Source organism: Trichosurus vulpecula, chromosome 3 (assembly GCF_011100635.1).
Source record: "Trichosurus vulpecula isolate mTriVul1 chromosome 3, mTriVul1.pri, whole genome shotgun sequence".
NCBI classification, from domain to species: Eukaryota; Metazoa; Chordata; class Mammalia; order Diprotodontia; family Phalangeridae; genus Trichosurus; species Trichosurus vulpecula.
The window spans coordinates 146,656,023-146,728,111 of NC_050575.1; the positions used below are offsets into that span (position 1 = coordinate 146,656,023).

The 72,089-nt window shown below is 42.7% G+C and overlaps 1 protein-coding gene across 7 annotated transcripts; it reads left to right on the forward strand.

Moving 5' to 3' along the window:
• Positions 1–4,858: 4,858 nt before the first annotated feature.
• On the forward strand, positions 4,859–26,707 carry C3H16orf78 (chromosome 3 C16orf78 homolog). 7 transcript variants are annotated; one of them, XR_005009806.1, is made up of 7 exons: positions 4,859–5,219; positions 7,744–7,881; positions 8,966–9,080; positions 19,074–19,335; positions 21,208–21,350; positions 24,917–25,050; positions 26,491–26,597. XR_005009806.1 is itself a non-coding variant. In XM_036747995.1 (6 exons), exons 1-5 carry the CDS (start codon positions 4,923–4,925, stop codon positions 21,320–21,322), a joined length of 927 nt encoding a protein of 308 aa, XP_036603890.1. In that variant the 5' UTR covers positions 4,883–4,922; the 3' UTR covers positions 21,323–21,350; positions 24,917–25,510. The 7 variants fall into 7 exon arrangements, 5 of the variants coding, with proteins under 5 accessions (XP_036603891.1, XP_036603889.1, XP_036603890.1 ...); XM_036747995.1 differs by lacking the exon at positions 26,491–26,597 and having other exon boundaries at positions 4,883–5,219; positions 24,917–25,510; XM_036747993.1 differs by lacking the exon at positions 21,208–21,350 and having other exon boundaries at positions 4,886–5,219; positions 26,491–26,707.
• The last annotated feature ends 45,382 nt before the right edge of the window (positions 26,708–72,089 follow it).

The window sequence follows — 72,089 nt, forward strand, 5'->3', positions numbered from 1 at the left end:
GGATGTAATTGAGGATAGGGATTTTCTTTGTCTTTCTTTGTTTCTCTCATGCTGAGCAATGTGCCTGACACATGGCAAATGCTGAATTAATTGCTGATTTGTTCATTGATTGGTATGAAAAGGACTAATGAGGGACCTTAGCTACTCTAAGTCTAAGGGAGGATGGCCCAGACTGAGCCTCTTCACTCAGAGACACACACCCAATCTCTGCCCCATCCCAGATGATTCATAGACCACCGAAGTGTCTCAATGGTGGCAGGGTATTGTTTGTGAAGCTGACCTTCTGTGGTCCCTCATGCGCTTCTCCGGGCCAACCTACCATCAAACCCATGAGACAACTGGAGGAGTCAAACTATGCCCTCTGAAAGGCAATCACCAGATGCTTAGTTGACTCAGAGGATTAGACACCATCCCTGCCTCTGCTTTAGATTACGTTTAGCCTCTGGGTCTTGGGAGAGTGACAATAAGAATCACCAGCAGGATCAAAGCAAGATGAAAAGGTCAGCTCTTTGTATTTCTAACTAAAAAACACCAGGTGCCTTCAGAACAAGATGGTGGAATTCTGAATTATTAGCAGCTTCAGAGTAACAGCGACATCCCTGAATCTGGAGTCAGGAGCTTTTTCTGTTTACTGCCTGTATGACCTTGGGTAAGTCACTTAAGCCCAGTCTCCCCATCTGGAAATAAGAGGGTCTCTAAGGTCCTCTCCTATTCTGAATCCTATGATTTTCAGGTTGTATCTGCTGTGCTACCCCCTACCTTTTCTATTTACATGTTACTTTCAGGTCTATTATATTTGAGCCCTTAGCTAATTTCTTCATTCCGCACCTTTAGTGTGTGGCCATCCCAGGTCACAGCCTAAATGCAAGAGAATTCCAGGTCAGCTCTGGCATGTTTCCACCAGCTCATCTGAGCCTTAGCCTAGCAGGGTGGAGCTGAACTTTTCCTTTCATTCTCTAGTCAGGCCCATTAGAGAACTATTTGTAGGTTGGTGACTTTCCTGCTGTTGCAGAGAGTTCTACTTTTAATTTAATGCAGCCGTGAACTTAGCATCAGTTTTCTGTTTCACAGAATGAGGAACATTTGGGAAAAGAACAAAAAGGAGGGGGGAAGTACCTACCTACTCTCCCTCCAGGTACGATCACTTGATGACACCAAGGTCAAAGTCTTTGAAGGAGTACAGCGTTGTCCAAGAGCAGTCTTTGGTCTCTTTTTGAAGATATGTGGCACAGTGGAATGAGCACTAGTCTGAGAGTCAGAAGACCTGGGCTCAGACCGAGGGTCGGACACTTAAGGGAGCTTACGAAAATTCGCCTCTCCGAGTCTCAGTTTTCACATCTGTAGAATGGGAATAATCTTTTCCCCATAACATGGTTGTGAGGTCACCCTGAAATCATGCATGCAAAGTACTTGGTAACCTTAAAGGGCTACATGAATTCTGACTGTTATCATTAAAGACACAAATTTCCCAGTGGAAAGACCATTGGAATCAAATGACCAGGGTCCATATCCCAGCCCCACTGCTCATTTACCTGTGGGACCCAGAGTCTTAAGCTCTCTGGGCTTCAGTTTGGTCCTCTGTAAAATAAGAAGGTTGGAGTAGGAGTAGGTGCTCTCTGAGGCCCTCTCCAGTTCTAATTCTATGAAATCATGAAGTAATCTATGCAGGAATCATATAATTTAGAATCTGGAAGTGAACTTAGAAATTATCTAATCTGCCCTGGAGTCAGAAGAACCTGAGTTCAAATCGAGCCTCAGACACTAGCTGTGTGACCCTGGTCAAGTCACTTAACCCTGATTGTGAAAGAAAGAAAGAGAGAAAGAAAGAAAGAAAGAAAGAAAGAAAGAAAGAAAGAAAGAAAGGAAGGAAGGAAGGAAGGAAGGAAGGAAGGAAGGAAGGAAGGAAGAAAGAAAGAAAGAAAGAAAGAAAGAAAGAAAGAAAGAAAGAAAGAAAGAAAGAAAGAAAGAAAGAATCATCTAATGTAACCATTTTGCAGAAGAGTAAACAGAGGCCCAGGGAAGTTAAGAGTCTTGCCCAAGATCCCACAGGTAGTAACAGAATCAGGATTTGAACCCAGGTCCTCAGATTCCAAATCCCTCACTCTTTCCATACACCAATCTATGGGAGACTAGGAAGGATGAAACCATGGATCTTCACAGGATCAAAGTATTATTGTTACTGTTAATGATTCCTTTGAGTCCAGGCTACAAAATCTCTGTGGGCCTTGGTTTCTCCATCTAGTAGTGCTTAATGAAAGATTTCATGATCGTGGAAGAAAATATTAGCTATTAGCTAGGGTCTAATAGCTATACTAGCTATTAAGTACCTAGAGGACCTACCTCAAGACTGATTGTCCCCCTCTTTGTTATCCCTACCTCAATATCTAGTGCAGTATCCTGAACACAGTTGCAGCTTAATAAATATTTTCAATTGAAAAAATAAACTGAACTGGAGGCAAGAAGGATCCATGAATATCAGGGCAAGGAATAACAGGTCTGACCCTTGGCAAAATTGTGAAATGGGTCGAGTTTGTCTTTGGTCCTCCCCATCTTCCATCTCAGGACCTGCAGACTCCTGGCACCCTCTACTCAGGGCCAAGTGTCCCCAGTATGCTCAGATACCCCACCTGTCCCCAACACCACAATGTACTGCCAGAGCTTTCCTTCTCTGAGCAGTTCCCAGGCTCCGTCCTCCTGGCTCAGAAACGGACTTTGTCATACTCATCTCATTCCATTATTGCCACCGAACAAGCTGCCCCTATGAGAAATGATCTGAGAAACTAGTGCAATGCAAAGTGTTAATAGCCTTAAGTAAACCCCTGTATGCCTTTGTTTGAAAGCAGTTCTAATTGTTTACATTTGGTTTTAAGATATTCAGAGGAAAAGGGTTGGCCCCCTTAGGATTTAAAAGCTGGTTTTTATTGGCAGAAAGGCTACAAAACCTTCCATGCCAAACAAAGAGGGAATTTACTGCTAATGGAATATTGAATGCTGGTCAAGGAGAGAGAGAACTGAGTAGCAGAGGAGAGAAAGATTTAAAGGATCTCAGAGTTGGCAGGGCCTGGTTAGAGGTCATCTAATCCAACCTGTACTGAGCATCAGTCTCTCCCACCACATCCCAGCTAATGGTCATATGGCCTCTGCTTGAGAGCTCCAGTGATAGGGACCCCTACCTCCCAAGGCAGCTTATTTTACCACTGGATAATACAATATCTCATTGTTGTTCAGTCACATCTGACTTTTCATGACTCCATCTGGAATTTTCCTGACAAATATACTGAAGCAGTTTGCCATTTCTTTTTCCAACTCATTTTACAGATGAGGAAACTGAGGCAGAGTTAACTGACTTGCCCAGAGGCACACAACTAGCGAGTGTCTGAGTCTGGATTTGAACTCATGAAGATGAGTTTTTTTGCTTCCAAGCCCAGTGCTCTATCCTCTGTGCCACCTACCTGCCCCAGCACAATATCTGGCACATAATAAAAAATATCTGATTGAATGAGGTGTGATACAGTACAAAGAGGTCCTGGAGCCAGAGGAACACCTGGGACCTGGAAGGCACCTCTGAAGGGACCTCAGGCATCTCCACCTCTCTGGGCCTCAGTTTGCTTGTCTGTGAAATGGAAGGAATTGCACTAGATGACCTCTGAGGTCCCTTCCAGCTAGCTTTCTCTTTCTGGTGACATCCAGGAGTGAAGATCTTGTTTTCTCACAGCACGGGCACCATGTTGGGTGGGGCCAAAGTCCACCTATCCCATTTCCCTAGGCTAGGTGGTCCTGAGAAATGGGCTTATGGTCTTAGTCTGTTTGGTTTGTCTTTAATTCTAGGTTTAGGGGGTAGAGTCATTGTGCCTGGGAGCTTGAGGCCATGGGGACCTTGGAGGCAGGATTCCAAGCAGAATGTTACCTCTGGCCCAGGGAAGCCTTGAGAAGACAGTGTGCTGGAAACGAGAAGGCTTTGAACTCAGAATTTCGTGGGACTGATTCTGTCTAGAAACTGAGCTAAGCTATGAACCCAATCCCACTCCCATCCCAAGAGTCCAAGGTGATGTAATGGGGATTATGGCCCCCCAGATGTTGGGAAGGAATATTTGTATATTCGTTCTTGCTATAGCTTTGAAGCAAATAGTCTTTCCTGAAAGCTAACCTCACTGTTAAGTGTTTAAATGGAACTGGGATGCTTGGACTTCTAAAATTGGGGACCACAATTGTTGGGGACTTGAGCCAATGGCAGAGACTAGAGACCCCCCCCCCCCCCCCCCCCCCCGCCCAAACTTCCTTTAATGATACTGGAGAACCCTTGAGGAGGGGTGAAATATGAAGAGATCTGGCCTTCAGGCAATGGGAGCCAGGGTCATTGAGCACAGATCACAACTGCTGCAGGGGTTATTAAGATATTAGCAAGTCCCTTAGTATGGACAACACCCTGCTTCCCTTAATAGAGCTGAACTTTGCATTAACCTTTTTCATCTATGCTGTTACTGTACCACTGACTTCTGATGAGCTCTCAGTCCACAAATCTTTTCTATGCAAACTGTTGTGGACCTATACCAAATATAACTCATCATTTTGGAGTTGAAGAAGAGAAACCTAGAGGCACAAACCCTAATTTTTTTCTGGAGATATTCTTCACAACCCATCATGTTGCATCTACTTACCTATCCCTATTCTTAAAGATAACACTGAGCTTGGGGAAGAGAATGTCCCTCAGAGAATGCGCCGATTAAAATATAGCACTAACCTTCACCACCAGGACCAGGGATCTCCTTTCCCATAGGGAGTTTGAGGTCAATGTCAACTTCCCCTCTACCCAGGAAGCTATCCCACAAGTGACCTCACAATTCCCTCTCATGTTAGTCTCTCCATCTGGTCATGAAGGCCCCACACAGTAGGCAACAGAAATTGTGGGATGCTTCACCAAAATGCCAAATGTGGTACCATGGTCCTCTTTCTCACCTTACATCTCAAATACTTCAGGAAGACCTAGCATTACATCCTGGTCAAGAAGAGAAAAAAGAAAAAGCATCCATCATGGAAAACCAACAGAGGTCACTAAAATGTCAGATGTGAAACCATTGTACTGGGAACCTATAAAGCAGAAGATTGGATGGAAGGGGGCCAAGGAAAGGAAGCAGTCAGATATAGCCCACGTCATAGAGAGGCTGGAACAGAAGCAGGGGAAGTCCTTGGCTGTTGCCCACAAGAAAGAGAACAACCAAGTATGCAAATGGCGCAGGTAGAGGGGAAGCCTCTTGGAGGGTTTACATTCCAAGAATTATGAGAGTGGGACCCCTATTATTTCTCCTTTCACTTAAAACACAACCTGACTCACACAGGTTATGAATAGGATAGATCTAAACACAGGGCCCATTGTCCTTGAATAGCCATATTTGGAATTTGGAATCCTTTCTATGGAGGCTATTGCCTGCTTCCCAGTTCATAGAACCCCAGTGAAAAGGGCCTTACAGATACATATGGTCCAAACCCCTAATTTTATAGATGGAGAAAACAAGGCCCAAAGAGGCAAATGACTTGCTGGAAGTCACACAGTGAGTTTGTGGCAGAGCCAAGATTAAATCCAGAACTCTGAATTTTAATAAACAATACTGCCTCATTCCATACCACATGTTGCAGACAAGGTGAAGTGTCTTTGTACTTCCAGCTAGTTTTTCTTCACTCTTTTCCCTCCCACAAGCACCCACTCCCATTTTCAGGTAAGCAGTACTCTCTTGCTACCAGACCTATGAGAGAGGGATGAACTCTATCATAAAGTTGTTAGTGACCTGATGGTATCATGAGGATGGGAGTGGAAGGTAGCGAGGGGACAGAGGAGAAGGATCTTAGAATTTTAAAAGAAAGCAGTTCTTAGACTCAAAGGATACATGATGAAGTGTGTACTCACAAGCATCAACTACAGATATTTGGGGGTAGAGGAGTCTCTTCACTAGATATCTCTCAACTCATACCTAAAGCATAGATGGCATGGTGAGAAAAGCATTGGTCTAATTAGGGTCAAGAGACCCAGATTGGACTGAGTCTTGATTCTGAGATCTCCTAGTTGGGTGTCTATGGGCAAATCACTTACCTTATGTGAGCCTTAGTTTTCTAATCTTTAATACGGGAATTGAGATACAAGCTACTTGTACTGCCCAGCTCTCAAGGCAATTGGGAGTATACCTTCAAAGACCATAAAGTGAAATGGAATTATGCACTGTTATTAGTAGTACTCTCCCCTTCCGCTTTCAATCCAGCCAGTCCGAAATATCAAATAGCTTTTCCTAGCTCATGTTTATGTTTTCCTAGTAAATCACCTCCTGGTATATTACTCAGGAAGGTTTTTATCAAAACTTAACAAAATTGGCCTTTTCCGTCACTGATCTCTGGATCAGCAGAGGGATTCGAGTGAGACCACTGAGATCTAAAAAGCCATAGTCACAAGAGGTTAGGAATAATTGGAAGCTTAGCTGCTAGTCTTTCTGTCAACACCCCCAAGCCAAGGCTTCACCACCATTGGCTGCACAGACTGCTGGTGCAAAAGGCAGACTGCTCTTCAGATCAATGGCATCAAAGTTCAGTTTCAGCCTTAGTGATCTGACTACCTGTATAGAATATGTGAATCCCTACCCAAATTTTCATGCACAGACATAGCCAACAGCAGGATTTGAACCCAGGTCTACCTGATTCTGGGGATACATTTCTATCCATCTCATCATGCTAGGCCTCCACATTGAACTCCTGTTGATGAGTCATACAAGCTACTTGAACCCTGGGCAAGTCACAGCTTCTCAGTGCCCCAGGCAAACTCTACAAGACCCAATGGTTGAAGAACAACTGGTAGATGGATGGAGTGAAGTAGACCCTTCTAAATACACACTGTTACAGGTCCAGTAGCTTGAGGGAGCCACCAAGAGCTGGTGAATAGTCAGGCTGGGCCTTTTGGTCTGCTCACTGAGGCAGGCACTGAGAATTCAGAGCTGAAGGCCTAACCATGTTTTTCTTTTGGTTTGTTCTCCCTGGGCAGGGGCTTGGGAAGCAGAAGGAACCGAGTTATAGGAAAAGTTGCTATTCAGCTAATAAAAGCAGAACAGTTACTCAAAATCAGTATTTCCTGTGTCTCAGCCCACACTCTTCCCATTAATCCACATTCAACCCTCTCCCCCACTACTACCTGGGGAGACTGGATGGACAGTACTCTCGGTTGACTCAGTTCTTCCATAGGCATATTTCACAAAGGAAGGCAAAAGCAAAGGATAATCAAAGGAATAAAGCAGTCCTGTAGCAACTTATCAACTGGTAGGAGCTTCCTCACTGAGTTCCCTATACTAATGAAATCACAGGTTTGCTACCAAAATTAATTAATTAATATTTAGGTTCATAGAACTAGAAGAGTCTCAAAGGCCAACTAGTCCAACCTCTTTATTTGACAGATGGGGAAACTGAGTCCCAGAGAAGTTACAAGGTGACAAAGATAGTAGAACTGAGATTCAAAGCCAAGTCTAATAATTCTAAATCAGCACTCTTTGTATCACATCATAGCAGTACCAATCCCTTTGTATGCTGCATGGATCCCAGGAGAATGCAAATTCCTTGAGAGCGGGGCTATAAGATTTTTCTCTTTGTACCTCCACTGCCATGCACACAATAAACACTTAATAAAGTGCTGGTTGGATTAGACTGAATTGGTCTAACGATCTGAGCGAAATGCTTCTAATCCTTCTCTTCCATGTTCCCTCTTTCCCGTAGTTGATCAAGACCAAACAGTCACTGGAAAACCTGAAGCACCTTCAAGAATACAGGATGACTCAAGAAGAAAAAAAGCTTAGAAAACTATTACTGAAACCCACTAGAGACTACCAACTGTACAACCTTCCCCATGTCCCGGTAAATCAGTTCCTTCTGCTTCCCAAGTCTTAGGCACTGCCCTGGGAGAGCAAACCAAAAGAAAGAGACAGTCAGGCCTACAGCTCTGACTTCTTGGTGCCTGCCTCAGTGAGCAGACCAAAAGGCCCAACCTGACTATTCACCAGCTCTCGATGGCTACCTCAAGCTCCCTGATCTGTAACAGTGTGTGTTTAGAAGTGTCTATTCTACTCCGTTCATCCATCTGTCCATTTGCCCTTTTCCTTCTAAAATCACAGATACCCCTGTCCATGCTTCCTTCTTATCCCCCAGCTCTTCACATCCTCTTCCCCAAGAGAACCATCAGCAGGTAGAATTTCATTTTTAATGATGCCACCTCACACCAGTTCACCATGCCACAGTCCATTTCTCAAAGCACTTTCCCAGTTATTGTCTCTATTTCACAGCATCTCTCATAAGGTAGTTTGTTATAAACCCCATTTGGCAATGAGTATTAAGTCCTAGAAAGGTAGAATTATTCATTCAAAATTATTCAGCTAATTACAGCAGAATAGTTACTAAAACTCAGTATCTCCTGTCTCCCATCCCATGCTCTTCCCCCAAATCCACATTCAAATCCCACCTCCTCACCCCCACTCCTGCCCGGGGTCGGTGGGGGGGGGTGGCTAGATGGGCAGGACTCTCAGTTGACTAAGTTCTTCCATGGGCAAATTTCACAAGGGAAGGCAAAGGCCTAATATCCCCTTTGTTAAATGAGGATGATTGATTGCTCCTGCCATGCACAGGATGTTTATTGTATGGCTCAGACAAGGAGTCACAAATAATTGCTTCTAAGAGAAGGAAGGGTCCAAGTTCCCCAGGTTGTAAAAATGGAAAGGACTAAAAAGTGACCTTCCTGGCCCCAGGTTAGACATCTCTTATTCTGAGCTGCTTTGGTATCTCCTGAAACCCCTGTGAACTTGGCTAAGATCATAGCTTTGCAGTTGAAGGAACCCTCTGAAGGTCATCCTGCTTAGATTTACTCTTGAACAGGGGCAAATATGACAGTTCTGGGGCCTCTTTCCCCCCAGATCAGAATTGTGATTCCATTTTCTCTCGTACTAAGCTCTTCCTGAGGAAATCTCTGAAACAAATGAAAATATCTTCAGAAGAGTCTTCACTAATCCAAGAGCCTAGCTACCTCCCCTCTTTGAAGGAGGCAAACAAGAAGTTAATGGGAGGTAAGTGGGAATAATGTTCTTGCCTTTTCTCCCAAACTTGGAGGGGAGCTTTGCTAGTTTCTTAAAGGATGTCAGCGGCATTCCTGAATCATGCTTCTACCCATGGATTTCCTTGCTTTGGAGAAGCAAGGGCTTAATTGACATATTCTCTTAACAGCTGATGGCAAAAAGCAGGAAACATTCTTGGTCAAGTGGTGAAGTTGGCCAAGTTGGTCTTCAGCAGCCTACTTCCTTCCTGCTGTGCTTCCCCTTTACCTCTAGGATCTGAGGAAAAGGTGATAAAACTCATTTCCTCTTGAGGTATTGGAGAAGCAATGTTTTCACAGAATCATCAAAATTCAGAGCTGAATTGCACCAGCTGGTTAGTGATGGTGACGATGACAACGATGATGATGATGATAGCTGACATCTATATAGCACTTTAAGATTTGCAGAATGTTTTGTATATGTATTATCTCAGTTAAGTTTCACAGCCACACTATTAAGTAAAAACTATAGATCAGAGCAAGAATCACCGAATCCAATACATTCACTTCATTTTGAAAACTTTTATTAATACCGTTTGCTCTTATGCTAGTTTTTTTTTTCTGGTTATATACTCTAGCCACCATGGTCCTTCACCAGTCATGCAGTGAGCCTTCCCTTATAACAAACAACAACTGTCAATCAAAACCAACCAAAACCAATCAAAACCAAGTCTGACAGCACATACCACATTCCATACCCCTAGTTTTTAGCTCTTTAAAGACAAGAGGGAGGAGCACTTTATCTCCAGAACCAAGACTGATCATTCAAAGTACACAATCCTGAGCTTCAATTGATTGTTCTTTCTTTTAAATCACTCTAGTCATTGTGCACATTGTTTTTCTGGTCCTGCCTACTTCACTCTGCATCAGTTCATGAAAATTCCCAAATTTGTCCAAATTTCTCATATGGACCCTTTCTTGTAATAATATTCACCCACAAATGCACCACTTCCATGTTCATGAATGATGAAATTTCCTCATCTGATCATAGTATATTGCCATTCCACCTTTCCCTCTGCCTTGCAACCTCTAACCCTATTCTTCATCTTCACCATGACCTCCAATCCCTCTACCCCTCAGTTCTTTCCCAAACTATCAATCCTGTGCTAGGTATACTCTTCTCTTTTCCCCATCTTGACCCTTTGGGGAACAAATTCAGCTCTACACTATCCTCCTGAGTCCCTTGCCCCCTCACTGTATCTTGCCTCTCCAATCCTCAGCCTTGGATAATTTCCTTCATCCACTACCTTCTCTCCTACACATGAGATGCTAAAGAATGAATAAATGGGTTTGAGCTTTATTTCTTCCTCTGATTCAGGGCAGGTGACCTCACCAAGTAACTGCCTTCTCCAGACTTTGTTTCCTCATCTGTTATATGAAATAGAGATTAATTGGTCTCTAAGGTTTCTTCTAGCTCTGATATTTTGTATCTTTGAATCTACAAGAGAGAATAATCAAAAGCTTTTAACACAAAGTTTAAAAAGAGTAGAAAGAGAGTGGAAAATGGACCACGGTACGATTGTTGGTCTGTCAGGTCACCCTCCCCCTTGGACATTTGACAGTTCAACATCCCTCCTCCCCCATACTGTGATCCAGTGTCACTGGGTTCCTTACTGTTCCACAAACACAACAATCTTCCACCTCTAGGTATTTTCACTGACTATCCCCCATGTCTGAAAAACTTTCCTTTCTCATCTCTGTCTCTTGGCTTTTCTGGTTTTCAAGTCCCAGCTAAAATCACACCTTCCATGAGAAGTCTTTCCTGATCCCCCTTAATTCTAGTGCCCTTTCTCTGTAATTACTTCCAACTTATCCTGTATATTGCTCCTTAATTCAGTTATTTGCATATTGTCTCCCCCATTAAACTGAGCTCCTTAAGAATGGGGATGTTTACCTTTCTTTATATCCATAGGGCTTAGTTAGCAAAGTGCCTAGCACGTGGTAGGTACTTAACAAATGTTTGTTGACTGACTGATTGACCAACAGATGCTGACTCTTCTACTCTCCTCTTCAAACCTTCTTTCCCAGTCACCAAAGCCCTCACTGTCTTTACATTTCTTCATGATTAACTTTCTACTCTTTCCAAGGTTATAGTGTCTCCAGTACCTGACTCCTCTCAGCCAGTCTCTCATTACTATCTCTTTTAGAGCATGATACTTTCTGATTTCATTGGTCATTTCTGAGGATGTCTCTCGTTTGGAGCTTACAATTCTCAATGCATTACAAGACACGTTGCTTATCTATATTATTCACCCCTTACATCAGACCCGGGTCCTACCACACCCCAGGAATCTTACCCTCATCAAAAAGCATCCACACTGTGAGCAAAAAGGCTGAGATGGATGATGGGGGAAGAGATAGTGAGGATTATGGGATGTAGGGCTAGAAGGGACCTTAAAGCTGGTCTCATTCAACCCTTCCCCCTCATTTACAGCTGAAGAGACTGAGACTCAGAAAGGGAGAATGATTTGCACAAGGTCACATAGGTAGTAATTATTTGAGAAGTTTTGCAAGTGCCTTTTATCATCCATACTCATTTGCAAATTCATCTCCTAATAGAAACACTCTGAGAGCCCTTCCTTGTAACAAAGAAAAATAGTTAAGTAAAACCAACTAACAAAGTAAGTATCTCTGACAGGGTATGAAACAGTCTAGATTCCTAACCCTCCAACCCATTAAGAGGAGGGAAGTGTGTGTCATTATCTCTTCTAAATGACTGGTCATTGCAATTAATCTGAGTTCACTGCCTTGGAGCCTTGTTTTCATTTACATTCTTTCAGTGATTGCATATGTACGTGTTCTTCTCCTGATTTTGCTTCCTTTTCTTTGCATCAGTTACTACATCTTCCTGTTTTCTGAATTCGTTCTTTCACCATTTCCTAAGACATTTATCTTTCATTGTATTTCATAATTTTTTCAGCCTTTCCATGATTTATGTATATCTGCTTTGTTTTCATTTTACGCTACCGTAAAAAATGCTGCTACTGCTATTTTGGTATATATGGGACCTTTCTCTTATTGACTTCTTTGGGTTATATGCCCCAGAATGGGATTGCTGAATCAAGTGAGTGGTTTTGTGATTTTTCTCCAGTTATTCTCAATTGTTTCTTTGAGAACAGTTGGACCATTCACTGCTCTACCAACAGTGTATTAGTGTGCCTACTATCTACAGTCTCTCCAACATTGACTATTTCTCTCTTACATCATCTTTGCCAGTGTGCTGGTACAAGGTGAAACCCTAAGCTTGTTTTAATTTCTATATTTCCCTTATTATTAGTGGCAATGAATTTTTCTTATGATTGTGGACAGTTTCCATTTCTTTTTTTTAAATTGTAGGTTCATATTCACTGACCACATTTCCATTAAAGAATGATTGCTTAGTCTTACATATTTGTGTCAAATGTCTCTATATATCTTGAATACCAGACTTTTGTCAGACATCTCTCTCAATAGTGTTCTTACCCTAGTTGAAATAAGTTTGCTTGTGAAAAGCTTTTAAATTTTGCATAAGTCAAAACTTAGTCTATTTGGTCTATCGTGGTCTCCATCTATTGCTTGGGTTTGAATTCCCCTCCTAAACATAGTTTTTTGAAAGCTCAGATTCAGATTCAGGATTGGAACCCAGGTCCCCTGATTCCAAAACCAGTATTCTTTACAACACACCATGAATAGATCTAGTGCATCAGGAGATCTGGATTATCTGTCCTGACCCTGTCTCTAACTTAGTCCGTTACCTTTGCTCGCTTCCCATGGATTTGTAGTCAGAAAACCTGAGTTCAGATCCTGGCTGTGAAATTTATGACCTGTATGAACTGGAGCAAATCACTTCACCTCCCTCAGCCTCAGTTTGCACATCTGTAAAATGAAAGGGTTCATTTCCCTTCTAACTCCACAGCCTATTATTTTTGTGATCCCTAAGCACTCTGAAGGTATAATTCTAAGTCCTAAAAAGACCCAGGGTAAGGGGACCTTGGCATATTTTCCTGTTGAAACTTAATCCATCCAAAGAGGAATGAGGCCAAGGGAGTCCTAAGGACTATTAGACAGAAATGCCAAAAAAAATAAAATAAAATAAAATAAAAAAACAGAAAGCAGTCTCCCTTGACTGACCTTCTCCCAGCATCAGTAAGAAAAAACGCCTGTAAGTGGTATCATTTTCTTAGTCTCTGTCTCCTATCTCATCTCTCAATTTAAGTCTCTGTATTCTGAGAGAAAAGACTGGGGCATAGAACATTTTTAAAAAGAGAAGCCTCCGGGGGGGAAGGGGAAGGGGGAGGGGAACACACTGCAATCTATAAATACCTGCAAGGTGACAATATAAATGAAGGAAGGGAATTCTGCCACCTCAGAAGGCATAGGATAAGGAGCTGACAGCCTGGGGCCAGAGGCAGGCTGAGGAGGGAGACTGGAATGAGGGCCAAAGGGACCCACAAGGCAGAAGCCCTTGGGCATTGGGGAAGAAGGCTGGAGGCGAAAAGGCAGGTGCAGTGGCCGCCTCCCACAGCCACAGGGAAGGGGGAACAGAAGTTTGTGAAAACAGTGGTGGGAGTAAAGCAGCCACCTTCCTCCTGAGAGCTCACAGGGCTCCTCCGATTTGACCTATATAGCGGTTCTCAGCCCTGCCTGCTGCCTCCATCTTCAAATGCCAGGAGCCACGTGGGCTCGGAAGTGGGGAGGCCTTTTCTCTTCCTTTAGAAATGACGGACTCTATGGGTTTGGGGGGACACTGACAAAGATCGGGTCAGATGCTGCCTTCCTCCTGACATTTTACCCTCCTCCTCCCTGCCCTCCCCACCCTAAATGTCAGGCAAGAGGCAGAGTCAGCTCCTCCTTCTATAGAAAATATAATGAAGTTACTTTCCAGAAACAAAATGACTCAAGTCATCAGAAGAGAATCTGAGCCAGAAAGGAAAAGTGCTGTTTAAATTGACTCTTTTGGGCACTGAGTTTTGAGTTCCTATTATCAAAGAGGAAATGATGGACTTCTAGACTTGAGGAGAGGGAATTAGAACCACCACATGGCCCTCAGAGGCCCCTGTACATCCAAGGAGGGAGGTGGTATGATATAATAGAAAGAAGAGCTAGAAGAGGTATGTTTCAGTCCTTGGTTCATTCACTAACTCTTCATATGACTTTGGACAAGTCATATCCCCTCTGTAGGCTTCAGGTTCCCCTGTGTAAAATGAGTGGGTCTGGACTAGGTCACAGAATATCAGGTTGAAAGCTGCCATGTAGCTGAACCCCTACCACGAAGGAATCCCCAGCATAACACACTCTCAAAGTACTATCTAGCCTCTTACTGAAAACCACCAAGGAAGGGGACCCCACCATCTTTCAAGGCATGCAGGAACAGGCATAATTATTAGGACGTTTTTCCTGGTATCAAGCCTAAATTTACCTTTTTGCAGCTTCCAACCATCGTTTCTGGTTCTGCTCTCTGGGGTCAAACAGAACAAATCTAATTCCTTCACCACATGAAAGCCCTTCAAATGCTTGGAGATCACTAAGTATCATGTCCCCTCCTGAATTTTCTCTTTTCCAGGCTAAGCTTCCTAAGTTCCTTCAACTGGTCCTCATATGTCATAGACTGAAATACCTTCTCTCAACATACTCTAGCTTACCAAAGTCGTTCTCAAACCACAGTGCTGGGAATTAAACATACCACTCCAGATGAGGTCTGATGAGGGTAAAGTACAAAGTACAGAGACTCTGCCCCTCATAATGTAGCCCAAGACAGGATTAGCCATGTTACTTGGCTGACTCATGTTGCGCTTGAAGACCATGAAAACCCCAAGGTCTCTTTAACCACAACTGTTATCTTTCCTTGATCCTTCTCTCTTACAAGTAGGAAGTTGATTTTTTGTATTCAAGTGTAAGATTTGGCATTTATCTCATTGACTTTCATCTCTATCTTATCAAGATGGACTCTGGCATCCACTATGTTAGTTATCCCCTCCTAGTTTCATTATCATCTACAAAGTTGGTCAGTGTTCCATTGGTGTTTTTATCTAAGTTGTTGATAAAAAATGTTGAACAGCACAGGGTCAAGCACAAAGTCCCGGGGTGCTCCACTGGAGACCTCTAGTCATGTGGACATTGAGCCATTGACAACTACTTGTGGAGTCTAGCCATCCAAATATTCCCACATCCATCTGATCATAGTGTTGTCCAATCCATATCTCTCCATGCTCTTAACAAGGTAGTATGAGACAGTTTACCAAGAGCTTTGCTAATACCTTGGCAAACTATATCCACAGCATTCTACTAGTACAGCCATCTCATCAGAAAAGGATTATGTTCTTGATGAAGCCATTCTGGCTCCCTGGATCCCTGCTTCCTTTTCCAGATGTTCACCAACCACCCCTTTAAATGATCCCTTAGAGAATTTTCTCAGGAAGAAAAATCAAGTTTGCTAACCTGTGCAGGCTCAATTGGGACAACATTTGCATTTCTCCAATTTTGTGGCTCCTCTCCCATCTTTCATGGTCATTCAAATATCCCTGATGGTGGCTCAGAAATCACATCTGCCAATTGTTTTGGAACCCAAAAATGTGGTTATATGCCAGGTGATTACTTGAATTCAAAAGAAACAGCTACATGCTCTTTTGCTATGTCCTCACTTATCTTGGGTACCAACTCCCTGTTCACCATTTTTATTCTATCGTTTACAATATAAGGTATCCTTCTCTTCAGAGAAAACAGAAATGAATTTAAAATCAAGCAGTGATGTCTTCTCTCCATTGTCAGCTATCACCCCATCTACCCTGAGTAATGGTCCTGTTCCTTCTTTAACACCTCCCTTTTTCCCCCATACCCCCACAAAAAAAAACACTTTTGTCAACCTTAGTTTCCCTCATGGGCCCCAGCTCATTCTGAGCTTTAGCATTTTTGATAATATTTCTTCAGGACCATTCCATACTAATATTCATTCTCTGTTACCTGGACTTGCTTCTATCTTTGGTACATTTCTTCTTAAAATCTAAATTATTTGTTAAATTTCCTGTGTAGACACAATGGTACCTTCCAGCAAATTCCATTTTTCCTCCTCATTAAAAACTGTTTCCTTCTATGTCTTCAGAATGTCACTCTCAAGCATATCCCATTTCTCTTCATCTGACTTGCCCTGACACATTTTAGTCCATGAGATCCTATCTTTCTTTCCTCTGCACACTCTGAAGTCTGTTTTTTCCAAAATCTAGGGTATATGTCAGACTATGCCCAGATTTCCATGCATTCTCTATGACAAACTCTCAGATGAGGTGGTCACTGCTCCCTAGGTTTCTATTATTTCCTCTCCAGCAACCTTTTCATCCATATTAGAGAGAATCAGATCCAGAGTCGAATTTCTCCTTGTTGGCTCTTCTAAGATTTAAAGTATGAAATTATCACTAAAGCAAGTCAAGAAGTTATTAGCTGTTTTGCTCTTGGGAAAAGGAGCTCTAGCAGATATCTGGATACTACTTATAACCCCCATCACTACTATATCATGCCTCTGTGCCAAGTTCATTGATCTGTTTCCCAAACTCATCAATTTCCTCTTTCTGTCCCGATGGTCTGTAGTATATCCCAATGATAAAATAAATTGTTTCTCCCTCCATTGACCTTCACCCAAATACTCTCGATCATGCTTCCCCACTCTGATTCCTAGATTTCCTCACATGACCGTATCTTTTTATTATGTAATGCTACCCAAATCTGAAGACTTCCCCCTCCCTGATCCTTAATATTTTAGAGCCCTTTTTATTAAATTTACAAGGCACCTGCAAATATATATTCTTTCCAGCTTTTGTGTGGAATGTATTCCATCTCTGGTTAGGAATCTGCCAACACTGTATTGTTAGATCTGATCCAGAAATCCAGATCCTATTCTTAGATACCAGCTATCCACTTCCCAAATTATTTTTTTATCTTCTGCATCCCTTGCCTTCAATGGGCAACAGCAAGGAAAACAACAACCAATGTTCCTATGTCCTTCAGTTTCTGGTCCAAGACTTCATAATCATTGGCAATACTTTTTAAATTCCTTCTAGAAGAGTCACCCAGAAGTGGGTGATTGTCACCTTATTTTTATAAGTCTTAGGAGGTTCTCTGTTGTGTCTTGGATACATGCCCTACAAATACAACAGACTTCTCTACTATTGTTTTTAGGTCAGAACCATGACTATCCCATCTCTACTTTCCCTAACCCTAAGGACTTTAGAAAGGACCTGAGAAATCATTTAGGATCTCAGAGACCATGTATTCTCATCCCTGTCATTATACAGGGAGGTTAACTTGACTCACCTGAGGGCATCAAAGATGGGATTTGAACCCTGGTTCTCTGACACTGGAGCCAAAGCTCAAAGCAAACTTCCGGTTTCCCATGGCACACTTCACTTCCTTCTCTCTGACCACTCATAACATCAATCAGTAATTTATTCCTTTTACTGCTGTCATGGGAGATGACATGCTGCAACAGAAAAACACAAGGCTAGGGTCACAAGAATTGAGCCCTGGTCTCACCCCTGCCACTAACTCCTTACTCCTCTTTGGGTGAATCTCATGCCTTCTCTGGTACTTAGTTTCCTTTTTAGTTAAATGAGAGGTTTGGACTAAATGATCATCAAAGATTTAGAGCTATAAGGGACCTAAAAAGTCCTTTTAATTTAATCCCCTCATTTTACAAATGAAGACAATGAGACCCACAGCTATTAAATGATTTTCCAAAAGTCATGTGGGGAATACGTGGCAGGGCCAGGATTCGGAGCCAGGTTTTCTGACTCTAAGTCCCACACTTTGCCTGGTCTGTGAGGTTCCTTCCAGCTCTAACAATAATAACAAATCTATGATTCTCATCCAGGACACTTGGAGCTTGCCCCAAATTGTTCTTTGTCTCCTGAAACTGTAGTACTGTGTATTACATACAGTAGACATTACAAATTTACAAATTCAGGTCTCTTGATCTCTTTCTATTCTACCACACAAAATATAATAATATTTGTAATTTTCCTGTTAAATGTTTCAGAGGGGTTGGATTGGCCATGATTTCTTACTTTGGATGGCCACTCCCATGAAGGCTTTAGAACTTTTCCTCTGCTATTCTTTTGGCCAGAAGACCAGGTTTCTCTTTAAATGGTAGCTCCATAGTTTTGCAACTGAAAAAATGAAAGCACCTTTTAAAAGGCATCTCTGCTCACACAATTCATAGACCATGAGAACTAGGAAGACCTTAGTTGTATTCTAGCGCAATGTCATGATTTACCTTAGAAAAATCTAAGGAATACAGGGGAATGTCACTTGCCCAAGGACACACAACTAAATCTAGCAGCTGCAATTTGAATACAGGTCTCTTGACTCTGGGCTTAAATGTTCTTTCCATATACCATCCCACTTCCTACACTGACTGTCAGTTCAGTCTGTAGTCAAAGAATGCTGCATCAGCTTAGTTCTTGGTGGAGAAATGGAGGCTAGAGCTCATAAGAGCTGAGTTTCAGAAATGGATGTGGCCATCGAAACTCTAGTCCAGTTCCCCTCGTTTTATGCATGGTACTTCATAAGAGGAGGTAATTATCCAGGGTAGTCTGAAAAACAATTATCAAAGGACTTCTTCTCATTAAAATGCTGTTGAGGTCTCTGCCTTCTACCACCCTTCTTTCCTTCATTCCCACCCCAATGCCCTAATGGCAAGTTTCAAAGACTATTATATTTTGTGTGGTAGAATAGAAAGAGATCAAGAGACCTAAATTTGAGTTCCAGTTCTGAGTTTGCTTCTCTGGGACTCAACATTATCTCTTCTGTAAACTCAAGATAAGGTTCACCCTGTATTTTATAGGGTCATCTTAAGGAAAGTTCTTTGAAAAACTTTAAAGTGAATCCAGAAATAGGTGTTTTTAAGATTCTTCTTATAGAACTGAATGTTGTAAACCAAAAATAAATTAATTAATTTAAGGGCAAAAAAATTTCTTCTTCCTTTTTTCTTCCTCTCCAGACTTAGATGGGCCAGAAGTTGTAATGTCAGCAACCCCACGACTAAGCATGCCACGTAGGAGCAGCATGGATCCTAATACCAACCAGTTTATACAGGATACCTTTTCTTCTTCCCGTAAGGGAATGACTACAAAAGTGATAGACCCCTCAGCTAGTTTGCAGGGGTATGATCGGAAGATAAAGAATTTAATTGAGAAGACTCCAAATGTGAAGTCAGAAATAACCTCCACGCTGTTGAAGCCCCAAGAAGTCCTGAGCTGTAGGTGAGGAAAATACGGGTAGGGAACAGGGTTTATTAAGGAAACTGGTGTGGACACTGATAGTCAAGGCCCTGATAAAGTAACTTCATTGACCAACTGAGTTCCTAGAGGGCAATGGGCCTAGGTATTTTCTCTTCCCTTGCACATTACCAAAAAACAAAACAAAACAAAACTCAACAACCTGAGAATGGCCTGGCAGATAGACTGATAGAAGCAATAAATTTATTTTGCTTTGTCCTAAAGAACAAAACTATGAGAAATTTGGTGGTAAAATCAGAGAGGGTGGTATCACCTCAGTGTAAGGAAGTCCCTCCTCACAATTAGAACAGTTCATCAGTGCAATGAGCTGCCTCAGGAGATAGTGAGTTCCTCAACAATGAACCTCTTCAAGTAAGAGGCTAGCTGCTCTCCAGGGATTAAAGAGAGGATTTAAGCTTCAGGCAGGAGGTTAGGTGAGATTACTGCAAAGGTCTTTGTGGATTACAAGGATTCTATAACTGATAAAATCATGGACTGATTCCCTTAAAAGGTAGACAAGCTGCTGCTTCCTTACCTTGACTGTCTGATTTACTGAAAGTGGACCTAGCCTAAAAAGCATCACTTCTAGAGGGATCTCCTATTCATTTGAACAAACATTCTTTGGTAGCATGACTACTATATATGGGAATATTCTGGTCACTGGTAGGGCAAACTCCTGCTTAGCCTGGCTTCAAGTGGAGAAGCTTATAGCTTCCATAGTTCACCAATTCACAGAAAATGGTGATTCTAAAGGAAATCTAAAGGACATTTTCAACATAGAACACATGCTACATGTCTAGAGGAATGAATGCTTACCAGACTCTAGAATGACTCCAATTAAACTTAGATATTATTGCTGAGTTCTGCTAGGCCTCTAACTAGCTCCTACCAGTTTTTGGTCAAATAGCCTTAAAACTCTGGTTTCCATAATAAGCACAATGTTCTCATATTCCTACTACTGTGTTTCACTTGGAAAACTGCCCTAGGTGCTATTTGCTCCTGAGATGACTTAATTATTGTAGGTTTTCACTAGACTGGGCACCATCCAATCCATGGTTATCTAGCTTGAGGACTTACATGGTCTAGTACAGGGCTGTCCAAAATGCAGCCCGTGGGCAGCACGCAGCAGCAGTGCGATTTATGCGGGCTGCCTACAAGCATAGAAATTTACGTAAATGCTTTAGTAAACAAAACTGAGCTACCGCAGAGCTCTCACTAAAATGCCAAATCAAAGTTTATTGTCTATTGTTTTAATAAAAACCTAAGGTTGGACAGCCCAGGTCTAGTAGATAGAGTTCCAGTCTTAGAGTCAGGAAGGCCTGAGTTCAAATTCAGATGTGTGATCACAGGCAAGTCACTTGAACTCCTTGGGCCTCAGATATCTCATCTGAATAAGAGGGATGAAAATAACAGTACCTACTTCACCAGGCTGCTGTGAAAATCAAATGAGGTAATCAAAGTTAAACACTCTGCATACCTTAAAGTGGTATACAAATCTTAGGTATTTTTGTTAACTCAGCCCCTCTTCATCGTAAATATGGCAAAAGAGGCTCACCAAAGCTCTCATCTGAGCCCCAGCCCTTCGACTTCAAACCCAAGGCTCTTTCCATTGTAAAACATTACCATTCTCAGGCCACAGAAAGCAATCAGCTTCCAACCTTTGGACATTATGTGAATGGAATTGACTCTTACAGAGAAAGGTCCTGTTGATTGTTTGGGGACTGCCTACAATTTCCTTCTCTAGTCTCTTTTATAGGACAGGGAGAACACAAGAGCAACATAACCACTTGCTTTTTAATTCAAAGTCATGATCTCACATTCCCCTAGATACGGTGTTGCTCTCCCCCACTCCTTTAGGTCTGATCAAGCCACCCAGTCTTCCCAGGCCAGAGTCTCCAGAGAACTTTCTTCGCCTCTGATACTTACTGCAGCAAGAATGATGTTGGAAAGTGTGGAGTCACAAGAAGGCTGAATGGATGGGCAAGATGAGCCCCCTAACTGTAGGCTTCCCATTGATCTAAAAGGTCCACTTTACTCATTCACCCAGGGCTGACCAGGGTAGACAAAATCAATCACAGTAACCAGATTCACCAGAAGTTGGCTTAAAAGCTAGAAAGCCAATTTATTATGTATGGTGTGTGGTGGAGGAGCAGAATTCTTTGTGCCTGCTATCCAGGACACCCCTTTCTGGTATTCAAGACTCTGAATTTACATTTATTATGGGCTCATATGTCCCTTGCCAGCACAATGTCAGCTCCTTCAGGGTAAGCACTGACTTTTGGGTCTTTGTAAAATCTTCAATGCCTCACCCAGAGCCCGACATAAATGCTTGTTGGTTTGAATTGAACTAGTTATCAAAAAATGACTTGGTGAGCTGGGTATCAGGCCCAGAGAAGTAACCATTTCTGCCAGCCTGCTTTGGAGCTTGGTGTGGCTCTCTTTAGTTCCAATGAAAAGTAATAGCTGCCATATTTAAAGAGGCTTCAAGGTTTACAAAGCATTTTACATACATTATCTTACATAAGTCCCATGAAGGGATGGTATTATTATCATCTCTGTTTTACTTTTACAGAAACCAAGGCTCAGAGATGTAACAAGGTCTCACACAGCCATTAAAGGTCAGAGACAGGTCTCCATATCAGGTTTCTCCTGAACTCTACATTCGCCCTTCTTTGCATTGTACCACATGTTTCCTCTCATTTCAGACAGTGATATTTTCTGAACTTCATCCCAAACTTGGGAGTTCTCTTTGTTTGGAGGGTGCCCTAACCTCCTTCACTGACTGCCTTCGTGGCTTGTAGTCGTCATCCAGCACTTAACAAATGCTACTTTGCGTTGTGGTTAGCTGTCTTCTGATTCCCGAGGTGTGCCTTTTCCTCAACTCAACCGACTCTAAGCTTTTGGGGGTCAAGAGCCATGTCTTCCATTTCCTTTCTGTTCCTTTCTGTACCTAACACAGGACTGATCTGACAGTAAATATTTGAATGAATGAATGTCATCCAGTTTAACTCCTTTGGAACCAGCTAGAGAGCCACTGAGGGCTGCTTAATATGCATGGTATTACTTCAATAGCCCACGAACAGGGGCTGGTCCACCATTTATCTCTCTTCTGTCTTGGCCCAGCCATGTATCACATTATTTAAAATGCAAGTAGCCTCCAAGGTCACTAACAAAATCAATCCAGCCAGTCCATCAGAATCGTAGAGAGTGATTTCAATTCAGCAGGCATATATTGAGGCCTGTGCCATGAGAAAGACATGGGTCCATGGAACTGATACTTACTAGCTGTGTTCCAGGCTAGAGTCTTGCAATGTTAATGGGATATGAAGATCTTCCCCGCCCATTCCATTAATAGGCCTCATGTGGAGCCCATTTAGGGAAGCTTGCTTAGGGGAGGCTTGCTTATAGGAAGGCTTTCGCACCCTTTGGTACTAAGTTGATTAGGCACGGAGTCATGAGGGTTGTGATGTCTTCTGGCTCTAAGAAGTATATATATATATATATATATATATATATATATATATATATATATATATATATATATATACTCTGAGCTGGTATTTTGCTTTAAGAGTTCACTTATGAGGAGGACCTTGTGATTCCCTGGTCAAAACTCTGAGTAGATGTATGTTCAGATCCCCAGCTGCTCAGATGTAAAGGCTCTCTCGATCCAGTGGTGTACATAAAGTGTATAGCAATATTGCGTTGATTCAGGCAGTCATAGCCCTAATTTCTCTGCTTGTATTTTCTCTGATGTTCAGGGGGCTGACTTTTTCCCTGAACTAGTAAATGTAATTAGAAGTATGGATTGTTAACCCCTTTTTGAGCAGTGTTTCCTAGAAAAGCAGATTAAAGAACCTGTGCTATCAGGCCATCCTGTGTATGCTAGGGTACTTGCTGCTACAAGTCTTCACATCCCTGAACCCGAGTTTCTTCACCTTTAAAATAAGGGTAAATAATACCTTCAGCCCCTCCCTCATAGTTTTGTCATTTTAAATAAGATCATATGTGAGTTTGGCTTTGTAATCTTGAAATCTTTATGTAATTCTTTATCATCATGGGAGCAATTATAGCCTCTGAGCTTAAGCAAGGCACTTGCTCCTCAGTTTCTTCACTTGTAAAATGAGAGGGTTAGACTCAGTGGTCTCTAAGGTCCTCTCTCTGTGTCTAGGTATGTGTGTGTGTTTCTCTTTATATGTGTGTATTTACATACATATATGCATATATATGTACTGTGTGAATATATAGACATGTTTGTTTCTATGCATACAGATATGCATGTGTATACCTAGATAGACACATATATGTGCACATATGTATGTACACAAACATATATGGGGGGCAAGGAACCTTACAGGCATTTAGTCTAACCTCATTTTACAAGTGAAGTAACTGAGGAGCAAGTGACTTGCTTAAGCTCTCACAGATATACATAAGAGATATACATAAGTTGACAGAGACTATAATTGTTCCCACTAGAATGAAGATGGTGATGTAGTATTCTATGTTATTTTAGTATGTATATATGTGTATATATGTACATATATATACACACCAAACCATGGGGCACATGTGTATATTGCGTATATGTATGATTTAGAGCTGGAAGGGAATCATAAGGCTCTAGTCCAATTCCCTATATTTAAAGATGAGTAATAAACTGAAGCTGAGAAAGGCAAAGTATTGGTCCAAGGTCACCCAACAGTACTGAGCAGAGGCAGCACTGCAGCTCTGGTCTTCTGCCTTTCACATCTGCCATGCTGTGATTTACAGTGTCCTTTTAGCCACTAATATCTGATTCATTTTGTTTTTTTAAATAATATTCTATTTTTTCCTAATTACATATAACTTTTTTTAACATTCGTTGTTGTTTTTTTTAAGTTTTGAATTCCAAATTCTATCCCTCCCTCTCTCTGCTTCCTCCTCCCTGAGGAGGCAAGCAATTTGATACAGGTTATACATATACAATCATGCAAAACATTTCCACATTAGTCATTTTGTGGAAGAAAACTTGAACAAAAAAAATAGAAAGAAAGTGGAAAATAGTATGCTTTGGTCTGTATTCAGAAACCATCAGTTCTTTCTCTGGAAGTGGACAGCATTTGTCATCCTGAGTCCTTTGGGATTGTCTTGGATCATTGTATTGCTGAGAATAACTGAGTCATTTGCAGCTGTTCATCATACATTATTACTATTACTGTGTACAATGTTCTCCTGGTTCTCCTCACTTAACTCTGCATCAGTTCATATAACTCTTTCCAGGTTTTTCTGAAATCATTCTGCTTATCATTTGTTATAGTACAAAAATACTCCATTACAATCATATACCAGTACTTGTTTAGCCAATCCTCCATTTATGGACATCCCCTCAATTGCCAATTTTTAGCCACCACAAAAAGAGCTGGTAATATTCATTTTGAAAGGCTCCAGATTTCTCAGCAGCAAAGTTTGTACTTTCCAAAGGTAACACAATTTCTTTGGGACACTTCCAATAAGGTATAAGGATGCTGAGACATTTTCACCTTCACACTTTCAACCAAAAATATTTTTTCAATTGCTCCTACAGGTACTTGCGGCTCTCCAAGAACAACATCCAGACCTTGATCAGGCTGTGTAGGGAAGCAGGAATGGATATAGACATTCATCCTCACATGAATGAATCTGAAATGAATGCCAACAGGATATTCAACAGAAAACCTAGTATAGCCCTCTAACTCACCCTTTCTCTTTTGCTAACTTGGGTCCACTTGAGAGAAGTTGACACTGCCCATCAGGCAACCATGCCCCTAGCCACTAATTTTTAGGCTGATCTGATATCTACTTTAACAACAGCAGCAACAATCTGCAAACCAAAGGTAGATTATGATATTTGCATAATGTAAATGCTTTGTATTGTTTCTCAGAGAGGGGCCAATCTGGGAGAATCCATTGCTTAGTTTTCCCAAAATGTTACCCACAACTAACAATGGAAGCTCCACACTCACCTAGATTGGCTTCAAACATGTCGGCTTCTTAATCATAAGTCAATGGCTCATTTTGCCCTTACCCAGACTTCTCCCTTGGAATATCAGTATCTGGTTCGTGACTTTCAAGGTCCAGTCTCTTCTAAGAAACCAAGGCTACCAAAACCCTCTAGTACAGGTTTATTAAAAGGCACATGAAGAACAGAGAAAAGAGCTAATCACCTTCAATCCTTCAGAAATCTATAATTTCAAAGCTATAAAACCTCTTTCCCCTCATTAAGACCTTAATCTCTCATTGCCTTGGAAATGGTGGTCTTTGTAAATTGTTGTGACCAAAAAAAAGGAACCCTTATCACCCCTGTGGACAATCTGATTATGAGACCCTCTAAAAACAAGCCAGGCTGGTCCTCAGACAACAGAAACTTATTTTTCCTTTAAGTCAAAATAATCCATCCTGATATGCAAGTTTTCCAATGTGGATTTCAAAAAGATTCAGGGTATGGAAAATACAAATTCAGAGTTATAGAAAGGGCCCCAAAAGACTGATTCCTTTCACATCATGCTCAGTCTTGCCATCACACCCCAAGCCTTGCTCTGTGCCCAACAATTTCTGGTGTAAGCCAGTCATCTGCTTGAATTGCCTGGTGGTGAGTCTATCTGCATCTGTCTCTAAAAACCCTTGTATCAGAGACATTTGTAGCACTGAGGGTCTGGGTTCCTTTTTAGGGGTTCTATTCATTGATTGACTTGGGCCTTCAAAACCTGTATATTGGAGTGTCCAGTAGATGGACATCAACTCTATCACTTTCCAATACATAGACCATAGTATGGTTTTATTAAAGGAAGTCCAACAATTCTTAGCTATTGTAGAGCATAGAACATGTGAATTAGAAGGAGCCTTAGAGATTAGACAGACAAAAACCTCTTCATTTTACAGAAGGGGAAACTGAGCCCAGAAAAAGAAAGTGAATTTCTCAAGGTTGCACAACAGATTAACAAAACCTTTCCCAAAAGCCCATGTCTTCTGACTTTGCTAAAGTCTACTACATCTCCCACTGTACTGTGCAACTTTTCACCTACGATCCTCTTATATAACTCCAATTACACAGAAGGTAGGGAACCACACTTGATCTTTTCTTCTCAAAAAATTCTATGGCCATGTTTCTTTTCCTTTTAGAACTGAAGGCACCCTGATACTAGAGAAGGCAGATGCGAAAAACATTTTAAATCACCATAGAACCATTAAACTATAGAATGCTGTTGAAGGAAGAGGCCTTAGATCTCACCCTGCCTCAGTCTCCTTGTTTGACAAATACTGTTAGTATTATTCTTAGTTACAGTCCATTAAAGGAAACCAGCCATCTGGTTATGGATGCTATGGATGCGCAAAACCCAAAAACAATGCTTTGTTTTGTTTCTAAAGTCCAATACCCTATCTATTGCTTGTGTTGAATGACCCATTACAGCTGGTATGAATAAGAGATTCCTTGTTCATCTTCAGAGAAATAACAGATAATTTCAAACATCATCTAGAAAACAGCTTAGTCTTGCAAGGAAATGGCTTTGCCTTTTACAAAGAAAAAAATACTAGAGAAGGATAAATTCAGACTTTTGGACTCCCTAGGCAGGTTAAAACTATCTTTGCCCTGCCTTCTTTGTACATACATATGGATGTTTCCTTTCTAGTATTTAAAGCATCTTTACCCAAGGAAAGTTCCTCCTCATATCTAGGCTAATTCTTGCTGCCATTTGAGGCCACTTCCTCCTACCCTGTATTCCATGGCATCTTCCTCATAATTACTTTGGGAGTGCGGGGAGGAGCGGAGAGCTTAATGGTTATCATATGAGTTCATGAGGTTTAAAGGGCTTTGAAAAGTTAAGGGTAGTGTACAAAGTAAAATTCTAATCCTAACAATAAGGAACAATATTGCTCCCCCTCCACCCTTGCTTTCTCACATTCAGGCTTAATGACTCAAACTCCATTAACTTTTCTTCATATGGCCCATTCTGCATTGATCCTATCACCTTGATGACTTTTCTTTAGCTCCTCTCCAAGTGCATTTTAAAAATGCATATACTAAAATGAAGCCCAACACTCCTCCACCTCCTCCTCATCCTCCCTGCTCCCTCCCCCCACATATGGCTAAACATAAGAGATCTGGCCAATGAACGGTAACGTTGCTTCCCACCTCCTGCATATAGCATATTCCTAATAAATAACAATGTCTTATTTTATGTTCATAGGATTTAGACTTACAAGGGAGCTTATATAAAATATAGGGTAGATTTTGAGCTAGAGGAGACTTTCCATTCAGCAATTCAACAAGCAATTATTAAATATTACTGTGTGCTGGAGCTAGAAACTATTAGGTGCTGGGGAAAGAAATATGAAAATGCAAACAATCTTATGCCCCAAAGGAGCTTATATTTTACCGATAGAAGCAACACGTACATAGATAAGCATACGAAGAGCCTTGAGATTACAAAAGACCCAAAAGTAATTGCAAGATATTGTGGATCAAAGTCCCTCATTTTCTACAGGAGAAAGCTAGGGCTCAGGGAAGTAAAAGATTTCCCCAAGATCACAGAGATAGTAAGGGCAGAACTGAGTCTTAAACCTAGACCCTCTGATTCCAAAAACCATTCTTTCCAGTACAAACAATTTCATTTTAACATACTTGACCTCCTCACCTCGTGGCCCACTAAGAACACCAGGTTCTTCTTACTGGACTTGCGCTCCATAACCATTCTTCTTGTACAATCCATCAAGGAGTCTACTGGAGTAAGGAAAGGAGAAGTCTTAGTTCCAGAAGAGTGTGATGTCACAGAAAGCCTTGTAGGAGTTATCTTTATGTCTCTCTAATCTAGTTTATCTCTGTGCCCTTTATTCCTTTTACAAAGCAGTGAATATATTGTTCAAGACAAGTGGCCAGAGACATTGATAATTTTCTTGCCCACCAGTTGCCTCCCAACCCCTATAGGAGAACAGGGGAAAGTTCTGAGAGTAGTCAGCTTTAATGAAGGATAACCAAGCTTCCATGTTTGCCACCCCTCAACCACCAAGTCCTGGGAAGAACAAAAAGAAAAGAAATTGGCACCATACCAGAGCTAATTTTCCAAAAGCCAGTTCCTCTCGCTGGTCAATAGAACTTCAGAGACCAAGAAAGGAAAGAGGATGGGGGTCCGTAATATTCCAATTACACTTCCCTCTGAGGAATTTGGAACTTAATTTGGAATTTAAAACTTTTAAGTGATCTCTGCCTCATATTTCTTGGGAGACTTTGCCTAGACCTTACATTTATCTCCATTACATTCTACATTGTATTATGCCTTTTTGTTTATATTTATACCTGATCCCACCCCTAGCACTGTACAAATACCTTGAGGGTCTTTGTCTTACCAATCCGTGTTATCTCCAGCAAGGAGTGCAGAGCCTCACAAGTCCAGGACGGTTAAGAAACATCTGGTGAATTGAATCAAATCAAATTCACAGGTTCATTGATTTTAAGCCAGAAGGAAACTTAGAGATCATCGAGTCCTGATTTTATATAGATGAGAAAACAGCTGCCCAAAAAGGTGAATTGACTCACCCCAAATCACAGAGGTGATTCAAGTAAAATCAAGTCAACAAACACCAGTTAAGTACCAATGTGTTCCAGGCACTGTCATAAACATTGGAGATACAAGGAAAAGAGCAAATAATCCATTAGTGGCAGCATTTATAAAACATAAGGTCCATAAGGAGCTTAAGCCTGTGCTTTCTGATTTTGACTTTGGATCTCAACCACCTGGCACAGTGTATACACTAGGTTTTTAATAAATGCATGTTGAATGAATGAATTAAATGCATTAGAATTTAAAGCCAAGTCCTCTTCCCTGAAAGTCCAGCACTCTTTCCAAGGAGCTAGGTATAGTGGCACTAGTATTGGATTGGGGTTCAGTAGACCCGGGTTCAAATCCCAGCTCTCCTACTTGTTACTTCCGTGGGAAAGCCAATGAACTCCCTGACCTTCTGTTTTCTCCTCTGTTAAACTGGGGAGCTGGAACTATAGCTCCCTGTAACTATATTCCTATGAATTGAATTGAGACAGTCTTAAGCAGAGGGGAAAATATCTTTTCTGTAGCACATTTTATCTTTGTCCACGATTCCCTGAGTTTCAACCTGACCTCTTGCTCTCTGACCTAGCCGGGACATTTCCTAACCTAGGGAAACAACATCAACGTGTTTTTCTGGGCTTTCTTCCATAATAAATCAGTTCCTGAAATCTACCACCAGGTGGGGCTCAGTTACAGCAGAAAATTCATCATACTTTCTAGATCCCAGGAAAGAGTTATCTTCACTACACGTGTTGACATTGTTCCTACCCATCAAACACACACGCACAGGTCGCATCTTTTCGCTCTTCCTGTGTAAGGCAGAAGTGTTGCCACCGATTTCCAAAATCATAGATTAAATAAAATCAGTAGGTTGAATAGCACATACCCAAACTCCCACCCTGGGTGAGTAACTACAAAGTCCAGCCCATGGCGTACTGAGCAGCTCCAGCTCTGCGAGGAGCTGGCTGGGAATTCTGAGATTTGGAAATCAGTCAACATGCATTTATTAAGTGCCCTATGCTTGTCACTGGGGATACAAATAAAACAAGGAACTGGTGCCTGCCCTTAAAGAGCTTATGTTTTGTGTTCTAATGGGAGACAACACATACATATGCAAGTATATGCAGAAGACATACAGAGTGAATAGAAGGCAATTTGGGGGGAGGGGACTAGAAACTGGGGATTCAGGAAAGGTTCCCTGTAGAAGAAGGTGGTACTTGAGCTGAGTCATGAAGGAAACCAAGGTATCTGAAAGGCAGAGATGAGGAGGGAATATATCCCCACCCTTGCTCTGTAGAGATGGGCAAACAAGGATGGGAATGGTATATACTTGGCCAGATTTTTTTCAATGAGTTGATTAACTTTGGGGTTTTTTATTTTCCTCTTTTTTATTTTTTAGAAGAGATGAATGACTCTGTGGGAGGGAGAGGGATAGGGATATATTGGAAAATAAAAACAAAAGATAGAGATAAAAATTAACAACAACAAAACAACCTGTGGGGCCTTGGGAAGACCATACACTGCTTATATAAAGAGGAGGCTAGTGCTCCCATGGCTACTAATTCCATTTGTGCATCCATTGGGGGTTGGAGAGGAGGTGCCGAGGATGTTTTGAATGGAGCATTCACCCAGAAATGTTTCCCCATGAGACATTAGTCATTTTTCTTTCTTTTAGGCAGAGTAGCAAAATTCAGAGATAGTAACACAGAGGGGGAGACAGACTTCAAAGGGAGGGTATCTGCTGGCCTTAACCGCTAGTCATAAAGTTGAGAGATGGGAGGGAGCTTAGAGCTCATCTAGTCTGACCCTCTTATCAAGAAAAGGAAACTGAGGCACAGAGAGGATAAGGTTACATGTCTAGTATCAGTACTGAAACTCAAATCCAAGTTGTTGGACTCCACATCTAGGGTGTTGTTTTGTCCCATTCCCCATACTAGATACAACCTTAGGAAGTCAGAACATTAGGCAGAATATCCAAGAGTTTGACCCTTGATTTGGAGAGGACACTGACAGCTTTCTAGTCCATACATGGTATATTCCCTACTATAACATGCCCCCACACCTCACCTCTTCTAGAAAAGGTCAACAGGATAGATTCATTCCCATTCCCTCCCCCCAGATCTCCAGGCATAAGCCAGCTGTTCCTCAGGTAGGTACTCCTACTTCCACCCTACCTCCAGATGACCAAGACCTGCCTCCAATTGCCCTGTGTATACCAGACAAAGGGCACTGGAAGCAACTAGAATATATCAAACAAACCAACTTATCTAAGAAACAGCAAAAAAGAAATCACAGCAGTTATGCAGATTACAACATGTCAGAAAATACACAGAAATGAATAAGCCTTTTGGATGGGAGTATGATGAGATCTTGGGTGGGTAGGTGGCGCAGCGGAGAGAACGTCAGGCCTGGAATCAGGAAGACTCATCTTCCTGAGTTCAAATCTGGCCTCAGATACTACTTGTGTGGCTCTGAGGAAGTCACTTAAACTTGTTTGCCTCAGTTTCCTCATCTGTCAAATGAGCTGGAGAAGGAAATGGTAAACCACTCCAGCATTTTTGCCAAGAAAACCCGGTCACAACTGAAACAACTGAACAACAACCAGATGAGATCTCTGTTCAACCAAAGGAAAGGAACTAATCTCACCCCAGAGAAAGTCTCTGAAGTCTCTGCAGAGGCAAGGGGGAAATCAGGGTCAGGTGGAGGAGCTAACATCCTCTATATGTATATATCTTCCAAAGTCTTTCCAGGAGTCTCCCTCCCAAGAAGAATTTATGTGTTTCCCCCAAAAAGCTCATCCTTTACCCACAACACATTGTGCTCAACATTCTCTCTATCAGTCCGAAGTCTCTTCTTCAGCAGCACCCAAAATGCCCCAAACTTGGGTGAAAGCTTAGTTATGGTTTTTTTAAAGATGAGGAAAACAAGACATAATATTTGATCCTAGAACTACTAGGAGTTTATTGATTAGGGGAAGGGGCAACATAGTCAGACCTGAGCTTTAGGAAAAATACCTTGGCAGTGTTTTGGAGGATAAGGAGATGAACAATAAGAAAGTTTTTGCAATAATTCTGTTAAGAGATAAGGGGTTGAACCAGAGTGGTGGTTGTATGAAAGGAGAGAAGGGAACACACAAAATAGATATTGTGAAGGCAAAGATAACAAGACTTGATGACCGAAGAGTTGGAGTGAATGGAATATATGGAGTGAATGAAAGTGAAGAGTTGAAAGTGATACTGGGGTTTCACCAAACATGACAAGCTGGATAATTTGGAAAGGGGGGTGGACCTGGAAGGAGAAGGGGGCAGGGAGAAAATAGATTCAGATTTTCAATGCATATTGCAATCCACCCATGCCTGCTCAACCCGTGTCTTACTCTGTCCCATCCAACAGGAAAAGGGGAGAAGTGAGACTCATACTCCCCCCCGGAATGTCAGAGTTGGAAGGGATCTCAGTGCTCATCTAGTCCAAGCCAGTTCTCTCTTGTGGGCCTCCCCAGACCCTCTCTTTAAGACACTTCCCTGGCATTGCTGGCAGCCTTTCTCTCTGCACCTATGCAGATGTTGACAGTGGAAGCCATCCCTGTATTAGCCTTCATGCAAGCTGCTTCCTGCCAAGGAGCCCTAGATCCTCCCTGGGGGCAATGTTAGCCAGTTTCCTCTGGTCTGGGCTGGTCTGGGCTGGCAGAGGAAGCAGAGACACCCTGGGCAGAGGCCCCTCCAGAATACACAGAAGAGAGAGGACTCTGGAAGGGAGGCAGTTCCCATGGTCCTAACTGGGTAGGGCAGCCCTGGGTCATGGGGGAGGAGGGAAGAAACACCACCCAGCTGCCTCCTCCTCCTCTTCACAAAGAGCAAGCAGGGGAGGAAGAGGAGAAGGAGACACAAATTAAGATGCATGCGCAGAAGCAAATACATTAATAATCAAGTGCCAGAGTCAATGCACACAGCATCCCAGGGCCGCCTGCCTGCAGCTGGGGGGGCCTGCAGGGGATTGGTGGGCCCTGCTCTCTCAGAGGTATTCAGTTTGCTTCAGGCAAAGGCCAGTCCATCCCCCCAGCCCCCAACAAGCAGTTCACTGCCCCCTGGGACCCAAGCGAGAAGGACCTGAGCCAAAGGAGGGGAGGGAATGGGGGCTGCCTGGGCAGCCAGTTGGCTTCAAAGAGAAATCGACTTTCAAATCAAATGTAAAACTCCCTAAAGTCACCACCTTCATTGGGGGAAGTTGCCTCTGAAAAGCTTGATGGAAACCTAGGGCAAGAATGAGGGTGAAAAGTTCCAAAAAAAATCTAAGAAGGAGAGTGAAACCTGACCTTTCCAACAGTGTGCCCAGGCATTAAAGAGGGGGTGAAGGGGGGGATGCAGAAACCCAGCTCAGAAATATCTTGGATTTAGCTCTTCCTGCCCCCCCTCAAAGAATGCAACTGATTAAAATGATTGGCTCAGATTCAGTTCCAAGACTATCTCGATGTGTCCAATTGTTGGGGTATTCCCCCCAAATTTTATTGTTTTAGAAAATATATGGCTTCCCTTCCGGCTCAGACTGTTTCTCTAAGCATGTATGGGTGTGGGAAGGAGGGAAGGCTGACTTTCAGCAGATGCTTCATGGTCCTGTCAGTTTTTTGTTCCATTTTGTTTTGGTTTTGCTAGGCATGGGTTGTCCAAAATGGCCTCGGAGAAGAACCCTTCCATCACTGAGGTTCTAAGGAACTGCTCAAAGTAGAATGAGCTGTTTTGGGGAGGTGGTAGGTTTGTCATCACTGAAGGTCTTCCAGTAGAACATAGGATCATCTGGGTGTCTGGAAGGATGCTGTTGTTGTGGAGAGTAAAAGGGATATTTGGAAGAAGGGTGGGTTTGAGGGAGGGGAAGAAGATATCATTATGAGATCTTCAGTGAAGATCACAACCCCTCCACACCTCTGTATCCTGTATGACTCATTCTGTCTCACCCAAAATGAAAAGGAGGAAGGCAGAGTTCTTCCTAGTTACTGCCCCAGAACACAGCGCTTTTCCCATGGTACCATCTCTCCTCCCACTACACAACTTGTCAGAGATATCATGATGGACGTTCTTGGCCAGGTACACACACTAGACTAGATGGCCTCTGAGGTCCCTTGCAATTCTTAAGTTCTATGACCTTTGGCCCAATCTGTGCTCCATTAATGAAGTCACAATTGGTTTCAGTTTGGAGTTCAGCAAAATGAGTCATGGCATGCTAGCATGTGCTGAGCCAGCCTTGCACATGGTTTCTTGGGAGGGCATGGCCATCCTAAGATCTAGAGGAAGAAGAGACCTTAGAGCTCTCCTGGGACAACTCTCTCATTTTACAAAGGAGGAAAGTTGACTCTCAGAAAGCGACATGGATAGTACAGAGGAGAATTCTTCTGACTCCAAATCCAGTGCTCTTTCTATAGGACCACTCCAGGGACCACTTTTGGATCAAGGACAGACTGAGTAAATAGTTCTGTAGGCTAGTAAATGTTGGCCTCCTCTATGCAACGTGGGCCTATGCGTTATCCCAGGTGAGAAAGGGAAGTAAATCTACCTACCTTACCACCAATCTAGCCTAGGACTAGGTAGTATTTGCAAGCCTGAAGTGATAGCTTAGTACCAAAGCTATTTTCCCCGGTTTCCAAGACCCCAAGAACACAGGCTGGCTGGCATAAACCTATCTGCCTCTTGATCCCACCTTAGGTATCTCCTAACCCACAGTTCCTCATGAGAACCAAGAGAGAATTCAGACTAGTACAGAACATGGAGTACCAACACTCTTGGAAGAGGCTTCTAGTGACAACGTTCAGATAGATGAGCTTTGACCCATCATTCCACCTCAATGAAGATGGGTCTGAGGCAGCAACCAAAGAAACCTGGAGGCCAAGCAGTGTTGGGAAAAGATCAAACACAGAAGTAAAAAATGAAGGAAGTGTAGCTAGTTCACATGGAAAGATCTGGGAGTTTCAGTGGACTGCAGGTTCAAAATGAGTCAACAGTGTGGCATACAGAATACAGTCCCTTGAGGGCAGGGAATGGCTTCATTTATAGCCCCACAATAACTATTACAGTTACAGGAGGGGACTATCTTTCTCTGATTAGTGAATCACCCCAGCACTGGATGGTCACTAACATTCCTTCCAGTTCTAAATCTTTTGAATTAAATTTTATATCTCCAAATATTTGTTCAATGAATGAATAAACTTTGGGCAGAAAAATAAGACATGCAGAGCTGTAACTAGTTCTTTGCCTCAGGGGATCAGCATCTCCCCATAGGGCTTTCTGTCCTGGGATCTGATGTCCCTCCCTCAACTGAATTTGGCTTAATAAGTTGATTAGAGGATACTTCTTGTGCTCCTTACCCAGGAGCATTTTTGTGAGGAATGCTCACAATGGAGAGCCAAGAAGGACTGGGTTCAAGTTGCACTTGTGTTCTTACTGACTGTATGATCCTGAGCACCAATCTTGGCCTCAATTTTCTCATCTGCCAAATGTGAAGGGAGCATGGCACAGTGAAAAGGGCACAAGATTTGGTCTGAATTCTGGCTCTGCCTCTTAGGACACTTACGAGTGACAAGTCCTCTCACCTTTCCAGGGCTCACTTTCCTCATCTGTCAAAGGAAGGGGCTAGAGTCAATGATCTCTAAGACACCTTCCCATACTAAGTCTTGTGACTAGAAAGTTCTATTTCAGTTCTGCTTCTATGACAATGTTTTTGAGTACCAGGATGATACAATGAAAGTAGAGTTTTAGGAAGAATAATTTGTCCACGTGTGCAGGATGTTTGGAAAAATTGGAGAATGGAGGTGAGGAAGACACTTGAGGGACTCTTTTAATCATCAGGCATGTAACTGGCAAGAGTAGGGATGGAAAGGAATGAAGGAAGGAGACATATTAAAAACAAGAATTGACAGAACTTGATTGAAAAAATGAATGAATGAACAAAAAGCATTCATTGACCACTTATTTGCAAAACACTAAACTAATGGCTGGAGATATAAAAGAAAAACAAGGCGGTCCCATTCTCTGGGATCTCACATTCTAATGGAAGACACACACAAACACAAATGGAGACTTTTGGAGACTGGTTAGATATGGGAGATTGAAGGATAACTACAAGATTTTAAGCCTAGATGATCTGTGTCATGGGATTTAGGGCTGAAAGGGACCTGAGAGATCATCCATTCAAATCTCCTTAGTGTACGGATAAGGAACCTGATCTTCTTTCCATCACCCCAAGTGATAAAGGTCCTAAGCGGCAGAGCCAGGATTTGATCCAAAAACCTCTGGACATCCCATCTACTGCTCTTGACAGTTCATTTTCTACTACTACTACAAAAAGTGTCAATTTACCCAGTTCTTTTTAATTTGTCATTCCATATTCATTGAGCACCTATAGTGTGCAAAGATTGGTGCCAAGTATTGTGGGGGAAACAAAGGAAGAATACTCAGTCTTAGCTCCCAGAAACCCCATGATTGATACCACTGACAAAAATAAACTAAGCTTGTTGTTTGATTGAAGGAGAGTAATGATGATGAGTCCAATTTGTTAAGCTGGAGGCTATAGTGAGACATGGGGGTCAAGGTCACAAGATCATAGATTTAGAAGGACTCTAGGAGTCCATCTAGTGCAGTCTGCTCATTTTATAGATAAGGAAGTGAAGTCCAGTGATTTGCCTAAGGTCATACGGGTAGTAAGTAGCAAAGTCAGGATTTGAAACTAGGTCTTCTGATATCAAAACAAGTGTTCTCTCCATTGCACCATTCTGCTCCCAAATGTCCAACAACAACTAAAGACGTGATCCTGGAACTCACAAGAAAGGTTGGAGCTAGAGGTGAAGGTTGAGAGCGTCATCTGCATGATGATGAGGATGATGATTCTAAATGATAGCAGAGTGAGAGAAGGGAAAAATCCTTGGCCTCAGCTCACTAGGAAGGCAGAAGGCAGCATTTGGAGCAATGGGTGGAAGATACAAGGAGGAATATTGAGGATTGACATAAAAAAAATTTCCTAACAATTAGAGCTCTCCCTAGATGAAATGGGCTTCTTCTGGAGGCCAGCTGAACTTTTGTTGCCTATATAATAGAGGCAGTGGCTATTCAGATACGGGTTGAACTAGATGGTCTCTGAAGTGCTAGCTAAGCTTGAGATTCTGTGATTCTGAAGGTGATGTAGCTATAGAAGGGAAAAGGAAGATATGTGGCATGAGAATGATTCTGGGAAACCATTCAAGACCATGTGGGAAATAACAGCTGGCTTGGACAGGATTTGTACAGGACATCCTGAGTTTGGGCAGAGGAAGAAGAGGAAGAAGAGAGCACAATACATTCTTACTGCTGTCCCCCCACCTCGGCCCCTCTCCCCCAGCACAGCTAATCGTCCAAGGATCTTGACTACAGGACTTAAAACTTTATGCAAAGAGAAATTGCCCATAAAGAACTGAATCCCAAATGGACCTGGACAATTCTTAGAAAGCCATTTATTTGGAGTAGGAGATAACTGTAAAGAAATTTTAAAATCCAGAAATAAGTCTGAATCTGGTGAACATCAAGCATATTTCTCATCATCCCAGCCATCACCAACAGTGATGAACAGGGTTACCTTGAACAGATGCTTAATGTGAAACACTTAATGATCCATTATGAACAGAGTGGTGTTCCAAACATTGATGAGTAGAGCATTGGCTAATGGCTGGAAAAATGAAGAAGAAGAAACCTATTATTGGCTTAGCCCTGTTCTTCTCTGCTATTACTTCTTCATTTAGACATAGGATCTCCTACTATCATATTTTAGGGTACATAATGGAAGGCAAATGCTTTTGACCCAGTGAGATCCTAATTATAAGGAAAATAAAAGTAAGGAATCAGACCTTCAGAAACCAATGGGTGTAACCTAGAAAGATGCTTATGGTTCTTGGGTCCAGCTATTGGACTGATGAATACAAAAGCTGGGCTGTGCCCTGAAAAGGGTGATTTGTACTAGCAAGGCCAAGTCTCAGCCCTCCTAAAGAGGCAAGTTAGCCTGTGGTTCAATGGGACAATGATGGTCCCCCTTTACCAGGAATAATTCTGCAGTGGTGAATGAGAGCTTTCAATCTGTCCCTTCACATTTGGGAAAAGTTGGGTCCATTAAGTTAAGCTAAAACCTACAAGGAACAAATAGGGGGCACTATCCCTCTTGTTCAGAAACTGATGAGAGTCAAGGAGAAAAAGTGGGAACTCCAGTGGTGCATAGCAGAAGACACCAAGGTAACTAGCTGGGAAATGAAAACTTTGGATAGGAAAGACCCTTAGGTGAGGCAGAAGCCCCTAAGAAGGGGAGTAACTAATCAATATTATTGTTTGTCCTTCATTTTCAAAGAGGACCGATATCATCACATGACTTGGATTTAAGTCATGATTTGGATTTAAGTGAGGCAGAGTCGCACAAAGTCAACAGCCTCACTCTCTCTTCCTGAGTCATCAAAGTCCAGTAGTAGGACAAAAGTCAAGATGACTAGGATGACCCAGGATGTAGTGGATGACCTTGGCATCTTTGGCATCCGACTAAGCTCTAAATGCTCCCCAGTGCCTACTTTAGCTGCCTTCATGGCCATTGGAATATATTGTTCTCATCCACCCATTCCACTAGGGAAAATCTTCACATGCTTGGGGTAGACATTTCCCTAATTCACCCACAGGTTTGAAGCCTGTTGGTTACCCTCAACCTGGGTTAGCCCATCTGCTGAGATGACTTACCAGGGGTGTGGCTGCTGCACATGCTGGGGCTTCTTGGAGACATGGGTCAGAGTTGAGTGAAGGTGGATGAGCAGCCCTGATAAGGGCTCAGCAAGCCTTCACACCAGAGATACTAGTCCTCCTGAACACCCTGTACATCCCATCTAAACAAAACAGAGATGTGGAAGACAGAAAAGCCCTCGAGATCTAACAGAATTAGTAGCTAATAGTAATAATGATAGCCAGCACTTCTCTAGTCTTTTAATGTTCTGCCATTCTATCCTCACAACAACCCAGTGAGAAAGCTGCTGTTATCCACACTTTACAAATGAGGAAACTGAGACTCAGGGAGGCTAAGTGATTTGCTCAGGGTCTTGCAACTAGGAAATATCTGAAGTAGAATTTGAATTCAGGCCTTATCTTCCTGATTCCAAGTCCAGTGCCCTATCCACTATGCCATAGCTGCTTAACATTCCAGAATGTCGAGCATTATGATAGAAGAGTGGAGGAGAGATTTTGGAGGTAGGAAAACCATCCCCACTACTTCTCATCACCCCATGTCAGCAGCCAGAAAGTCAGCAATCTACTCATCAAGCTGGCCTTGACCTTGAGCACTGTAGGGGCACTGAGATTATTTGGACTGTGACAACCTTTTCCCCATCAAGGAGTTTGGGTAAGGGAGTGGGGAGGCTAGATCTCACTGGGGATTTGCAGAGTTGGAGGAAGGTCACACTGGGTTGTGTAGCTGAGAAGGTGAGTTGCCAACTCCATTTTCTGGGTAGAAAAATACTGCTAGGCCATAAGCTGTCCCCCCTGAACTCATCATTAATATGGAAGAGACCAGAGCGGGTTTCGTGCCAGCGAACAGCTGCAGGATGGCAGAATGTGGCCCCAAGCAAGAGAAAGCTAGCAGGCCTGGACCACGAGGGGCAGCCCAGCTTAACCCCTTGGCTACTGGCTCTGCCTGGCAGCCAAGCCTCTCCTCTTCCAAAGGCTGCCACCACGGTCTCCAGGCCAGCAGGCCAGGGATGAGAATGCTCCAGGTGCTATCCCTAAGAAGTCTTTGCTGCCACAGTTCCCAGGAAGACAGGGATTCAAGTTGAAAGGGATTTTAGATAACATCTAGTCTAATCCCCTCATTTTATAGAAGAGGAAAGTTTGGGTCCAGAGGGGGAAGATGACTTGCCTAAAGACACAAAGGCAGAGAGCAGCAGAGCTGGGATTTGAACCCACTTCCTCCACCTCCAAAGCTAGGCTCTTTCCACTGCGATGACTTTCTGTTTTGGTTGTGGTTGGGAGATTTTTATTAGCTGGAGCCACTTCAGCCCCACAATGGGCCCACAGACAAAGGATTCAATCACAAAATAGTGGATAGATTTAAGGGGAAGTAGAGATCTCTCTTGGCTCTGAATTACACTGATTCTGTGACCTGGGGTGAGGTTCACTTTATATTATGGAGACACTACTCTGCCCCTCCGTGCTCTACCCCTTTCCCAGGGCATACTATTTTGGAGGAGAAATAAAGAGAGAAGAGGATACCGAAATGAAACACTTGTTAAACCTGTCCCCAAGAAACTAGGCTATTGGGTGCAGTGTCCAAGAGCTCCATCACCCTACTCTATATTTTCACTGGGTGCTCCCTAAGCCCGGGATTCTCTCCCTTCCCATCTCTTCCTCTGGCTTCTCTGGCTTCCTTCAAGTCCCAAATAAAATCTCTCCTTGTACAAGAATCCTTTCCTGAGCCCCTTAATGCTATCTGTTGCTTATGCCCAAATTATTCCATATATATCTTGTTTGTTCATAGTGGTTTGCACATTGTCTCTGCCGTTAGACTATGAGCCCCTTGAAAACAAAGATTGGTTTTTTGTTTTGTTTTGTTTTACCTTTCTTTGTATCCCCAGCACTTCTCACAGTGCATGGCACATAGTTAACACAATAAATGCTTGTGAACTTGAAGATACTGTTGCTCCCACCCTGTCTGGAAAGAACCAATATGTTCATCTTTAGCCTGCGTTACTGGTCCCCAGACCACCTAGGGTGTTGTGTTCTGAACGGATACTGAGAATTGATATCATCATTATCATAGATTTAGAGCTGGAACAGACTTCAAGGGCCATCTAGCCCAACCTCTGATTTGACAGATGAGGAACCGAAGCCAGGAGAGATTGAGTGATTTGTGCAGGATCACATAACTGCTATCAGAGGCAGAACTTGAACTCAGGCCTTCCTAACTCCAAGCCCAGCACCTCTCCATTCATTATATCCTCCTGGCCTTGACAAAAAAACTGAGAAGCACTGGCCAAGCCTGGAGACAACACTATCTGTAAGGCAACACTAAGCAAGAAAGCAAGGGCAAAGGGGGATTTGCCATCTCCATCATGATCCTCTGGGAAATTTTCCTTCCTAGTGAAGGGAGATATAAATCAGCTGTGCCATCAGTTGTTATCTCAAGGCTTTGCTTCAGTAACTCAACAAGCAAATGTTTGCATGGAGGATAAAAGATTAAATTTATACAATACCTGGCCTTAGGAAGCTTGTTTTCTTATGTTCTACTGGGAAAAACCAAGGCATTTTTAGTTTTCTTCTTTGTTTCAACCACAATTGCATGGTATTGGTTGAGCCTCTATTATGTGTCTTTAATGAAGACTGCATTGGGAATAGAAAGGAAGACCTAGTCCCTATCTTTAGTATGTTAAGGTGGGAAGAAAAAACATGGGCATATGTAAAGATAACAAATAATACTACATAATCCACGCAAATGGCCCAGTAGAAGCACAGACAAGAAAGGTAAAGGTCACTGGGAATTGGAGGATCTGAGAAGGCTTCAATAAGGAGGTGGGACTTCAGCTGGACCTCAAAGAATGAGCAGTATTTGGATAGACTAAGAAAAATGAGAATAGCATGGACAAAGGTGTAGAGGAGAAGAAGGCCAAGGAGTCTTGGGGGACAGTGAATTAAACAAGTCTAGCTGGTCTAGCCACTGAGGGTGGTTAAGGTCAGATTATTGAGGATCTTGAATGCTAGGCTGAGAGCCTGGACTTTATCCTGAAAGCAATGAGGAGGACATCATTAACCATTCAAGCTAAAAAGCAAGAAATGGCAAACTCTTTGTAAGAGAGGGGGAGAGGAGGGGATGAGAGCTCTCAACCCCCACCTACCCCATCCTTCATGGGTTTTTTGTTTTGTTTTGTCTTATTATGTTTTCATAGGAAATGAGGCCAATGGAGAACTAGAAACAGAAAAATCTGACCAAATCTGGTTTTAAGAGCACATCCTTTGAATAGAGGCTCATCTCCTTATTAGTTCTCCAAGCAGCATGTCCTCTCTAGATCAAGACTCAGACAGAAACACAATGGCCACACAAGTAGTTTTTGTGTCTTGGTTTCCATGTCCTCCCACCTCCCCCCACCTTCCCCCACCCCACCACCAAATAGATATTACATGTTACTGGTGTAACTAAAGAGCCACGGGATCTGTTGGTGGGAGGGCACCTCTCCAGCTAACACTCTTCCCCTTTCTCCTTCAAATTTACCCATTTGTGGGTCTCCTGAAATCTTTCATCCCATCAATATTGTAAGAATTCAAAGTCAGGAAGCACATGTTGTCAAAGCTGCCTTGATCTGAATAGCTCCCCCCCTCTGGCCCCCGCACCCCACTTTCTCCTTAAATGAGTTGTTAACAGGAACCGAAGTGTCTGTTGAACCTAAAATACTTTATAAAAAATAATACGAAAAAAAACATTTAAAGGTAACTTACGGCGCACACTTTAAGAAACGGCTACTCAGCGTGGGCCCCGGCTGCTGCCTCCTTGATGCTATGGCTGGGCTGTAGGAGGGATCCAATCAGACAGACCGCCGCTGAGGTCTGGGGAAGGAGAGCTGCAGTGATTTTTCTATTAGATTTGAGCTAAGACCATAAAATGTAAGGCAGGGGGAAAAGTGTGTGTATAGCTTGAATAATGAGTCGCACTAATTCATAGAATTTCATTTTGGCCATCACACACACACACACACACAGCTCCCTTTTTCTATAGAAGGCCACTTTGAAAATCCTGATTTCTTATGTCATTTTCTTCCCCTAGGGGGTCAGACCTTCTAAAAATATTCCCCATTTCTTGCACCCCAGAGGCAAATTATTTATGTTAAAGTAGATTCGTTATCCTGGACACACCGGGCCTGGCTTGGAAAGTAAGGTGACTTCAAGACGGCGCCATTGTCAACCATTGTCAACAGCAGAGTGCTTAGGAGGAAGCCAACAAAAGGCTGGTGGAGGATTCCCCGAGACTCTTTGGGCCCAGCCAGGTTGTTCTCAATGAAACATGGGGTTCACAAGGGAATGTTTCCATGACCTGGCTTCACCTGATCGAGAATGAAGAATGAAGACACATAGGGAAATGAGGAAGATCAGACTCCCTTTGAAAGAAGTACTGCAACCCCCCATTTCTACCTCCTCTCTTTCTCTCTGTCTCTCTCTCTGTGTCTGAAAACACCAGTAAAACAATCACCTCTGAAAAGTATCAGGTAGGGGAGGCGTTTTAAATGTAGGGAAAATCCTGGCATTTGTCTGGAGAAGTGATTTTGTCTCTATCCTTTCATCCTTTGTGAGTTCTATCTCCTCAAGGTTCAGAGGGGCAAGGAATCAGAAAAGGAGGTAGGGTGAGGGACAGAAAGAAGGAAAGAGGGGGAGAGAGAGAGAGAAAGAGAGAGAGAGAGAGAGAGTTCTCCCTAGAGAAGGGCATCCATTCTATGAATGTCCATAAGGCAATTAAGTCTTTCATTTGGAAACATGAAGGGTTTTATAAGATGAGCCAATTGGTGTGTCTTTGTAATGAGAAAGAACTCAGCACTTGAAGTCTCTGTTTCCCAGTTCCTTAAGTAGCTTGGTTTCTAAAAAGCAATTTTCTTTTATTCTTAAAGAAGCACTCTTTCCTTTTTTTTGTAATGCTTTGGCATATGTTGCTATTACACAGCAGATATTTGTCAACCAATACCCAAATATTATTCCCCCAACAAAATACATTTTCCCTAAACAGTTAAACCAAACCGCCAAACAACAAGATTACAAAGGGTAACCCATATCCCTTTCCACTGGTGTCTTTTACTGATTGTTAACGGAAAGAATGGATGGCTGCTTTAACTTGGATAGTATGGTACCAGGTCTGTCAGTTATATCTGACCTCAGTTTTATCTCTTTTGTGTCTTTACTTACACAGTTGTACTCATTGTGTATTCTAGTCTTAGGTGGCTTCTTTCTGCATCTCACTGGGTGATAGAGGGGCTGGGGCTCTTTCAGACATCTGGTGGGATTTCCCTGGACTATTTGAGAACCCCTATAGGAGCTCTCAGGAATTCACCTGAAATGACATAGACACAGTCTGTAAAGCTCCAAAATCATGCAGGACTGAGGGAGCTATTGGGAGTGGGCTGCAGATATTGTCTGGCCACTGGCCATCTAATAAAAAGGAGGGTGGGATGTGACTCAGAGCCAAGGTAGGGGATCTCTTAGAAGCCAGGAGCTGGGGGCCAGCAGATGAAAAACCTTCTGTGAACCAGTCCCATTACTAACTAGCTATGTGATTAAGTCTTTATTATTGGTCTAATTGGATGGTTAATTATTAGGCTGTTACGGTGTGTAGCAATGAACCAGCCGCGTAGGCAGCCCCATCACAGACCTCTCTGATCAAGCACCTTTTCATTACAAGTCCTTGAAAAGGCTTACCTCCACTGAGTTACTTAGCCCCCACCAGTAGTCTGATCATTTAACAAAACATCAGAGCTAGTGTACAGGAAAAGGCTCAGGACTTGACTTGGGGGCCCCAGAGACAGCAAGAGTGGGAGCTGCCTTTTCTCAACATTTAGATTCACCATTCTAATCAGAGTACAATCTGAAGTATTGACCTTGACTTTCGAAAGTGAGGTACAGCCGAAAGAATGTTTTTGGAGCTAGAAGACCTCCATTCAAATCCAAGATGTTCCACATCCTACCTGCCACATAGCCTCTCTTTGGCTTCAGTTTCTACATTTGTGAAATGAGGAGGGATGGGACTAGACAACCTCCAGAAGGTACCTTCCAGCCCTAAATCTACAAATCCTATGAATAAATGTCTCTTTCCTTACCTACCACCAGGACAGGACAGGACAGGACAGGCTTTGGGAAGAGCCCCAATTCTTTGACTATCACGGTAAGCACCTGCTGATTTTTTTTAAGTGTGGTGGAGCTTCCCCTTACTGTGGCTACATTTATGAAATACGCATTTTTGTGCTTCTTAAGGAATCAGATCAACAGTGGGAAATACACTGCATTTGGGGTGACACATTTTGAAATAGCCCACCAATTGCTCATAGGTTCATGCTCTGTCAACCACTGCCCTAGTTGAAAACATCCAGTGGACTTTGTGCATAGAAAGGGAAAAGAGAAACACAGTAGTACATGGATCCCAAATTCAGTCAGAGAACCCTGGATTGGTCTAAATTGGCCACATCAGCCTTCTCAGAAAAGAACCTGAGTGTCTGCGGTAATTCAAGGCTGTTTATTCCCTGCTATTGTCCTCCCAGACTTTAATTACACACTATCTCACACCCTAAACAAGCAAGGGGTTTGGCTGTGAGTCATTGTCACTAACAAGTTAATTACAATTGTGGAACCAGATTCCCCTCCCCCACTCCCAAATCAAAGCATTTTCACAATGACTTGGGGACTATGAAAGGAAAATTGCAGGCGGTAAAATGTGGTTTTTGTGTGTGTGTGTTGGGTTTTTTTTTTGCCTTCTCAGGCAGCAAGAGAGAGAAAAAAAGTTGTTTTGTTTAAAGAAAAACCACAACTACACTTTGATGCTAAGTTTGTTCTCTTTCAAAGAAAATTTTTTTTTGAATGAAATAGAGCGTAGAGGATAATATATACTGTACATGGGGAGTGACACAATGTACACCAGATGGCAACAACAGGCGGAAAGACAAAGCCTGGCCCTCTAAAAACCACAGATTTAGGAGAACGGGGGTACCCCAAATAACTGCCTGCGTATGATGCTGCAACCTGCACCCTAAATTGGTATTCCTTGTTCAGAAGGAGGGGATTCATAGCTCCAACTTGGCAACTTCCAAGTTTAAGATTGGAAGGGACCCTAGAGATCATTGAAGAGCCAGTTCTAATCATCTCTTTCTCCTCCACTCAGCATCCTTCAGTGGGGTAGCTACAGCCCACTAAGAACCAAGCAAACTCCAAAGGCTGACTGCACCCTCAAGGCCTTCCAGGATCTGGTGCCAATCTCCCTTGCCAGCCCAGTCTCCCACTGCCCCTCAACACAGACCCCACACTCCTGTCATTTGGACCATTGGCCAACTCTAGACAGGTGACTAGCCTAAATCATATCTGGGGCAAATTCAATTGGAAGTAAGGACTCTCCCACAGTGGAGGGGTCAGCCGGGAGGACTGACCTGTCTCTCAGAAAATAGAAGCTGGGCCTCTGTGTGATCTGGAAGTGAGGTACGGAAGTGAGAAGAATGCCTTTTTGCAGGTTAGCACACTAAAAAAAAGCCCCATTTACCCCATGCTAGTTACTGCTTTGCTTACTTGCCACTCCCTAAACACTCTCTTGTTCTATCCAGCCTCTACTGCTCCGAGCATACTGTTCCCTCTACCCAGAATGTCTTAAAGCCTGAGCATCCTACAAAATTCAATTCAAATGCCATCTTCCAATGACTATCTGTGTGTCCTGGAGCAAGTCCTTTCCCCATTCTGGTTCTCGGTTTACCCATCATGAAAATGATGAAGCTATCCTATTCGGTCTCAAAAGTTCCCTTCCAGATCAGAAGCTTCCCCTAATCAAACCAATCCCTGTTTGGAACACTATCATTTTTCATGCCCACAGTGCCTTGTGCAATTTCTGGGCCATTTAATAAATGTTTGTTGATTGATTGTTCCTGTCTCGTGACACCCATCCCATATGACTTTTACTGTCGTTATCTGTGTAGCTTTTATCTCCTCCACTAGATTGGGAGGTTCAGCAGGGCAGCGACTAGAACTTTTTCATCTCTGTATCCTCAACAGTATTCTGCACATAGGAAGCATTCAATAAATACTTAACGAATGAGTACATACAGGCATTTGTTGTTGAATCATTTCAGTTGTGACAGACTCTTTGTGACCCCATTTGAGGTTTTCTTGGCAAAGAAACCACAGTGGTTTACCATTTCCTCCTCCAGCCCATTTTAGAGATAAGGAAATGGAAGCAAACAGGGTTAAGTGACTTACCTAAGGTCACACAGCTAGTAGTGTCCAAGGCCAGATTTAAACTTAGGAAGATGAGTCTTCCTAGTTCTGAGCCCAGAGCTCTATCCACCCAGCTGCCAAAATGAGCTGGCCCAATCTCCTCATTTTGCAAATAAGGAAACTGAGACTCAAAGGGAGAAGTAATTTTCTCAAGCTCAAAGAAATAGTAAATGGCAGTCAGAATTTGAACCCAGGTTCTCTGACTCTAAATCAGTTCCCTTTCCATCGCATCCTACTGCCTCTCCATCAAAGTGAGACGTGTCTAAGGAGAAAAATAAGCTGTATGGTTCAGCAGAAAGAAAGTTGGGTTCGAAATTAGAGGACCTAGATCTGAATCCCAGCCCTCCTCACTCCATGTGTGACCTTAGTCTCTCTGGCTTTCTAAGCCTTAATTTCCTCACCTATAAAATAAAGAGATTGGATGAGATGTTCTCCAAAGTGGCTTCCCACTCTAAATCCTATGCCCTAAATTCAAGTCAAAGTTTTGCCATTTATTGACAGTGTGGCCTTGGGTGAGTCACTTCAAGCTCTAAATCTATGACCTTTAATGAGGTAATTTCAAGGAATTTTAACATTAAGAAGGGGAAAATAGATAATTCTGTGTTTTTTACTTAGACTTCCAGTTTGTAGTGAGGCTAGTGATGCCCAGAGCAAAAAGAAAAGCTAAACTGGTAGGGGGGAGGAGGCAGAGGGATCAAGGGGGAAAGGTGCTCAAGACTTTCAGAAAGAAAAAATAGAGATTCATCCATACTCAGGCCACAATGCTCGGCTACTAAAAAAAGAATCTTAACCATACCCCTGGCTTGCATGGGTTAATCTGCTGAGTCTCACCTCAGCAGCCAAATCTAATGCTTCCATAAGGCAGCTTCCTACAGAACTACTCTCCTTCATCAAAAAGCAACACACACACACTAAGAAGTTGCAATGTTGTGTCTGCATCACTCCGGCCCATACTCTCTCCACAATCCCTTGAAGGAATTGTGCCAGTGTGAGCAAGGGCTGAAGTTTTGCTTGGAGGCAGGACTGAGAGGAGATTTCTCCATGTAGAAAGCTGCACTAGTCCTGTCCAGATGGTAAGATACCTTAATTGTTGCCAGCTCATGTTAACAAGTAGCGGCCCTGGCTGCAAACAGCATGGAGGAGCCTTAATTGTAATTCTCATTTAGAAATGACTACCTGGGGCAGGTTCTCCTGCTCACCTGCATCCCTAATATTCTAGCACAAAACAGAAGCTGGCCCATCATGGCCATGGCTTCCAAGGACCCGAGTGTCTCCTCTGTGTGACCAAAAACCAGAGCTGAAGTAGGAGGGGGCAGAAGTGAGCAGGGCACACTGCAGGAAATTTTGGACAAGTATTGGAATGGGAAACAGGGATAAATTTCTTGCTATTTTGAGTCAGCCAGTCCACACTAGAAAAGGAAGGTTGGAGATTTCTTGTGAGAATGTCTGCTGCCAGACTTGTGCCAAGAGATGCACAAGGAGGTCTCGGTGGACTTTCTGGTGGTCCTGGGGCCTGTGATGGGGTTGGGGTAGAGGGGGGAAGCAAGACCATAATAATAAAAGCTAGCGTTTATATAGTATTTTAAGGTTTGTCTATGTTATCTTATTTACTCTGGCAGCAATCCTGTGAGATACGGCCTATTTATCCTCATTTTACAGATGAGTCTGAGCAAAGATAAGTGGCTTGATCACACAGCTAGTGTCTAAGGCAGGATTTGAATTCCAGTCTTCCTGTCTCTAAGTCCAGCACTCTATCCACCTAGCTGTCAACACAAAAGGACCGGTAATGCATCGGTAGAGTCAGAAGAATGTGGGTTCCAGCTCAGGAATTAACTTACAAAGTGACTTTGGGCCTTGGTTTCCCCATCTGGAAAAGATGTGGTTGGACTGAATGATCTCCAAGGTCCTTCCAGCTCTGGGATTTTATGGTTCTAAGAAGTTGAAGCAAGTAGAACAGATGGTATTTCAGACTTGCTGGTCGTGTCGCTCCAAGAGACCACAGCCAATCTCTGCTCTTAGGACTGGGGGAATTGATGCCTATTCACCTTCATGTGGATTTCAGGAAGAGAGGCAAATGGGAGAAGGCCCTAAGGGTGGAAGGAAGATAATTCAGCTGTATAAACTCATGTAGGGCTTGGAGAAGATGGGCTTCATCACCAAGTCTCAGGCTTCTACAACTACAGGCAACCTAAAGATTAAGCTATGATGGAGAAAAAAAATGCCCTACCTTATACACTTAGTAGTATGACAATGGTGCTCATCCTAAGAGAGGAGGAGGAGAAGGAGGAGGAGGAGGAGAACAAGAAGAAAAAGAAGAACAAGAAGAAAAAGGAGGAGGAGGTGAGTTTAGAGAAATCCATAGATAGAAGTTATCTCACAGGCTAAGTATGTTTGGGAACATCCCCAGTCTTTTGATGCTGAGTTCATACAGGATAACAAGCCTTTCCCAATATATCCTTCAGTGCTCCTATGAGAAACAGATTCCCAGAATAGAGAGACCACGGGCCTGACCCAGTGTGGCATCATTTTGAAAATTCACTGTGTGACCTCAGGTAAATCACCTAACCTTTCTGGGCCCCATTTACCTTTTTTCAAATGAAATGGCCTGCAAAATCAGGAAGGGGTGGAATTAGCTGGTCTCCAATTTCCCATTCAGCTCTAGCATTCTGATTTTTTTTTATCATGAAAAGGAGAGCAAATAAGGTTAAAATTAATCCCTGAGGTTTGGGGAAAAGAGAAAATGACAGCCCCTGGAAGGCAGAAAGGCAATTCAGATAAACCCAAATCAGCACCATCTGTGGAAGCTGACACCAAGAAAATGAAGGTAATGTTGGCACATACCCCTTTCCTTTTGACATTGGCACCAGGGGGTGGGAGATTATGACCTTTCATAGCATGTGTCTCAGTTGCCCTGTCCTGGACTGGTGGGCTAGAGGTCTGACCTAGGAGGACATTGCCTTATACGAGAATCAGGTAAGAACAGCATCTTTGTCCCTAAACACACAGAGGACCGGAAAGCATGCCTCTGCCCAGTACCACACCAAGTATACACCCCCTCTCTCATACAGCTAAGTGAACCCAGCTCTTGCATCAATTGAAAGATAAATCATTTCCCGCTTCTAGCTGCTAAAAAGATAATTAAGGAATGGAGAAAAGAATCCAGTGTTAAATTTTCAACAATTCTGGTGGGTGTTATTTAACATATAAAAGATGCAACACTTTTGTCTGGAACATGAGGGAAAAAAATCCACATCTTAATAGACTCAGTAAGGCAGGCTGATTAGCCAAGGGGAAAAGAGAGCTAATACATGAGGAAAATCACAGCCTTTGCGAAATGTGGCTATCTGAAAGCTAATGCTTTGAAAATTCAAGAACTCCAAGCCTGCATTAGGGAAGGATCCTCCATTACCAAGATAATATGGTATTAAAAGAGATTTTTATATCTGGTGTATTTAATGAGCAAGCAATCCCCCAAAGAACTTTCAATAAAGCCAGTAAATTTAACAGGAGAAACATGTCAGTTTGCTTTAGCACTCTGGTTAAGAGGATCGTGTTTCCTGATTTTTGCGGGACCCAATATTTATTATGCTAAGAAAGTGCAGAAATCAATCTCAGAGAAGAGGGCTAAAAGACAGTATTCAATTAAGCCGCTAACAATCAGCCAGCAGCAGCCTGAGCTGAAATGATTATTTTAATATAAAAATGTTAAAGTTGATGAGAAGTCACACAAGTTAGGAAGCAGCAGGGCTCACATCAGACTATGCCTGCTCTGAAGTGTCTCTGAGAGTTGGGTCATTGATAAATGCTGGCCAGGACCAAATTAACCAGTAAGTACAGAAAGGCATGCTAGCTAGCTCCCCATGCCTGGGATGGAGCGCCCCAATGAAACTGATTTATGGAAAGCAATACTGTGGGTTTAGACAAGAAAAATATATGATAAAATATTCATGCCTATCATCACTTCAACATAACTGTATACCAGCTTGCTCCCTTTGCAAAGGTGCTTAACAGAAGAGTCAAATGGAAAAGATAAAGTGAAAGGATAGAAGACATACCAGTGGTCCTGGAAAGCAAGAGATTTAGGTGCTGAGTCCCAATTTTGCCACTGATTCATTATATGACTTTTGATAACTCCCTTTCTTTGGGCCTCAGTATCCCCATCAGTAAAATGAAGGTCTCTAGGGTCCCTTCCGGCTCTGGAATTATGTGATTCTTTCCATTCAATTCAAGAAATATTTAATAAGTGCCTACTATGCATAAGCACCATCCTAGATCCTAAAGATTCAAAGATCAAAAATGAAACATCCCTCTCTACCTTTGAGGCAACACTTCAAAGAGTCAACCGCCCCATTCCCTCCCCATGTATCTACAAATTACACCTAATACAAAGTAGAGTATGATGAGGACAAAAGAGAAGTCTAGATGAAGGCCTGTAGAAAAATTTAAGGAGGGAGAGATTTCTCTCTGCTGAACTTCTTAGGGAGGAAGCAACACCTGAACTGGGTCTTGAAGGAAGAGAACATTTCAACAGGCAGAGAAAAGGAAGCAGTGTGTTACAAGCATAGGATGGCAAGCAGTCTGCACATATGCACAGGAAGCAATTGAGCCTAGAGAACAGTTAGTAATCCAAGTGGTCTGGAACAGCAGCTTTCATATGGAGAAGGTGTGCAAAATAAAACTGGAAAGATCAGTGAGAACTACACCACAGAAAGCCCAATATGCTACATTAAGGAGTTTGTATTTCATCCTAGAGGCAATAGGGAGCTAGCATAGATTTTTGAGCATGAGAGTCACATGACCAGAGCTATGCATTTGGAAGATCATGACAACAGTATGGCAAGGAAATCAGTTAGAAAGCTCTCACTATAGTCGAGGCAACAGATGATGAGGGTCTGAGTGAAGGTGGTGGTCCTATGAGTTAGAAGCATAGGAATAGCTAAGACCACTGAGGGAAGGGAAGGGAAGAGAAGGGAAGGGAAGGGAAGGGAAGGGAAGGGAAGGGAAGGGAAGGGAAGGGAAGGGAAGGGAAGGGAAGGGAAGGGAAGGGAAGGGAAGGGAAGGGAAGGGAAGGGGATTGGAGGGGAGGGGAGGGAAAGGGAGGGGAGGGGAGGGGAGGGGAGGGGAGGGGAGGGGAGGGAGAACTTAAGAGGCCAGCTCTTGGGGGATACTTATACTTAGGGAAACAGTAAGAAGAAGAGAGTTGCATAGTCAAGAACCTAGCAGAGTGACTTGTACATGAGAGATGCGTACTTAATGCTTATTGGACAATGATCCAAGGCAATTCCAAAGGATTCATGATGAAAAATGCTATCCATCTCCAAAGAGAGAGAGAAAATTGATAAAGTCTAAGTGCAGATTGAAGCATAATTTTCTCACTTTATTTTTCTTGCTTTTCTTTTTACAACACGGCTAACATGAAAATGTTTTGCATGAATCCACATGTATAATTGATATCACATTGCTTGCCTTATCAACGAGTAGGGAAGGGGCAGAAGGCATGGAGAGAATTTGGAACTCAAAATTTTTTTAAATTGAATATTGGAAGTCAATAATTACTTTTTTAATGCTTATTGGATTGGATGCTACAAAAAGGCAAAGGGGAATGAAACCTGAAAGAAGACTTTTGGATTTAGCATTCAGGAAAGAAGTGGAATCAGAAGCCAGATTCCTGAGATACGAGGAGTGAGTAGATGGTAAGACAGTAAAGGCTGCAAGTGTAGACTATTATTTTTAGACATTTGGCCGTGAAGAGGTGACAAGAAAGAAGAAGGCAGATTGAGGGGATATCAGGGTAAAGGAAAGGTGGATTTTGTGTTGCTTTGTTTTATTTTTTGTAATAGTGGAGGCCAGAGCAGGGGTGGCAAAAGAATAAAGGAGATTAAAAATGAGGGCAGATATTGGGTATGGTAGTGTATACCTGTAATTCCTGCCAGTGGGAAGGCTAGGGGTTGGTGGATCACATGGACTCTGAAGTTGTGAACTGCAGTAGGGCTAAAGCCAAGTTAAACACCAATGTGGTGAGCCTCCAGGAGGGAAGGGCCACCAGGTTACCTACGGAGGGATAAAACTGCCCGGGGCAGAAATGAAGCAAAGCAAAGCTTCCATGCCAATCAGTAGTAGAATCTGGCCTTTGAGCGTCTGAGCGGCCACTACACGTCTAGCCTACGAAGGCTAGGGACACCAAGTCCTTCTTGCCTCCTCCCCTTGCTCCAAAAAACGAAAAAAAAAGGAAAAGTGAATGAGGGCAGAAGAGAGAATAGCCAACGTGGTAAGTTCTGGAAGGGGATGGGAAAGAAGAGGACCAAAGTAGAAGCATTTGCTGTGGCAAGTAGGGGAGGGGCACCTCATCTTCAGAGAGGACGGCACAGAGTTTAAGAAGAATGGAGAAGAGGAGGAGAGGAAATTCACACCGGATGGAGCGGAAAACGTGCTGGACTTGGAGTCAGGAAAAATGTGGTTTCAAATCTTGAGTTTAACACTAGCAGTATTACTATAATCACTTAAACCTCTGAGTCTCAATTTCCTTTTTGTAACGTGGGAATAATTGCATTTTCTCTACCTTGCAGGCTTGTTGTGAGGAAATCGCTTTAAAAAAATTTAAACTCTCTGTAAAAGTGAGTTCTTGTTATTTCTTTTTGACGTTGTCGTCGAGTTGTTTTTTAGTTGTGTCCAACTCTTCGTGACCCCATTTGGGGTTTTCTTGGCAAGATATTGGAATGGTTTGACATTTCCTTCTCCAGCTCATTTTACAGATGAGGAAACTGAGGCAAACAGGGTTAAGTGACTTGCCCAGGGTCACACAGCTAGTAAGTGTCTGAGGCCAGATTTGAACTCGGGAAGACGAGTCTTCCTGACTCCAGGCCCATCACTGATCTGTCGTTTTGTCAGTGTGGGTACTCCTTTAATTAACACAAATTGAAATCTCCCTATACCTTAACAGATGGTCAAAAATGAATCCCCCTAAAACCAACATAATGAACGAGCCTCTCCATAATAGTGCTCGTACAACAGACCACCACTGGATCTGAACTCAAAGCCCTTGCAGCTTAGGTGGACCTGTCAGAGCTTGGGCTTTGCTTGCAAAGCCTTCAGGAACCCAAGGCTATTGCCATGCCATGATAAGAATTCAGAATAAGACAGTAATATAGGAGTGTAATAATTATGCTTCTCAGTAAATTAAGAGATGAGAGAGACTAAGAGAGGTGGAGGTGGGATAGAGTTGAGGTGAAGAAAGAAAAAGCAGGTTGGTAATAGCCACTTCGCAGAGTATGATAGAGATTAAATAAAAAGGTTGTCATGCAGTGGTGAGGGCCCTATTGAGGTTAGAAAGCATGAATTTATTTGCGTCTAGCCAATATGACTTTGTGACTGACTTCCTCTAGCGCTGTTTAGTCACTTGGACACAGGAGAAGAGAAGGAAGGTGGAAATGAGCTGGGGATTCATGGGGTAGAAGGCGTGGAAGGACAAGATTCAAGAGTGGAGTAGAGTCTTTTTTAACTGACTAACAATGAGCTCTGGGAGGGATGTGAAGCCAAAACAGGGTGGCTTATGGCCTGGGAGAAGAGGCAAGAGGCTGCATTAGAGGCCAAGGGCAGGTTCAGAGCATCGAGGCAGTGGCAGATTTAGAGGGACAAATGATTGTTATCAGAAATCGGGACAGTAGAATTTAGGATGTTAGAGAAGAATTTAAGATAGGAATTTAAGACAGAGTAAGAAGTACCTAGTAACCTTGCTGAGTTCAAAACATCAGGTGGGGATGAACTACCTCCTCAGGTACTAAAAGGACAGGGAGCGGCTAGGTGGCGCCAATAGTGCATAGAGTGCTGGGCCTGGAGTCAGGAAGACTCCTCCTCCTGAGTTCAAATCCAGCCTCAGACACTTACTAGCTGCGTGACCCTGGGCAAGTCACTTAGCCCTGTTTGCCTTAGTTTCCTCATCTGTAAAATGAACTGGAAACAGAGAGGACAAACCACTCCACTATCTTTTCCAAGAAGACCCCAAATGGGGTCACAAAGAGTCAGATATGACTGAAAAGCAACTGAACACCACCCCTAAAAGGCCTGGCAGATGTAATTATGGAGCCCTCACCAGTATAAACTGTGATAAAGTCTCTTGTGCTGTCTTAAAGGAAACATGGGGAGAAGTGTGCTGGAGGATGATGCAATTAGGTGGTTCAGGACTGCTTGAGCAGTTGGACTCAAAGAGCCAGTTAGAGCATTTAATAAGCTTTTACCACTCTGGCAAAGTAACAAAACCAAAGACAATCCCTGCCCTCAAGGAATTTATATTCTAATGAGGAGAGACAGCCCATACAAGGGAGCCAGGGCCAGGGAAGGGTATTTTGAAGTCAGAAAGGAGCACACTGGCATGCTCCTTTGAGAAAAGGTGACAGATTTGATTCGATTATGGTTCAAGAACTGGAAAGTGGGAAATAGTAACTAACTGGAGGGTATTCTAGAGTTGTCAGGGCAGCCGGAGGGAAGAAAGGCCAGCAGTGGAATGCAACATGTCTGGAGTTGGTCCTAGATACAGTAGGCCACTGAGGCGCTCACTAGACAGAATGGGAGGCCTAATAACACAAAGGTTAGATCCTTAGCTCCTTAAGGGGCAGGTTTCTGATCTAGGCCACAGGGCTAGAAGAAGGCATGGGAGTAGTTATGAATAGTTTGATGTGCACTTGGAAAAAGCCTTCCGGGGAAATGCTGCAGGGATCTGCGCTTGGTCCTATGTTCTCTAACATCTTTATCAATTACTTCAATAAAGATTAAAGACAGAGATGGCATTTTTATCAATTCTGACGACGGTGCAAAGCTGGAAGGGAGAGCTAATGCGCTGGACGACAAGAATCAGGTTTCAAAAAGACTGTGACAGGCTAGAATATGGAAATGTATTTAAGAAATTGAAATTCGCAAAATCTTACAAGTGTTCCAAGACTGAAATTTACAGGTGAGATAAGGGAGGTGTGGAAAGACAAGAGTTGGTCTGGAAAAGATTCAGGGGTCTTAGTGGACCAGAAGCTGTAGCCAAAGAAGTTAATTTATTTTTAGACTACATTAAAAGAGGCATAAGGAATCAGGAGGTGATAATCTGCCAGTACTCTGAACTGGTCAGACTATATCTAGAGTACTGTATTCATTTGGGGGTGATCTTTTTTAGGAAGGACATTCTGGAAAGCAGAATAACCAAAATGGTGAACAGCCTTGAGTTCATGTTCCATGGGGACGAGTGGAAGGTTTATAGCTGTGTTTGTTTAGCCTGGAGGAAAAAAATACTTGGGAGAAAGAGATAGAACATTATCATTCTCACCAAGTATTTGCAGGGTTGTCATGTGAAAAAAGGGATCAGACTCATTCTGCCTAGACAAGAGGATAGAACAAGGAGTAATGGGTAGAAACTGCAAAGAGAACCACAGTTTCCAATTTCATTCAATTCAACAAATTTTTTATACAATGAATCTATGCAAGGCACTGTACTGGGGGTACCAAGACAAAAATCAAATCATCCCCTGCCCTCATGGAGCTTACATTCCACTGAGAATACACAAGTAAATAGGCTGTAGATACAAGGTTATACCAAGTAACATAAAGAGAGAAATGATAGGGAGAGCACCAATGACTCAGAGGGGCTGGAGGTGGGCAGGAGGTCAGCAAAGGCCTTGTGTAGGAGGCTTGATGAAAAGGAAGAACTTCCTACCAGTTAGAGCTGTTCCAAAGGAGAAGGGGCCACCTCTCAAGCCGGAGGGCTTCTCCTCCTTGGAGGTCTTCCAGCAATGGTTACAAGGCCACTTGTCAGACACAGGATATCAAGGAGGGATTCTTTTCTAGGTATTGACTGGACTAGATGGCCCTGGCATCCCTTCCAGCCTTGAGATCTTGTAATTCTATGACTAACAACCAGGCTTTGGTCCTTTGTTTCAGCCAGATGGGAGCATCCTATGTCATAGGGCGAGAGTTTGCTAACAGGCAGAATTATGGAATCGACTTTAGCATTTTTGTTTCCCCCTTTTCTTCATTCATTCATTCATTCAACAGGCATTTATTAAGGGCCTCCTATGTGCGAGGCACTGTTCTAATCACCTTACAAATGTCACATTTCATTTGATCCCCCTAACAACCCTGGGAGAAAGGTGCTATTATGATCCTTATATTTTACCGTTGAGGAAACCGAAGCTGACTTATTCAGAGTCAGACAGCTAGAAGTGTCTGAGGCCGGATTTAAACTCAGGTCTTCCTGCCTCTGGGCCCAGATCTCTATCTACTGCACATTCTGGCTGCCTTGAACAAAACAAAAACAAGCCATATATAGACAAATACAAAATACATACCAAGTAAATGTCAAATAATTTCAGCCAGGTAAGCACTAACTGAGGGAAACATAAAATGCCTCATTTAAGAAGTGGTTCCTGAACTGAGCCTTGAATAGATATAGGGATCCTAAGAAACAGAGATGAGAAAGGAGAATATTTCATGTATGGGAGAGTCTGTTCTATTTCGTCCTAGTGGCAAGAGGTAGCCACTGAAACTTCTTGAGTAAGGGAGTAGCATGGTAAGAACTGTGCTTTGGGAATGTCAAACCTGCTTTCAGGGAAGGATACAATAAATTAATTCACAATGAAGTTACCAATTAGTAATAATTGAGGATATTATATGGCACTTTATATATATATATATGCTATCATATTAATAGTAAACAACTCTATAAGGTAAGCACAATAGGCATAATTAGCCTCATTTTGCAGATGTGAAAACTGTTTCAGAGAGGCTTGCTGAGAGCTAAGAGGAAGTGTGGGGTAGTGGATAGAGAGCTGACCTGGAAGTCAGGAAGACTGTGCAGGCTTAAGTTCTGCCTTAGACACATAAAGCTATGTGACCCTTGACATCTGCATGCAACAAACAAACCTGCAAGACAGTTAATTGCATACAATGATCCAAGACAACTCTAAAGGACTTATGACAAAAAAATGCTATCCATCAAAGAACTGATGATGTCTGAATATAGATTGAAGCATACTTTTTTACATTTTTCTTGCAGTCTTTTTTGTCTATGTTTTCTTTCACAGTTATGGATATGCTTTATATGACTATGCATGTATATAACCTATATTGAACTGCTTGCCTTCTCAATGAGGGGGTTGTGGGGAGGAAGGAACGGAGAGAATTTGGAACTCAAAGTTTTATAAATGAATGTTAAAAATTGTTTTTACATGTAACTGGGGGAAAATAAATAATTTTTTTAAAAAGACACTAAATTACAGTGTAACCACTGGTAGGAGTTTTCTCCTCCAAAGCTTCCTCTAGTAATAAAATCACAGATCCCTTCAAAGGACTGTGCTCACCAACTAAACTATGTCAAAGGCAGAATTTGAACCCAGGTTTTCCTGGCTCAAAATTTAATACACTCTGCCATGCTACTGCTGCTGCTGCTGCTACTGATGCTATAGGAATATCAGCTGCCAACCCCACCAGGGGTATTTGCACGTTCTTGGCACAGAGACCTCATTTGGCTTAAGTCATAGGAATAATTTCAGCATCACAAAGACATCTGTGAGCACACAGGAGAGGTAGGGGGAGGGAGGATGAGCAGGGAGAGAGAGAGGCCCTGAATTCACAATGGGTAGGCAGCCACCTAGTTCTCCTAGACATAAGCCAGTCATGGCTAGGAGAGATGTTATTTTGGGAATCTGGGCCAGGAGCTGAAGGTGATAATTCTCCCTTTACTAAACCCCTATCCTGATTCTGTGTCTAAATGCAAGGGAAAAAAAGAGACTATATTACGGTTGTTGTTTTTTTTTAAGTTAGATATTTGGCTTATATAGAACCACAGAATCCCAAGGCTGGAAGGAATCAAAGGATCATTGATCTAGACCTAGAAGGGACCTTAGGGGCCATCCAGTCCAACCCTTTCGTTATGGTGAAACTGAGGCCCTGGGATGTTAAATAATTTACCCAAGGTCACACAGGTATAAAACATCAGAGTCTGGATTTGAACTCAGGTCCCCAGTGCCAAAGATCTTTCTCATTATCCCACCTGCCTTTCTTGAGAAAATAGATGGGCTTGCCCCCTGGTTATTAATAGGCCATAGTCCCAAACCAGTGGATTGGGTGAATGTTTTCACCACTGGTGCTTCTCGTGTTGCATTGACCCAGTCTGAGCACATGAAAAGGAAAATTCCTTCTAGCTTTCCCAGAATCTGACCAATCCAATGAAGATGTGCTGGACCAGCTCTCCGGAAAGAATAGCGACTCACTGGACCTGTCCTCTGTGATATGGTGGGGACCTAGAAAGTGATGGTACCAAAGGAGAGCGCATGAGCCGTAAGCAGAGCCAAGCCTGAGGAGCAGGAAAGAGCCAAACCGCCCTCCCAGGGGGCCTTGAGAATCAAGTGGTAGGTGGTCCATTGAAGGGAGGTGGCATTTAGAAAAGGAAGTAGAAAGTACTTAGCAGCCGCCCGCTCAAAAAGCCACGCTGAAAGGTCTGGTAATATGGTATGACTAGAAATCCCACCCATCTGAAGGCACAACTTCACAAGGGGGAAGCTTGTCTTGCCTTGTCCTCTGACCAGATCCAGATCCCCAAGCACTTACATCATCCCCATTTTCGTACAGTAAGTGAGGGAAGAATCACAAGAAAAAAAGACCAATGGTAGCAATAATCATCTCTTAAATTTCTCTTGGAGTTCATTCAACTATCCAGATGTTTCATCTAAATAATGCCAAATCGCTGAGCAATTAACTCAGTTTGTGCCTTCACACTTAAACCCTGGGCTTTATAAACAATGGACTCCAATCAAACACCTAGGAGAGGCAGCATGAGATAGCACATTGAAAAGCTGGATTTGTGTCAGAAGAGCTGAGTTCAAATCCTGACCCTATCAATTAATACCTGTGTGCCCTTGGGCAAATCATCATCATCTTATCATAATTTAACCATTTATATAGAGCTTTAAAGGTGGCATGCCACTGCGCATGCATTATCTATCTCATTGGAGCCAACGAGCCTTGGAAAGTAGGTACTACCAATGTTGTTTGCTCATTTTACAGGTGAGGAATTAGAGACTCAGAGAGATTAAGTGGCTTCATGTTACAACAGCTAGTGAGTGCTTGAGGCACAATCTGAACCCAGGACTTCCTAATAGAACACAGTATTAACCATTCCACAACTGAAGCCATTCCTGGCTTCTGTTTCCTCATGTTTAAAATGATGGGGTTGTATAAGATGATCTTTAAGATATGCCTCAGCTCTAACATTCCTTGACTTCTCTTAAGCAACCAGACAATTTGGTGCCTGAATTCAACTACTTGAGTTGTTCCCACACACACAAACACAAACTATTCTCTGAGGGAACACAACCTATAGTGACTGAGTCAAATGTGTCTTTCCAGGCTTACCTCCCTTACACAAACCCTCTGCTCCTGCCACCCTTATCAACTTGCTGTTCCCCACAGCTACCATGGGCCTTCTTACCATTTTCCCCACTTTCCCATCTCCCAACCAAATCTCGCCCATCTTTCAGGGCCTAGGTTAAATTCCTTCTCATCCCTGAAGCCTTCCCAGATCACTTCAGCCCCCAGTGATCAATTCCTCCTCAGAGGTCCTCAGGCACTGAGTGCCGGTTACCTTTTCACATATGTAGACCTCAGTTCTAAAATCCTTGAGGGCTGGGGCTAAATGTTATATCTCTCTTAATGTCCCTCTCCTCCACATACAGAGTCTAACAGTGTTACATACCTAGGAGACATTTGGTCAATATTGATTACATAAATAAATTTTGGTCCTGGAGATGAAGTCCCAGTAGATTACGAGCTTCTCACAGGCAAGGCCCGGTTCCCTCTTTGGTCTTTGAATCTCCTGCACCTAGCGTATAATAAGCAAGTGCTTTTAAAAGGCTTATTAATTAAATTGAACTGAACTGAATTACATATTCCTTCATAGGTAAAAACCCAGTGGCACCCCCACTTCATTAGGCTGGTCTGGAGAATTCCCTCCACGAAAGTTTCTGCCCTGTAGGCCACTTCTGTAACAATGGGACCTTGTTGTAGCTCTAGGTGCCCTACACTCCACACAGACAGAAAAAGTAGTCATAATAACCAAAAGTCAGTTTTGTGTGTCAGAAGAGAGGTGTGCTTATTTTTAGCAATGCAAGCCTTCCCTCTGAGGACAATAACTACATTCCGGGCCTTTGCCTGAGTATCATGTTTTCCCTCTGCTCAAAGAGCAAGAGAAAGTGAAGAAGCAGTATAAATTGAACCACCCCCTTTTCTTGATCCACCTAAAGAGCTAGGGATTAGGCCCGGCTACACTGTGTCCCTGCAAATACCTCTTCCCAGGGAAATTTTCCTAACAAATCTTTCAAGGCTAACTCAATAAGCCAACCTGTCCCATAGCCAGGGCCTGGAAGCTATTACAACTACAAATAGACTCTCAGTCACCTTCTAAAAGGAACCACATTCTTTATCTGTGAATCACAGAATGTCAGTATTGGTAGATGCCTTAATGATGTCGGGGGCAGGGGTTCTTAACTCATTGTTTGTGTGTCATGGACCCCTTTGGCTGTCTGGGGAGGCCTATGGACCCTTTCTCAGAATCATGTTCTTAAATAATTGAAAGAAATGTTGAATTTCAGTTAGAGGTTAGTGAAAATAAAAATGCAATTCTTTTTCCCTTCCAATTTCATTGACCTCCTGAAATCTATTAACAGACCTCTTAGGAGCGGGAGGGCCTGTGGACCCCAGGTTAAGAACCTCTGATCGAATTCCATTTTTCAAATATGAAAATTGAGGCCCAGAGAGGTCTAAGGTCAAACATTTAACAATTCAACAGTGAGCTAGTTGGAGAATTAAGACTGGAACCTTTACCTTCTGAGTCACAAATCTAATATACTACATATTTGTGTATATTCTATGTATTTGTATGTGTGTATATATATATATACATATATTTACATACATGTATACACACACATATATGGAGGATGCCCAAAATTTTCCATGTAGTCTTAAGGTTCAATAGCTTAAAACTGAACTAAGAGTTTGAAAAGCCTCCCCAGGTTTCAGTCTTGCCACACCCTCTATGATGGACTAATTGGGAAGGAAGGAAGGAAGGAAGGACGGAGGGAGGGAGCTATCCACTTTGCCACCTAGCTGACCAGCACTGAGCTAAGTCAGTGCCTGTTTTCTCTCCTTTCTTCTCCTTTTCCCTCTCCAAGCCACATTGATTGTTTGCTCTGACTTTTGCTCTGCATATCAAAATTCCTAGTTATAAGTCTGCTCTGCACCCACCCCTGTCTCTCGCTTTCAGCTGTCCTACAGCACCATAGTCTGACTTCCACCTGTCTGGACCCGTACCCATAAAATACTCTCCTCAGCTTCCACACTGGGCTCACAGCACCCGGCTAGCTCCAAAGCCCTCAAAAAGACACAAACCAGGGCTTTGGCTACTTCCTGATACCCCTAAATACCCACCATGAGACTGTAATCACTCCCTTACCCTTCACAGTCACCTCCCATAATGGTGAAAGGCAGGGAAGAAATCTTCCAGGCAATACCTGCCTTTGTCTTCCCTTTCAGCCCTTAAAGACCCCAACTCCTTTTTAAAAAAAAATCATAACATTTTAAAATTTTACTATTTATATAAAATTATACTGATATGTTTCATTTTCACATCACCTACATTTCCCACTGTATCTTCTCTACTCCCTCCCAGAGGGTCAATTCTTATCATAAAGAACAAAAAAAGAAGAAAAGTTCAACAAAACTAACACATCAAAAAATGTTGATATGATACATAGCATTTCGTATCCTAGTCTCCCATCCCTTCAAAGAAGTGGGGAGGGGTGTCTTCTGATATCTCTTCTTTGATCTTCAACTCCTAATACCTTGTACATCTCTATGTCATCTGCAGAGTCTGACCCAGAGACTCAAATGCAGTGTGTACTCCATATGCAATTAAATTCAACAAATCCCTAAAGATGGAGTTTCAGGCAACATTGGAGGAGAGGTTTTTGGACAGAGGACCTTCACATCCACCTTTAAACCATACCACTGAAAGGACCTCCAGCAATGGGTACAGAAAGACCAGCCCTGATGTTAGACATACCAGAGTTCTTTTTACTTGAGTCAATGTCCTCCAGTGACGTGATGGTCTCCGCTTGTTTTCAAACTAATCATGAAATTTTACAGCAGAGATGAGTAAATACTACCAAACCATATTCGATAAGAAAGGAGCTCTCTGGCTGGAGATAGGGCAAGTCTTTTCTGGCCGGGGAAGATTTTCCAGCAACACTTCTAAATACATAAGACGTTCATAAAACCAAGCAGTTTCCCACACGCCCAATATACCTGGAGGAGAACTCATATTGGAAAACCATACTCACAGAACCAGGAGATGACCCATCTTCTTTGGTCAGTGAGGCTCTGGAGAGGAACAGGAGCTGTCCACCAGAACCACTCCCAGGTAGGAGAGCCCCCGGCTCAGCAAGGGGCAAGGATTTCTTTATTGAGAGGTCGATGTTCGATAATCTCTTTAAACATTGTGTTCAGGTTGTTTAAAACTCAGGTGCTAGGGTTTTGGAAAGGGCCCTTGAAGCTCTGACAGAAAAGGAAGACCTGCATCAATGCAGTGCCAATCTCAGGGGACACTGACATTTCTGTATCTCCGCAGGGAAGCCACCATTTCAGATTAGTTTGCATTGCATTGTAGATGATGCTTGCTGAATGCAAGGCAGAGTTGGGGGTGGGGCAGAAAATATATATTATACAATACATATTGCATACACACGCAACATATATAGGCAGGATGGTATAGTAAATAGAAGCTTGGTCTTGGAGCCAGGAAGACCTGAGTTCAAGTTCCATCCCTGACATATATTGGATGTATGACTCTGGGCCAGTCACTTAATTTCTTAGGGCCTCTGGACAGGTGTCTAATATTCCAAATTTCAGAATATTTGCTGATATAGACTCTGCAATCATAGAAGGAGTTTCTTTTCATTGAGAGTTCTGTACCTGGAGAAACCACAGGACACATTGTATGTGTGTGTGTGTGCGTGTACGTACATATATACATAAAGACGTAGCATTGTGCAATGGCTGAACCGATCTCCAGCCTGAGAGGCCAGAAGACCTATTTTCAAGACCTGACTGTACCTCACATTAGTTGTGTAACCCTCAGCAAGTCACCTCTCATGGCCCCCAGACAATTCACTAAAACCCTAAGTCACAGAGCAAGTAACGCATTGTCTACATTTTGGTAGAGGGAATTTTTTCACCAGAAGTTCCCCATGCCAATGAAATTATAAGTCTGGCATGACCTACTCACCAGATACACACACACATACACACACATACACACACACACACACACACACACACTCCAACTCAGTAAAGATTACTTTCTTCCCTCCGATGAACACATCTAACATGGCGCAGTTAGCTGGAAATTGCTCATTGTTGACTTTACTGAATTACAGTGGCTCCTAAGAGACTAACTTCTCCCATTGGGATTCATCATCCAGGTTCCCCATTTACACACTTGCCCCTCTCTCCTTCCCATCTTACTGTGAAAGAACCACTTTCAAATCTACTTAACTCAACCAGATGTTTTTGGCTGCTGAGTTTAAAGTGGCAGAAAGATAAAAGAACATTGGTTCATGTTTGGAAATAATGACTCATACATCTACACAGAAATAGATTCCCCCCTATCCTGAATGGTAAAAAAGAATTTGCTCTAAACAGGTCCATAGAATGTGGCATAGACCAGAGTGTGACAAGGGTAAAAAGAGGATTGGTGGCCATGACACGTGAGGAACCCCTAGAAAGAAGGCTGAGAGAGAGGGGGAGGATAAGATAGCTCTCTTCAAGTTGCTGCATGGAAGATGGCTGATATTTGTTCTGTCTGGTCCCAGAGTGTCAAACTAGGAATAGTAGGGGAAAGTGACAGAGCACGAGGTTTTAGCTCATCTTAAGGAAAAACCTTCCAACAATTAGAGCTACCTAAAGGTGAAATGAGGGCAGCTGGGTGGCACAGTGGATAGAGCACCAGGCCTGGAGTCAGGAAGACTCAACTTCCTGAGTTCAACTCTGGCCTCAGACACTAGCTGTGTGACCCTGAGCAAGTCATTTAACCCTGTTTGCCCAGTAAAATGAGCTGGAGAAGGAAACGGCAATGCATTCCAGTATCTTTGCCAAGAAAACCCCAAATGGGGGTCACAGTGAGTCAGATGCAACTGAAAAATGACTTAATAACAACTGAACAAAAAGTAAAATGAACTGCCTCCTACTAGAAGAGGTCCAAGAGGAGGCAGCATGACCAATTGTCATAGAGGTTATAGAGGGCATCCCTGCTAAGGTGTGGCGTGAACAAATTTTCTGATGTCCCCTTCTCCTCTGAGATTCTGTGATTGTAACAGGGGATCTTAACCTAGGGCTCATGAACTTGTTTTTTTTTAATATTTTGATATTTTCATAATGATTATTTTCATTATGATTGGTTTCCTTTGTAATCCTATGAATTTTATTTTTTGTATTTAAAGACAGTATTCTGAGAAGGTGTTCATAGGATTCACCAGACTGCTAAAAAGGATCTATGATGCCAAAAAAAAAAAAAAAGTTAAGTACTCCAGTTCTTCGTTGTATGTGAGATTCAACTTTCTCAAAGAAAAGCCATTCCTAGACTGCAAACCTCAAACTATGGGAGGCAGGACTGGCCAAACTTGGATTTAGATCTTGGTTTAGATACCAGCTCTAACACTGACTTGTTGTGTCACCTAGTTGCTTAATCTTCCTGAGCTTCAGTTTCCTCTTCTGTAAAATGGGGAGAAGTACCTGAATTATCTACCCCTTAGAAGTGGTTACACACAATGTTCTCTGCAAAGCTTAAAATGCAGTAGGGCAAGTTATTTTCCCAATTTACGCAAGACGTCAACTTGCAGCACTGAAGAGGTCGGCCAAGGTCTTGGATGCGGAATTTTATTTTTCAGATTCAGCACTTTCCGATAATGGGGGTTAAGAGAATGGATAGAACATGATAGAGTCTGCACAGCCTGCAGAAGTAGCCAGAACCGGGAGTCGGGAAAGCAAGGTAATATATCTCACTGTGGCTATCTACTGTGTGACCCTGGACCCCCTCTGATTCTTCACCTGTCAGATATGTACAATAATCCTTGCCCTACTTATGTCATCAGGATGAAATAAAAAATACAAGGTCCTAATATTTAGAGCTAGGCAACAACTTAGAGATTATCTTGTCCAACTAGACCGAGAACACCTGTTGTTATGGCAATTAGGGTGGGACTTTTTTACTGTTTTTTCCTTTGGAATGCCAAGGTAATCAAGTACCTTTGAGGAGTCTTGCCTTTTAAATGTAATGCCAAGCAAAGCAGACTTTTTGTTGTTTTCTTGTTTGAGTGCTTCTCAGCACTGAGGTAATCAAGTGCCCCCAGGCCTTGAGACAAGTATATAAGATCTGAGGTAGGCCTTTTTTTTTTTTTGTTTTAGGGGCTCACTCATTGGAACAGTGTTGGTGTGGAGACTCTGGGTAGCCGTTAAGGAGCCCCCCACCCCGGCTTTGAAAAACCCACGTGTTGGTGCTTCTCTGGTAACTATGTATTGTGATTTGCTCTGTTTATATTGCCTCTGTTTGTAATTTCTGTTTGTATTTGCTCTGCAGTTCAGGGTGCTGACTTTTCCCCTGAGCTAAGTCAATGGTATATGTTTGTTTAATTAAAGTGAGATTGTTAACTCCTTGAAGTTGCTTTCCTTAGAAAAGCAGATCAAAGGACCTGTGCTAGCAGCGCTCCTGGGTGCTGGTGTTGTTGGTCTTTCACCTCCACAGCAGCTGCTAGCAATATTGTTGTTACACCTGTCCAAGTTCATAAAGGCACCGACAGGGCCAGGATTCAGACCCACATCCTTCTGATGTCAGACCCAATGCTCTTTCCACTGTGCTTCATGGGGAAAAAAAACTGGGACATTTTTAGGGACTGTTGCACTATGATGAAAAAAGGCCTTGCCCTAAGGAGCAAGATCAGCCAGTCACTTTCCAGCCATTTTTCCTTAGTAAAGTGAAGAACTGAACTAGATGGTTCTTAGGGTCTCTTCAAGTTTGTATACTCTATGCTGCTGAATGTTATTATTATGTCAAGGAGTTATTGGCAGACACATGGACAAGATGAGAAGGGAATGGAATGACTGGTTTTGACTCATTAAAGCCCCAAGACAAACACCCATGAAAGGTTCTGATTGTGGAGGATACTTGAACCTGGTGAAAACAAACCTGTACGTGGAGTCTGCAACTTTGCTTCCCAGTATCAGCTGGGCAAAATTTGGGCATTAGCTCTCATATCATGCTCCCAGTCATATGTCACTGTTGATCCTTTTGAATGGTGGTCAGAGAAGCCCCCCAGACTCTTTCATCTTCAGGTAACTGATAGAAATGGTTTGTTCTGACGCCCGGACTTACTGAAAATGCAAGGCTACCTCTTCTCACCTTGCCAATGCCAGGGATATTAGTGGAAATTCAAGTACACTTCCTCCTCACTCAGGGAACCATGCCTAGGGACCCAATTGACCAGAATCATTCCAGGAACTGGGAATAGAAGAATTTTAGCTAATACAACAGACAGACACATCAGCGGCAGTGTCCGACACCAGCTGGCAGTCATAAATGCAAGGTCCCTAATTGGAGAAAATGAGAGAGCGGGAGTGTAAAGGGTGGAGGAAAGAAAATAGTCTCCCAAAATTATTTTTTAAGATAAAATAGTGGGAAAACACTGCCAAGGAGAGTTCCTGCAGCTCTCAAATGAGTCTTTGCTGAACCAATTTCAATGACCAAACATAAACAGTACTTTCAAAACAGGAGGAAAATGATCTCTGGATTCCTGTAAAGTGGTTTAGCTTCTCAAATGATGAGGGTGTGCTTATGTGGGCATTTGGGTGTGTATTCATGCATGCAATTGTATGTGCATGGTTCTAGATGTAAGTGTGTTTGGGCATATCTGCGTGCTTCTGTGCAAATGAGATAATATATGAAAAGCATTATGTAAACCTTAAAGCACTATATAAATGTTAACTATTAATATCGCCACATTTTGTTTGTGCATGTTTGAGTATCTGTGTGTCTATATTTTTGTGGTTGTGCATGTAATTGTATGGGCATGCTTGTGTGTGCATCTGTTTTTGGTGTGGGCTTTGATGTTACACTCCAGCTGATGTTCATTCTTTACACAATGGTAATTTGGAGGGAAATGTGTTCATTTACTTAGCCCAAAGAGTCAGAAGCAATGGGAGCATTTCTGTGATTTCCTTATGTACACATCTATGTATATTTCAACTCTATATGTTTCTACCTTCCCTATCCCCTTCTCTTTCCACCCACTTCTCTCCACCCAGCCGCCCAGTTCAGTTCCATATCTTCATTCCTTCCAGGAATGCCTTTTATTTCAGCCCCATCCAATGGTTCCATTGTGTGCTGAGAGGTGCTTCTTTCCAAAAGAGGAGAATCCTCGGGAGACTGGGGGTTTCCAGGTCTGAATGCTTAATTTCACATTCGAGCTCAACAAGGGCAAAGATTCAAGAAATATTGTATCCTGGCTTATCACAAGCTCTCCACCAGCCGGTGAAAATCACCCTTCCCTCCTGCTTAAATGTGAGGTCGGGAGAGCAGCTGGGGGCAGCTGAGCCCGTTTGGAGAATGTCAGTCACCTGATCTGGAAGGGATGAGGAATTTGATGATTCCAAAGAACCCAGAGGGGAAATATGGAGTTGCAAAAGCAAATGGGGGAGGTGGGAGGGAGGAGTGGGGGTTGGGAAGCAAATGATCTTGACTTCTCAGAGACTTAACTACACCAGGGACCAGATTCAAGGCTTTAGTTCCGAAAGAGCTAAAAATGACTTGTTTTCTCCTCCTCTCCATTATTTGCAGGCAGAAACCGGTAGGAACTAAATTCCCAATGTAACCAATAATCTCCTTTAGTTACATTTGTATTTTGTTAAATGCCACAGTGCTTTTAACATTTTCAAACCCTTTCCATTTATCATTTTATATTATCTTTATGACCCCAGGAGGGAGGGACGGAGAGCAGAGAGCAATAGCCCCATTTACATCCCCTCATACTGGATATTCCTGAGCTAGAAGGGCCCTTCCTTGGCGAATCCAACTCCCTCTTTTTACAGATGAGGAAATGCAAGACTTGACCAAGGTTACAAAACTAAGAATAGTGACATCAGAATCTGAACCTGTGAGCACTAGAGGGCAAGGATTCTCTTTTGCCTCTTTTGGTATCCGCAGCACTTAGCATAATGCCTGGCACATAGTAGGTGCTTATTAATATTTGTGGATTGATTGAGGGATTGAACCCAGGTCCTCTGACTAAGTGCTCTCTCCACTACAGGGGATTCATAACCTAAAGAGTCTAAGCATCTTGCCCTGTGGTCAAGGGCGTAACAACACACACTGAATTCATACCAGAACCAGGAGCAGTTCTTAGGTTTCTAGATACCCTTGCTAAGGCTCTTGCCACTACCCAGTGGAATCAGTGATTTGTGTCTGGGCTAAGCGACACATTGTCAGCATGCCTTCTCAATGAGAGAGAACTCCACACCTCCCAAACCTGAGCTTGGAAAGGTGCTGTGTATGTTTTACCTAATTTTCCTAGTAAACTCAATGCTCTTCCAGCCTCTTTCACCTAGCAGGTGGATTTCCCCCAGCACAGTGATACCAGTCTCTAGGATCACAGCTCTATAGCTGAAATGAACCTAAGAGACCACCTAGTCCAACCCATTTATTTTACAGATGAAGAAACTGAGGCTAGATAACTTTCCCAAGATCTCACAGGTACTAATTCTCGGAGACAGGATTTGAACCTAGGTCCTCTTTCTCCAGAGCCTGTGCTGATTCTGCTTCCAATTACACACTCACTTCTTCCCTCTGACACACAATATTTTCTCTCCCTTTCTCCCAATTATGAATTCACCTATGAAAAATCCAGAGATGAAATCTCTCTTCCTAGCTGGTGGAGTCCAGGTGCTTGAGAAGGAAACCAGGACAGAGTGGGGCCTGGTGAGATTCCCCAACCTGAAGGGTCTGTGTAGGAAAAGCTGAGGTTTGTGACAGAAGCTGAATTGAGAGAGAAATTCTCCTGTGATATAAAATCCCCCAGATGTGTTGAAAAAAATTCTGAGCAGGTGTGGGGGGATGCCTTTGTGTGTGAGTGTGTGTGTGTGTGATTTTTTTTTCTTCTCCCCACCTTCAGGGCCATAAGGAGCAGGTTGTGTCTCTAAACACATCAGAAGAATCTATAGTGGAAGTGGGATGAATAACCCCAGGCTTTTAGGTCTAGCTCTCAAGGTCAACCGATATCATTAGAATAACATGAACTCAATTTGAGTTACAGCAGGGAAATCATGTTAAGAAATATGGGTCAGTCATCAACCAGTAATAAAGCTGTTACCTCTTACTATCTGAAACGCTCTCCGAAACCTGTCAGATTTCAGTATTCCCATTGTTAGGCTGACATTTAACAATGAAATTGCTTACGAAAACCAAAGACTACTTAAGGAAGGGGAAAAATACTGATTAAGCTAGAAAATCTCACATTCATTCCTTCAACCACAGGATCAAGCAAGAAAAATCTATGAATGCCAGGAAACAACATACAGAATGTCATATTGAGGGGCTTTTAAAGATTTTTTTTAAAGGAGCAATAGAGGCCGGGTATCTCAACACCAGAAAGTCCCATCGGCCAACGCTCTGGATACTCCATCTCCACTAGGGAGGGAAGGAGGAGCACTTTCAAAGCCAGGACTGACCACTTCATTCCCTGGCCTTAGAAGCTTCAGTGGCTCCCTATTGCCTCTAGGATAAAATATGAGCTCCTTTGTTTAGTTTGTAAAGTCCTCGTCACAGTCTGGTTCCGTTATGCCTTTCCATACAGATTTATATTGTTCCCTTTCATGTACCATGCATTCAGCCAAGCCTCCTGGCTATTTCCTACACACAGCATCCCATCTCTTGCCTCGGTGTTTTTTGTGGAGGCAAGCTCCCATTCCAGGCATGCTCTCCCTCTTATTCCTCCTTCCTTAGAGGCTCATCTCAGGTACCATCTCCTACATGAGATCTGATCTGATCTGCTCCAGTCATTACTAACTGCCCTTCTCCAAAAACTTTCTTTTTCATTTCCTATCAGTGTGCATGTTGTATTCACCCAGTAGGATGTAAGGATCTTAAGGAAAGAAACACTCTGTTTTGGTCTATCTCTGTATCTTTCTCTCTCTTTTGCTTTTTATCTCTGTCTGCCTCTATTTGTCTGTATGTATCTCTCTGTCTCTCTTTCTCTTTTGCTTTCCATCTCTCTGCCTCTATCTCTGTGTGTGTCTCTCTCTGTGTGTGTGTCTGTCTGTCTCTCACTCTCTTTTGCTTTTTATCTCTCTGCCTCTCTGTGTGTATCTCTCTGCCTCTCTCTGTATCCCTTTCTCTCTCTTTTGTTTTTTATCTCTCTGTCTCTTTATTCCTTTCTCTCTCTCTTTTGTTTTTTTTTCTCTCTGTCTGCATGTGTCTTTCTCTGTCTTTCTGTCTCTGTGTGTCTCTTTCTCTCTTTTGCTTTTTATATCTCAACCTCTGTCTCTGTCTACTGTCTGTCTGTCTGTCTCTCTTTTTCTCTCCCTTCCTCCCCCTGTGACACTTGGAGCCTCAAAAGTTGGAGGAGACAACAAGCAAGATATCTTAATAAATCATGAAATCAGAGAATATTGGAGTTGAAAGCGACCTCGGCAACCTTCACCTCCATCCTGGAATTTAGATATATTGTGGCCCCATCTCCCCATCACACACAGATTCTAGTAATTCACCAGGGGCTTGGTATAAAGTCATAGAATCATGTCTTTTGTGACTCCATCAAACCCAAAGTCCACCTACCTTAAACACTTCTGTACCAGAGGTGTCAAACATGATGCCAACATCCTATAACCACTCCCACAAGTACTGTCAAACCAGATAAAAGTGCAATTGGGAAATAGTTAACAAAATCAATAAAAATACAACAGAATATTGAAAATGTTAACATGTAGTTTTTTCCACCTAAGATAATATGTGGCTCACAGGGATGCTTATGTATGGTTTAGCGGCCCCCCATTTCTGTTTGAGTTGAACACCAGTGCTTTGTACTAAAGGTGGGCAACCATTTGCTATGGGCCAGTGCCTCAACTTCTT

What these genes read in the sequence shown, in the direction of transcription:
- C3H16orf78 (XM_036747993.1), top strand. Translation starts at nt 4,923, where the DNA reads ATGCCAAATGTGGTACCATGGTCCTCTTTCTCACCTTACATCTCAAAT. An exon ending in ACAACCTTCCCCATGTCCCG is followed by an intron (nt 7,882 to 8,965) that starts GTAAATCAGTTC and finishes TCTCGTACTAAG; the next exon opens with CTCTTCCTGAGGAAATCTCT. An exon ending in AAACAAGAAGTTAATGGGAG is followed by an intron (nt 9,081 to 19,073) that starts GTAAGTGGGAAT and finishes CTTCCTCTCCAG; the next exon opens with ACTTAGATGGGCCAGAAGTT.